Source organism: Balearica regulorum, chromosome 4 (genome assembly GCF_011004875.1).
Source record: "Balearica regulorum gibbericeps isolate bBalReg1 chromosome 4, bBalReg1.pri, whole genome shotgun sequence".
NCBI lineage: Eukaryota > Metazoa > Chordata > Aves > Gruiformes > Gruidae > Balearica > Balearica regulorum.
Genome location: NC_046187.1, coordinates 43571497 through 43643585, shown reverse-complemented (window position 1 = coordinate 43643585; position 72089 = coordinate 43571497). Strand labels below are relative to the sequence as shown.

The following is a 72089-nucleotide window of genomic DNA, read 5'->3' as shown; positions in this document are numbered from 1 at the left end:
AACAAGGAGTCTTCACTTTATTACCCACATTCATAACGTTCATGAACTCCATAGATGAGAGCGTAAAAATAGATGACTGTATAACATATGCACAATGGTTCAGGCTGAGAGCAAAGATGGGAAAGCATTTCTCATGCCAGAAAAGTGCATGAGTGTGTGCAAGAGCATGTGTACATAGACTGAGATTCTATTAATCAAAATATCCACACATTAGTCACTGTCATCATTCACCAACCACTGTTTTTTGATTTATTATACTGATTTGTTTTTCTTAACTCTGAGAACATTGACAGCTTACACACACTGATGCCAGCTGAACTCCCACAGAACTTTGTTTCATATACATTATATCCAGGACTGCTTGCCTCTCTGACAGACACTAAAAAATATAGAAAAAAATCTTACTCTATTAAACTAACTACTACTTCTTAAATTAATAAAATTTTGCAACCTCTACTGTCCTACTTTCTCCTTGCATATAAACACACATAGTGTTCATAAGCACATTGCTTTCTGAACAATACGAGAAAGGAAAATCTTGGAGGAATTTACACCCTAGAAAGCAAGAAAATAAAGTAGGAAGTTGTATAGTAGATGACTGCTATAACACTGGTCCTAGTCATCTCTCTCAATTTTAAAGGTTTGCCTGTCAGAAAGTAGGCTAGGAAAATCTTTTTAAATAGGTAACCCTGAAACAAGAAACTTGAATACCAAATGGTGAATGTGAAAGAGTGGTACTTTGGGATAAGAGACTAAATTCTTATTTCCATTTTGGGGGATCAAAACTACCTTACTGAAATATATCACTAAGTTGCATTCTCACATTCGGATTTGTTACTGAATGTCAGGAAACACTAATCTAATTTTGATTATTTATTTTCTTTTTACACCAGACTTTTATAGTTTTCAAATTAATAGCATCAAATGAATAGTTATAGCTCTTTCAAATAGAAATTTATTTTTATTTATACCTAAATGCAATGACAATCTGGTACAGAACTATTATTTCCCAATGCTTTGAAAATTTAAGTCAATATTAATGGTAATCATGATAGCATTGATAGCAGAAGTCTTATACATGAAATATTGATTAAACATTCATAGACTCATAGAATAACAGGTTGGAAGGGACATCAAGGATCATCTGGTCCAACCTTTCTTGGCAAAAGCTCTGTCTAGACAAAGCACGGTCTAGACAAGATGGCCCAGCACCCCGTCCAGCTGAATCTTAAAAGCGTCCAATGTTGGGGAATCCATCACTTCCCTGGCAAGTTTATTCCAATGGCTGATTGTTCCCATTGGGAAAATTTTTCCTCTATGTCCAATGCGTTAAGTATAGGGCAGAACTGAAAAGTGCATATTTATTCCAAGCCTCAGATTATCTAAATACCTCTACAAAGCAGTGAGACCAAGTAGATAATTTACTTATTGCTTAGATATGAAAATTTGTTTTTCTTCTATTTGGCAATGTATTTGAGATTTAAAAAAATGCTCACAGTTCTATTTTCCAAATATGTGTTTGTCCAAGCCTGGGATTTTCTGATCTTGTCCACTTCAGACATATAAAGATAACATTAAAGTCATATCCCCTCTTTCTGTGTTTATTGAGAAAGTGGAATGTTGGAAAGGCAAAAATGTCATGGTGTGGTTCTTTGCCAAGGAAATCATAAATTGGAACCAATATTCTGTCAGATGAAAGCAATCCCAGAAAAAATGAAAGAAAGTCCTTATCTGGGCTTTGCATTCAGTGTTGAAAATAAAAACCTTCGTGAAACAAAAACAAAGAATGAAAACTCTGAGAGAATGAGAAAAGCAGATTTTATGATGCCTTTAACCCAGTAAAATAACAAATCCAGTGCAAAGAGATTGTGAATTGATACTAGCCTGAGCTGTAGCATTTCATCTGCCTTTTGTACTCGCTTGGCAACTGCAAGGCAATAGAGCCTTCACACCCTGAGTTTTGCTCTCATCTGCGACACTAACTCTTTTTATCAGTGAACTTACTTTGGAAATCAGTTTTCTCAGTTTTAAATAGTAAGTTTTGCAGTAGCTCTTAGAAGAGTGTGATCAGGTGTGATTTCTTTTAAGAACTGTCTGAAAACCTTCCATTAAGCATGATTATACTTTTGCAATTATTTTAATTTGAAGGGTATATAGCTGCTTTTCCCTAGCTCATATATCTTTGCCAGAAGAGGCTAGCAATTTTCTGTAAGTTGTCATTCTGAGTTCCTTGAATTCTTAAACACTAGGAGTCTAAGGGATGCTAACCTTGCAGACTAGCCCTGAAAAAACACAGTACCCCAAATTATATTTACAACCTCAGTACCTGACTGCTACTTAAGAACACTTAAAGCAGAACAAATGAAAGCTCAGCTGAGCAACTGAGTAACTTAAAATGTGCCATCTCTCCTCACTTACATACTGGAGAGAACCCAAGTTAGATTTATGTCATTACATACTCAATCGTAAGGTCCCTGATATAGGAACTAATTTCTGACAACTCATGATTTGAATGAATCCAGTTCTCGCACAACATGTTACATATTCCACATTCTGCCAATTATTCATTTTCTTCTGTGTGTCTTTTGAGCAATGTAAAAAAAAAAAAAAAATCTGAAAAGCTCTGTTAAAAAAATCTCATTGCATTCAGCAAATGATTTCTTTGAAAGGATTTCTCTGAGCATCCTGCCAAAATAATTGCAGCTCATTTCAGTCCAGCATTACAAAAATAGTGTTTCACAAGGACACGCTTCCCTATTGAATATAACATTTATGTTTATAGGTCTACTCTGATCTAGCTGATTGCTAACTCTCATATATTGTCCTCTGTGCTGTACTTCTCACAGGTGAGGTCAAGGTTATGGTCAGATGCTGATCAGTTTTCCTGTATATGAGGGATTAATGAGATCTTACCATAATTGTTTTGCACAAAGAAAGTCTCTCCAGTTTTACTGGAGGTTCATTTCTTGCTCCTTTCTCAAGCTTCCATAGATGATACATGTCTGAAAGAGTCAGAGACAGATGGATGTTGGTGTGGTCAGGTTTTTTTGCCATTCTACCCCATGAGAACAAGGAGTGCCCACATTATAGAACCAGGCAGTGCACAGAGGGAAGGGCAGCCATCTAATTTGCAGTGATGTTGTTATTCTACAACCATACCTCCACATTACATTTTTGTCACCTCTGGATTTGCAGCTGTTCATGGTCCGAGGCACCCATGACGCACGTGTAAAGAGCTCGCTGCTATAGGACCCCACATCCACATTGCAAATGGAGTGGTCTACGTGGCACCTCAGTGTGACATGTCAACCTTGGTTCTGGCACTCGGGCAACCCCTTCCAGTGTACCAGAGTAGCCCTTTGGGAGACTCGTTTCAGCAAATTCTACTGAGATGTTTACCTTTCCCTGGGTTTTTCACCTATCACAGTTTCCAGCTTTAAACGTGGAATTCATAACTCTCAGGTGAAATCAATCTATCAGTTGCCATAGCTGCATAGTTGGCAGCATAATTACTTAGGCAATTTGTGTATAAAAGACCTTTTCTAGCCTCTTGACTTTCAGGAAAGGAGAACCTGATAAATGGCAACAGAGGCAGCTAAGCTTTTATTTGCCGAAGGCTCAAAAAATAGGAGCTATTCATAAAAGCCAGAATCCACACCTATATCTTGTGCATCATTAAAGACACACTTAAGCTCTGACTCTATGGCTGACCTAGACCTAAGTGTTCACTCACTTTGGAAGGCTCGGTGTCACAGACACACAAATGGAAGAACCTGCGTGCCTGGACAGTCAGCAATGCAGAACAATTTGGTTTTCTTCCTTTCCTCCTGCATCTTAAGGATCTTGTTGGTTCTGCATTTATCCAGAGACAACATAAAATACTAAAAGAAATGCACTACCCATTTTATACTTGAAGAAAGACATTTTGTAAAACCCTTAGTGGCCAAGTTATAAACTCTTCTATCTAGCCCAGGTACAGGTTCTTTCCTTCAGAAGTTCACGATTTTTTAAATTAGATTACCGATGTGTAAGGTTTACATGGAGGTTTCCCAGCTGAGCTGAAATAACATTTTATCAATTGTAGAGAGCCATTTCCATCCTCTTGATATTTAATACATGTATAAACCTTTTTTTCATTATGTTCTATAATTTAATAAGGAATGGTATGTTTGCTCTACACTTAAGCATATATTAAATGCTTTATAAATGCAGTCAAAAATGTTTTAAAAATGGTAGGGCAGCCAAATGGCTGCAATAATCTCATCTGCTGATTGATTTGGATCCCCAGCTGCTTTTATTGCAAGAGAATGAAGTACCCTTGCATCTGGGAATAAATTTTCTCTCGCAATGTTTTGTTATATCTAATGAAAGACAGTGAATTGGGATATTTTTCTTAACTTCAAAAATGTCACTTTTCCTAACAAAAACACCATAAGAACTCCCAATTAATTTTTCCAAATATAGTCAGTGTATTACAAGGTAGTTCTATCTGTGTATAAGCAATGATGATAGTAACCAGTGGGGAAGGTCATTAGGAAGCCTTCCTGGGAATACTTACCAGCTAGATATCCAACATTTTGGGGTTTGGAGCCAGGATAACAAGGCTGATAGGATAGTAGATCATGGACTATAGATTATTTACTCAGCATGGGATTGCTAGCTTCAGCAAATATAAGGAAAGGGAAAAGAGTTTGAGTTCCAGTTAAAATATAGTTTGAAAAGTAGGCCAAAAAGATGAATCTAACAAAAAAGCAGAACATGCTGCTGAGTGTATGGCAAAAGCTTTTAGGAGAGTATAGTTATGAGATCTAAAGTCTTTTGAAAAGCAAAAGATACCAAACATTGTTCCATATATTTATTTCACCACTTGAACAGCTCAGAGGCATTTAATGTGCATTCTTCCACAAAGGCAACAATCTTCACAAACTTCGCATTCAAGAGTCAAGACATTTTCTCACTGCAAGTTGGAAATGCAAGGTTTTGAACACAATAGCAGCAAACAATTAAGAACTCAGGATTCTAAATTAGGAAATATGGAGATAAAGGAGAAAGAAAGCATTGGTTTTCATGAGACAAGGAAAGAAAAGCCTTTGTTTCTAGGTGTCTTTGTCTTTATGAGCATAAAGGATGCCCAGTCAATTCATTTCTAATATGCATATGATAATTTTGGTAGTACTTTGTGACGTTCTCTTCTTGAATACCTGATACAACACTAAATGAGTTTAATGGAATTCAGAAAATAACTTCAGAACATCAGAAATCTGAGACAGACTCTAAATTATTAAGATACTAAATGATCAACTTCTTGTTCCAATTTTACAATCCCAAAGATATTTTCAACCTTTTCTTTATAATGTGGCTAATTAAAGCCAGCTGATAGTGATCTTTTTTTAACTAGTACATCTGTCATTTCATAAACTGCTTTGGATTTTTTTTTCTTGATTCTGAGCTGATGTTTATAAGAGTCTTTCAGACAGGAAGAAATTGACTGACTGTGGAGGAAACAGAGAAACTGTCTATACATAGAGGGAAAAGGACCACGTTTTTGTAAAGCTTCTGCGGTATATTGATGAAAAGTGCTGTATAAAAGGTAGGTATTATAATTATTACAGAGAGCTGTCAAATGCACAAAGTAAACCAATCAAAAAAGTAGAGATTTTTTTTCATTAACTCTTTTCAATTATAGTAATCTTAGCTGTTATTTATAATTACACTCAGTAACAGACAGCACTGTTATTTTCAAGTTGATTGTGTCCCTTTAAATAAATCCCATCATGTGTCTAAATCAACCACATGGCAGAGAGCTGAAGCAGGTATTTAAAACCACATGCGCACTGCAAGATTCTGCGTTTGTGAACATTTCAGTCATGATCTCAGTTCGAGATTTTCTTGATAGAGATATAAGAGATATTCACTAACTCATTGCAGTATTTTTTATTATACATTCATCTTATATTTCCCTAGATTATTCTAATTTTGCATTTCTAAAGGTCAAAAATGTTCCTCTGATACAAGAAAATCCTCACTTTATTCACTAAATGGATCAAGGAAAAAAGAATATATATATATGCATACGCAAATATTAAGCAGAGGGAAAGAGGCAAAGATCAAAATCAAAGTGGGCCTTGGATTCCCGAGACTTCTTATAGAAATGAATATCCCTGCCCAAACTAAATAAATGGAGATTTTATGCCAGAATATCTTTCAGCACTAATTTAAATACCAGACAGTATGTGTCACAATGTGGGAAAAAAAGGTCAGACAATATGCTAGAGGGTGACTGAAACAAAAAAGGAAAGCAAACTAAAATGGTAATACAAAAGAGATCAAAGTTCTCATACTGCAGTCAGAAATAAGATAGGCAGACCCAAACTCCACATTTTAAAGCACAGAACTGTCTACAAACTCCACTGGGGGTGCAAAGTCATGCTATCTTTATGGTCTTACATGATATAACATTGCTTTTATCTGTCATCAGAAAGTAAATTAGAAATGTTTTCCTATTCCACCATACTTTCCCATATTTTGCACAAAACTGTGACGTCCCTTGGAATCGGGGCACACATCCTCCTAGTTTAAATACTTTCTCCTCCTTGGATAGCGCTCCATATTGAAATATTCTTCCCTGTTTGGCCTCTCACTTCCTAACACAGCATTCAACCTGGAAATTCTGTGGATGACCAGGTAACTCCACCTCTTAGGAGCCACATTGATTCTATCTTCTCATTGTATTTGTTTACAATTCTTTATAAACTAATCTAACACAAAGGATGACAGAAGATGCCAAGGAAACTTCCCTCTGCAATTACAGCCTTATCTGCAAGCTCTGAAGCACCCGTACACACCCGTACCCGTGATACTCTTGTTTTACTTCTTCACTTCTGAATGTGACTATTTGTTGCCCAATAATGTCCCCTGTACACCAGGAAATAAAGAGGCAGGACCAATCATCTGATAAAGCCACAGGCTGGAATTTGGATATTGCCTCTGTTTGGAATTTGTCAAGACCTGCTCTAGAACAAGTGTGTCCAGGGGACACTTCTTCCTCCAGGGACACTTGTATTGAAATAAGAGTGACCCTGAAATTAATGTAAGGCTGAAGAATTGCACTGTTGCTAGCTATTAATCTGTTGGTAATAAGGTAGACAAGCCTTCACTAGTGAGGAAGACAGTTGTAAACCTTGTAAGGAAGAAATAAAGGAGATAGTCCTCACATACTTCTTGTTACGGTTTTTATTTATGCTGCATTCTGCATGTCATCTTACCCTTTTCCCGCCCTCCTCTATTTTTAAGAGGTTGTAAAATGGTCTTCTGGATTTTGATCCACATCACCGCACCATTTAGATTCTCTGAGCCATTTTCTGAGCTAATCCTCTCTTTTAATTTGCTTCAGAAAATGACCACATTCTGCCAGAAGACAGTATAATGTATTTCTCCAAGTTCATTCCTCTTTCATCCTCGTTAGTATTTTCCCAGATCCACAGTCCTTTGGAAATCAAGAACTCAAGAGAGGTAAGAGTGCAAATGTGCAAAGAGCATCATCGTCTTGCTCTCCTGTGGCCAGTGAGAGCCGTATGCATAAAGAGTTCCTTTCCAAACCTTTGTATGATGGGCAATGATCTGGCTCTCCCTTATGCATTGCTTTTTAATTTTTTTCTCACTTACATGCTAAAGTGTAGGGGTTGGGGAAGTGAGCCAAAGACTGGCAGTATTATTAAAATTTGATTTAAGTTATATTGGGGAAAATGTCAAATGTTCCTAAATTTTTTATTCACAGGTTAGAGAACATGAGAAGCTACTTCTGGACCAAACAATGGAGTCCTATGATGCTGCAATTTCATCTTAGCAAATGAAACACAACATTCTTAATGGATCAGGTTTTTAGCTCTTAGAGTTCAGTTAAATGTACCTGTGAATATCTGTGACACTAGAGTTCATGACACTGAAAAACACCAAAAACCAAACTCAAAACAGCTAAGGGTGATGGCGACCTATAACTGCGATGAACTTCTGCAAAAGGTAATAGCAGGGCTAGGAGGAAAAGTGTCAGCATTAAATTGACAACACAACGCAGTCCACTGGATAGGTGAAAAGACTAGATCCTACTCCCATCCATGCCAATGGCATTATATGGTTAGATCTTCATGGCAGAATTAGTGCAGGTAGCCAGGTAGCAGCAGCCATGGCTGAATGCTCAGCCCAGCTCAGTACGCGCTCTGCTGCAGCAGGGAGGGTGCCCAGCCATCTCTCTGCCCAGCCCAGGCACTTTCAGAACAAGTGAAAGCATTGCATGAGCACGGCACCAGAGCCAGCTAGACATCTGCGACCCAGGCTAGGATCTTGAGAAGGTGCTGCCATACCAGCAGCTCTGGAGCTAGTCTGGGAAACTTTCCATTCCATACTACAGAGCTGCATTTCATCAGAGAAACTGTTGCTATAATACCAAGGACATAACCTTTTCCTATTGGTACAACACTCCTCCGTGTGCCTCACTAAATGTTTTAGGCTGTCCGCCATGGCTCTAAGCTTTGTAATAAGCTGATTATTCTAGAAATCTCCGCAATGAATTGCAGAGAAAGCTGCACCATTTTCAGGAGATATTAATTATTATGGAAAACTACTGGAAAATTGGTCATCAGAAGAATTATTTTTGCATCCTCATTCCAAGTGGCCACATTGAGATCTAGTGAAAAAGAGCTTAAAGCTCTAGAGTAGACCTGCACCTACTGTAAGCATCCTTAAAAGTGAAAGAAGTGACTCCGGGAGAAAAGCTAAGGCAATCAAGCATTCAACCTAACTCTGCAGTGCAGACAGACCCACACCTAACGATTCCTAGATTATTAAGAAATTAATTAAGTCATTTACCTATCTCACCAATCTCCACTTACTTCAATAACAGTTATTCCAACACCGAAGTGCCGACCCTTTCATTCATAGACATAATTGCGCTTAACTTCCCTTTGTTGCCTGCTGATGCAAAGGTTTAGTTACCATTAAGAAATGTCAGGAATCTCTTACACAAACTATTGAGTAACGGGTAGGCTGAAGCATGAAATCACTGTGTACCAGCTACTCTTTATTAATGCTATGGATGTGGATGCTCTTAATCCACTGAAACAGTGCACTGCTGCAAGGTACAAGACAGCAGCTCCTCACTAATCTCCCTGTGTAGACCAAGTGTTTCTAATTACACCATACTACTTCAGTGCAGAGAAAGACCGTGTGTTTGCCCTTGTGTGAATGCTGAAGACCCACCTGGCAAAATATAAAAACTGTAAGTGAAAGAGTGTGCAAAACATTGCTTTTACAATTGGATTTAATTGAATGGATGCAGCAGAAGGGGTGTTCAGAGCCCAGCATGAATATTAGGATGACATTTGACTGGAATGGAAAAGCCATCATTAGACATTTGGAAAAGGAATAAGACAACAAGAGGCAAGCACAAGGGAGTATTAAAATTTCAGCTCAAACTTCTGGATAACATTGACAAAGATCTGCCCCTTCTGTACAGAAATTCTGCTGCTGGAGAAAAAAAAAAAGATATATTTCAATATAAGCTAAAGAAGCAACGATGGGAGCTTCTTTTTAATATTGAATACCACTTGGATGCAATTATGAGCAGTCCACTCTTACATAGTAAAAGCGAGCACAGATCCATTTGCAAAAAATGAAAGACAAAAAGTGAAAATTGCTGAGGGTAAGACAGAGTGCCTAGAAGACGGGCGTCCAGACAGCATGACTCACGACACAAACTTTAGCTCTGACACATCTCAAGCCAGGAAATCACTCTAATTTGTGACATTGATTGCAATCAGTGAAGTGGCTACTGTACATAATAGCTGCTCTTCTGTGCAGTACATTTTGTGCTGTACTTGGCTGATGCAAGCCAATTTATAGACCGCTAGGTACTAATCCCAAAAAGGAGGCAGACTTACTGCCTCTCTCCTCAGAAGCAAGCTTTTACTTTTCTTCCTTTGTTTTGACCTCGTTCGTAAGACCTATCTTAACACTTCTCTGTTCTCTTGGACCCCAGTGTACCCCAACACTACTTAGCTGGCAGTCATAAAATGCAATGTGGGGCTGAGCCAAAGTGCAGTGAATCAGTGGAAGAAAGCCTACTGAACCGAGGTGCAGGGGAATCGAGCAAAGCAGGTGGGTAGCACAATCTGTAAAGAAGGTCTATTTTAGGTTTCTGAGTCTCCAAAATATCCGTCAGTGTTAACAGGAACAGCAAAAGAAAGGACATGATTTTTGCTTTACTTTCTCCACTCGTTTGCCTGTTATATTCAGTGTTTGACAGGCAGATAGCTATATATAAAACATAATAGATGACTGTATCTAATATACTAAAATCAGACTCTTAACATTAATAGCAACAAAGTAGAAATTATAATGGAATGAAAATCGGCCTTTCTAACAGAGAGAAAATGAAAAATTGCAAGATGCTTTCAGAAAGGCATACACAGCCTTGCAGATTCTTTTTTAAAATATAGCCTTGTATCTCTCAGATTGGAAAAGATGTTTCCTAAATGCGTAAGTTTTAAGGTCAGAATGGACTATTATCACCATCTAGTTACCTCAGCCTCCTTTATTGCACAAGCCATAGAATTTCACCAAGTAACTCCTACATCATGACAGAACTCATTGATCTATGGTGTATGCTACGTTTAACAACAACCACCACAAAAGTTATTCCTGGTGCCTTCTTCTTGGAATAACTTCTTTCAGTTCCACGATTCGTAACACCAACAGGTAGACTCTTTTCCAACATATGCCTCAGAGGATCTACAGAGAATGTACCTACCAGCAAACAAGTTGCTTATGGTAGCCTACTTTTTAAGTTCATTTTACGTAGCCTGGCACAGCAACCTCAATCTATTCTGACTGACGCCAAGGCTCTGCAGAGTTGTAGTGTCTATATCACAAAAACTTTTTATGTTAGAAGTGAGAAAGACATCTTGAGATAATGAAGTTACCAAACCTGAGCAGAATGGATGAATGACTGCTCTGGGCAGCAACTGATTGTTCAGCTCGCTAAGGACCAGATCTGACATTCCCAAGACACTCCTGACTCATTCCAATTTCTTCATGATTCAGCTAGAACCAAAGCGTGGTCACTTTTGTGTCTCTTTTTGTCCTAGTCCTCACCACCTCAAACTCAGCTGTCAAGTGCATAGTGGCCTGCTCCATCACAGTTGGTATTGCCATGGCTTGGCTGGGTGCAATCGGCCTCCCTGCTGCAGTTTGTGTTCTGCACCGTGGCATTTGGCCAGCTGCAACACCTAGCAGGATGTCTTCAAAGGGTCATTCGGAGTTTAAACCCTAGATACCAGGATCTGGAAGTAAGTATCTCAGAAGGCTAAGGTAAGAGACCCCATACCTTAAGCTTCCAGATGGCTGCAGCTCTCTCCAGCTGCTGGCAGGGGATGGGAAGTCACAAGATATGAATCTCTCCCAAGTCCTGGGCCTTACTCTAGTTTTGCTGATTCAAGGAGGAAAGGGGATGGAGAGACAGCCAGCCCTCACCGTGGCACATTCCCTTTCCCTCTGCTTCTACCGCACTCGTGCTTTTTCACTTCGTCCCTTCCCTCACCTCTTTGTATTGCTTTAACACATATTAAAGAATCTGTCAAAGGCAGCTCCTTCATGGCAACTTTCCTTCCTGGAGGGTATTTTGGTCTCTCGGACAGAGGCAAGAAGCCCATCCAGCGCAGGAAGAGCCGTAGCAGCGCGCTATGCTGCCTTTGGGCAGGGAGACGAAAGGCACCTGGCAGAGCTTTCCCACAGCCAACGCCTGTGACTTTACCAGGAGCGTACTTCTTGTGAGCTCCTTCTGGCCTACAGAACCTGCGGGTTTTTGTGACAAGGTGCTAAAATTGTAACTAGTGGCAGAGTGCTTAAATTATCCCCAAGGACTTTAGCATTGTAAAGCCTGAAGGGGAAAAAAAAAAAGACTTCTAGACTTCAAACAGAAAGAATGAAAAGAAAAAAAAAGTCTATGAGGTGAAATTATATATACTACAAAGAAACAAGACTGTTTGTCTTCCATTTGCCACAGCTGAGAAAAAGTGCTATTCATTACAAGATAGGAAAAGGAAGAGTATTTACAAAGTCCTCAAGAATGGGCTTACTCCAGCTGTTCAGTTCAATGAAAGGTTTATTTTGAAATACTCTTTTAGCAGCATTAGGAAGGACAAGAGTTACCATCTGAATACATGTATTATAATTACCAAAAAGAAAGCACATCTCTCTTAAGTTGAAGTGTAACAACCACTTCATAAGGTAGGCTTCCTTCAGTGTGAACACATTGATGCTCTGCCTCTGCAAAATGACTGATTCAGTAAATACAAATGTAATACTAGTTTATTTAAATTCAGAAGTATCTTTGTCCTTTTTTTATCTCTAATCTCCCCTTTCACCCTTTCCTAAGTAAAAAGCCATCTACTAGTTAAAAAAAAAGGGCTTATCTTAGATGTTGGTATCCTCCCATAATCTTCCACTACAGAAAGTTTATCCAGATTCATTTGACATATGCAATGAAATCTGCACTTCTAAATACAATTAACGCTATACAGTACCCTATTAAAGCACACTAACTTATTAAAGCTTATCAGATACTAATTATGCTCAACTGGTGTTAATCTCAGTATATCCCTCGGGGAAAAAACATGTTATCAACCAGGAATAACAATCACCTCGAAGCAGAGGATTGGTTATGGAACATTAATGTATTTGGGGTTTTGTGATGTTAACTTTGAAAGAATTGGCAATAGAAACATTTAACCAGCATTTTGGTATATTTGGAATTATGAGACTAATGCCTAACTTTTAACATACTCAGGCTCATTAGTTCAACAAGATAGTTCAAGCAGCACAGCAGTCTGTTCATAAGGGGAAACTGCCAGAGCATGAGTTTTTATGATGTACCACAGTACCTTATTCTCCCCACAGAAGACTTTTTACATGATAATTAAATTTTTTAGAATACAATAATTTCTAAAAATACATCTCTATATATATATACACACACACACATTTAAAATTTGCAAGTCATTTAACCTTTACTGTGAATGAGATTTTTTAAGAGAAACTGCTGTCATCAATTGTCTACTCAACTAACAGGTGTTTATTCTAACCATGTTACTGTTCCTCATTAAAAACAGAGTTGGGATTTACAGCGTATTTTGTGTACCTAGCATGGCAATTGGGCAGGATTTTTCAGAAATACCTAATGATTCTAGGTACTTCAACTTTTCAGTTATTCACAGGAGGCAGAGGATGACTTTTTTATTATTATTATTTTTTTAAAAAGGTATTTCTTCAAGTCTTGCTAGACAGGCATTTCAGACTCTAGTGTTATTAATCACTTGGGGAAAACCTCAGCTAATCGGTCATCTGCTATAAATGGAGCTGGTACCCTGCTGTTTGTGTGTTTCATGCCTGTTGAGGGGAGCAGGAGGAACTGTACGTTAGGGATTTTTGAAGTGTGTACATGAGTTCCAAGCAAGCAAACAAGGTACAATAGGGAAAGGTAATGCAGAGCGGGCATTCAAATCCAATTAAATTAAATCGGTATATTTCACTGTTGATAGGCATTTGTTCTGTTTTCTCTCCTGTAAAATGGGTATTGGGTTGTCAGACTCCGAAGCATAACCTATCGAATTTGAGCTGCTTTTTCAAAGAAATAAGCAACCAGCTGATTTTACTGTGTCTATGCCTCTGCAGAGTTGTCAGGGAAACACTCATATTTCCAAGAGGAAGACAGCCAGTTCCTTCCACAGATGTTCTGCACTTACCAGACCTATGAACTAAGCATCTCTAAGTATTGTTGGGGTTTTTTGTCTCATCTTTCGCTGAGCTCCTGTCTATTTGCTCACCAGCATCCCATCCAGCAGGAGCCTGATGAGCAGGATTATGCAGGTCAGGGAGCTCCGCAGTTTGCGGAGACGGGCGGGTTCCCAGTGGAGAGCAGTGCAATGAGGAGAGCAGAACACCATCCCCTCAAGTCTCTTGTCCACAAGGAACTGTTGTGTCTACCAGCGACATACCGGTTGGGAAACGGTGCAGACGGTGTTCGAGAAATCAGGGACATTGAACCACTGAGAGGAGCTCAATTCTCAGCTCCCTTAGCACCAACTTCTTTTCCTGTCCTATGTCATAGAGTGAAAAATAAAAAAAATCTTTGTGCTGGAAGCCAACCCTGCAGACCAAGGAAAAAGAAGTAGATTCATTATCAGGAGATCCCTGAAAATTTGTAGTCTAAGGCGGCTCAGCTGCGTTAACATCCACCTTATCTTACCTGGGATAATCCCCCCCTTACTGCATTCCATATGCCTATCATTCTATATAAAGTAATGCTAAAATAAATCAAAATAGCAAAGAAGACAATAGAACCCTCTACACTTTAATACTGTACTAATCAAGAAAAAAATCGGGGGGGAGGGGACTGTCCAAAGAGAAAAAGAAAATGGGGAAATTTTCTCTAACTAGCCTGTTTCTTTTACACTGAATTCAGATACATTAATTTCTTGACATATTGGTAATACATTTCTACATTCTATGAAAGCTGACAGCAGAAACTTCTACAGATAAAACAAACCCCTAGATTGGAATAAGAAGTCCAGAGGAGGGATATGTTAAGATCTGCGTACAAGAGAGTCTCAGAAGTTAGAACAATGGATGTGTGTATGAAAAGGGAATAATTAGGTAGTGGGTTAGTTCAAAATTTGACAAAAGACAGAAGTATTGTGAGGTTAATGAACAGTTTAGATGGAAGGAAATAAAGCAAGGAGCAATTGTACATAATGACAGAGAACCAAATCATGCTTACTTAAGTTCAATATCAAGACGAAGGAAACTGCATGAACAAAACGAGAATAATTTGATCGAAGACAGCAGTCCCCCTCTCCTCCCACTGATGGGAGCAAGTTGAGATCTGACGCGAGTAATTCAAGTGAGCAATGGTACAAGAGAGAAAAAGAGTGTATCTGTGTGCAAAATCATGGCCTGAAATTCAGTTTTATAAAAGGAAGCCTGACGTGGTTTAGGCCCAGCCGGCAGCGGAGCGCCACGCGGCCGCTCACTCCTTCCCCAGCATGATGGGGAGGAGAAGTTAACAAAAGGCTTGGGTCGAGATAAGGACAGGGAGAGCTCACTAATTATCGTCACGAGCAAAACAAACTGAACTTAGAAAAAGGGATTCATCTAATTTATTACTAAACAGAATAGAACAATGAAAAAAAAATAACATCAAGCCTTAAAACACCTCCCCCCACCCCTCCCACTTTCCCGGGCTCAACTTCACTCCCTGCTCCAACCTCCTCCCCCCTCAGCAGCACGGGGGGATGGGGGTTGCGGTCAGTGCAGCGCACGTTGTTTCTGCCGCTTCTTTGTCCTCGGGGAGAGGACTCCTCTCATCATTCCCCTGCTCCAAAATGGAGTCTCTCCCACGGGCTACAGTCCTTCCCAAACTGCTCCGGCATCGTCTCTTCCATGGGGTGCAGACCTTTAGGAGAAAACTGTTCCAGCATGGGTCTCCCACGGGGTCACAAGTCCTGCCAGCAAAACCTGCCCTGGCGTGGGCTCCCCTCTCCACAGGTCTGCCGGTCTGGCCAGGGACTTGCTTCAGCCCGGGCTTCCCACAGGCCACAGCCTCCCTCGGGTGCCTCCACCTGCTCCGGCATGGGGTCCTCCACGAGCTGCAGGTGGAATCTCTACACCCCCTCATCCTTCCTCCATGGGCTGCAGGGGGACAGCCTGCTTCACCGTGGTCTTCACCACAGGCTGCAGGGGGATATCTGCTCCGGTGTCTGGAGCACCTCCTCCTCCCCCCACCTCCTGCACTGACCTTGATGTTACATCTTCACACTTCCCACTGCAAAAACCTTCCCCCCTTCTTAAATATGTTATCACAGAGGCGCTGATTGGCTTGGCCTTGTCCAGGAGCGGGCCCATCTTGGAGCTGGCTGGCATTGGCTCTGTCAGACACTGTGGAAGCTTCTAGAAGCTCCTCACAGGAGCCACCCCTATAGCCCATGCCCCCACCCGCTACCAAAACCTTGCCACACAAACCCAACACAAAGCCAAATATTAATAGACAAGTAACAAGATATGACAATATAAAATACATGTAAAAGGCCTGTTAAAAGGGAAAACCCCTACAGGTAATGTAGATTTCAAGTACCTACCCAAACCATGGAGAGCATTAAGCAAAAGGAAAATTCAGGGAAAACAAACTGGGATAAAATACTGAAAGAGTAATACAACACACACAAAACAGGAAAGAGGAAATTGGGAAGGGAGTAATGAATGGTTATATTTTGAAAAGCAGAGACATGCTTAGGGATGTACAGGGAAGGTGGAGGAGTAGCTAGATAATAGTAATCATAAACAATTTATGTTTGTAAGTAGGATGGTGGACATACATAGGTGGACATAAAGAGACTACAACTAATCAGAGTAAATCTTGAAGGGACATGGAAAACACAGGGGGAAGCGGATGGGATAGAGCAATAGAATGAAAGGGGAGAAATGGAGAATGCAAAATAATTAACATATGCCCAGCTTCTCTTTGGCTCTTCCCATAACAAATGTACTTTCAGAGAAAACTAGACTGATAAGTAAGCAAGCACAAAAAGTAGCTGAAAAAAAAAAAGATTAAAGGATTATAGAATTAGTTAAGTTTGGAAACAAGACTCAAGGAAAAAATCAGAAGACAAGAATGAAAGTTAAATTGCACAAGAGGTTAAAACATTCAATAAAAGATTTTTAGAAATTGAAGAAGAAACCACTAAAGGTAATTGTAACGAACTAGAAGTGTTTATCCAGTCCTGCTTCTCTTTGTCATTAACAGATGTTGAAATCAATGAGATCAATGGGTTCAGCTGAAGCATTTGAGTCACTCTTATTCTCTAATAATAGATGAAAGCTGTTTTAAGCTGTGGGCTAGATGACTGGTGTAATGCCTCTAAAGCAATAGCACATGAAGAAATAAAATGCTTTCTTTACAATGTGTTCATTTTGTGTATTTGTCAGCACTTGAGAATTATCCACATCACTGGTTTGCTGAAAGTTTGCCCCCTTTCTTCATCTCTGCAAAACAAAAGTGTATGCCAATAAAAGCAGTAGCAAAGCTGGAAATGAAAAGGTAGAAGGAAAGGTATGTAACACCAAAAAGTGTAAATAATTAATGTTAAGAAAAGTTAGCTATGCTGCAAACACAGGTTACCCTCAAAGCTAAGCTCTGCAGAAGAAACGAATGACATAGTGTGACTGTGTGTGGTATAGGAATGTCATATCCCAGTCAGTCACCAGTCACAACCCTGAAATATTAGCTCTCCTGAAAAGTCAAAAGTAAGATAGTAAATGCGACTAAAATGCTCATAAATCAGAAAGTGACTGAATTATCTCAGAAGGAACTACAGTTGTAGTCCATTTCTAACAGACTGTTTGTGCCTACTTATATTAATTTTGATAAGATTTACACACACCACTGAGTCTTTTAAGAAAGAACAAAGACCCATATCCTGCTTGAAGGATTTTGAGTCCTCTTCCTTCTCTCAGCCACCTAATAATTACTTGATTTTTTCTTAATCATGGCAGGAAATGTTCAGCGCTTGAGTTTTCAAGAATAAAAACCATCTCAGCTTTTTGATCCTGTGGCTGTTTACTCTAAAAGGTATCAATTTAATAGGTTCTGAGTTTTGTTCTTATATACAGATAGGACATAGCAGGATATTTCAAACAGTGATTTGGGAGTGAAACCTTTATGTAGAAAGGTTGAGAGGTATAAACTTGAGAAAAGACAACATCCATCAAATTTTGACCGGATCTAGGGTGCAGAGGGGGAAACCTTATAAAGTCATAGCATACAGCTTAATAGAATTTAAAATATTCTATAACCCACAAAGCACAGAATCAAATATAAAATGGAGAAAATAGATCCAGGACTAGGCAAGTAATAGAGAATAAGATCGTATTTGGAATAATGGGCATCGTTCTGGTCACCTTATTATGGAAGTGTTGAAACCTCATTGGCTGACATCTGATACGAGGTGTTTTTGGATGTCGTCCTGTTTCTTCCATTATTAATTTTGTGCTCCAGGGCAAATGCCAGCAGTGCTCATTTTAGTTTTTACCTCCTGCTGCAACTTCAACTGTCAGAGAGACAGCAGGAGTCAAAAATGAAAGGAGCCACCTTATAGAAATGCTGTGCCACTATGTCATTTTTAAACTGACAGCTTTTTACAGTCCAATTTCTCAGGGAAAGAAAAAAAGGACTTTCATTTTCACCTCCCACTGCTGCTTTGACAGAGAAAGACATTCACCCAGGTTTGAATGCTGGTGGGAGGCAAAAATGTAAAACTGCGGCAGAGTGTTTGTAAGTGGGCTTTGACTACCCCGTAGAAGGATAAGCTGATTTGGGACAAGTTGAACTCTAACCTTTGCTTACCAGGTGGCAAAAGAGAAAAATGTGTCCACCTGCCCTTAATGCAATAGACAGAGACTATTCTGAAGGATATATGTGAATATAGAAGAGCCGGATACACCTAAGGATTTCAGTTCATCTGAAAACATAAAAATGGCTGGCTTAATAATCTTTGGCCTTCAAGAAATTGGCAATTGAGAAGATTCTTCAATGAGAACAACCGTTGAGGAAGGCAGAGATGTCTAAAAGGAGGAACTTAGGAAAAAGCATGCTCCTTATCGTAGTAGTATATAGAAAGGAAAATCCCTCCCAATCAAAGGACTCAGAAAAAGAAGCTAAGAAAAAACTGAATGCCGAAGTACCACACATAGTAATTTTTCTACAGTTATTAACAAAATAGATACCAAAGCAAAATATTTATGATGGTGAAAGCAAAGCAATAAGGAACAGTGATATTAAAGTACATCTACGAGAGATCCCTCTAGCATCCTAATCTATCTAGCTTCCATGACATGTACAGTACTTAGAAAACTCACAATCTAATATAATAATATAATGTAGTAAGAGAATATAAAAATAGAAATAGCCTCTACTCGCTGCTCAATTCAGTTTTTCATTTTCAAAGTATCTGTTACATACTCTTCTAAACTCAGAGTTAAAATTAATTGCAAGTGACAATGTTATTCAGGCTAAAGAAATTAATCTCCTATCATTTAAAACTGTCTATTGTTAATCTTGTATTCCTTGTTTTGGGTCTCTGCTTCTGACAATGTCTATGACCTTGTTGGGCTTAGAAGGATGCACTTAACTAGAACATGCAAAACGTTTGGCTCTCAAGGACAAGAACGCTGAGTATCTCCAAGTGCATTGCTTAGTGAGACTACCTAGAATATCAACAAAGCTGTGGTATCTGGAAAACATGAATACTTTCCAGGAAAAATAGCATATACATATATGGGGTATACACTCACATATACATATATTGTGTATTAAACACACAAGCTGTACCTGGGGTTTTCTAATGAAAGTTTGGAAATTTAAGCCTTGTAATGAAAACACATCATGGATTGTAATGATTTCTGAATTTATAATTAAATACCATGGGCCCAGCTCCAAATGTTTTTTCAAGTACATGGGATAGCAAAACAGCACTGTGAATTCTGCATCTTTTATACCCTTTATTTTCTATTTTTTCCCTTTAGAATGATTTTGAAATCCCATTTCATTCATCTAAGCTCACCGACAAAAATCTTTCTTCATTATATATTTCTTACCTTCTGATAATTTTACATGAAGAAAGTTACTTTCAAGTCCCCCCTCGCCATTTTCCAGGATACTCAGCTGCTACCAAGAAACTACAGTCTTCTTTTCCCTATCTATTTCATTTTTTCACAATACACCCTGATTCACAGTTTTCCTTTAAAACAAATGGGCTTGCACACACAGATAGTCTCCTGTACAGTTGATTCTGTGGTGAAAGGTATTGAAACAATTCTCAGTAAAATTGCCCTGAGTGTTTCTAGGCATTATTGCTATAAAAGAAAGCTTGAACACACGGATTGGGCAGAAAGTGATACAAATGGTGTCTGCAAAAGTGCCCTTGTAATATGAAACATTATCAGTTGTATTTATGAAGGACCTGTTGAAGGAAACATCAAGATAATAACTGATGCACAAAAAGAATGGGAAAGGTAGAACACTGTTAAATACATAAAATAAGCAGTATTGTAGTGGCTGAACTGGAGCTTCTGAACTGATTGCATATTTGCTTCCCAATTCAATAATTATTTTTTATTATTCTTTATTCTTATGTAAGTTTCAAACTTCCTATCAGCATTTTACAGCAATTTTGGAGCAGAATTTGAAACCAGCTTCACTGGATGAAACCAGTAAGAGGTGAACCAAGGAGCACAGAGAATTTGTATGCCATCAGATTTGAAATACCCATACAGTCTGCCAAGACCATCATTTTCTGTAGGTGGAGCTTATTCTGTAGTTGTGGCTAAAGAGGCTATAATTATCTCCTTTCCTAGCCAGCACTCCGGAGAAACAGAGAAGCAGGTAGCTGGAGCAGCGGCAGAGGTAGCGTGGGAACAGGCTTTCAGGAAATGGGGAAGGAAGAAATACTCAGGATAAATGGAGCAATTGTCTCAGAGATGTGAATCTCAGAAACGAAGTAAAAGAGCCCAGGTATGTTCAGAGGTAATTGCGTGGAATAATAGAGATCGGTTTCTCCTAAGTAATAACCTTAGGGAAGAGAACATTTTTACCATTGATGGCAAAAGCATGGCAGGCTGCAGAGAAATTACATAAAGAAGGGGGGTGGGTCTGGGTTTTTCTTTTCCTCTCGTGCTTAATCCAAAGTTTTCTCAGTTTCTACCTGAGTTCAGGGTAGCTCACTTTTTGCCTCACTGCCTTCCCCACTCACAGTACAATTGGATTGTTTTTGCACTGCCTTTCAGTGGCACATTTCTTCCCGAGTCAGTTTTGAACATCAGCTGCAGAAAGGGGCATACCTGTGAAAGTATCTGTGGTATCTAATGATTTGAAGGAGGGCCCAGTGAAATTTCACCAACTTTCCAAGAAAATCCTGTCGAGCACTAAAAGAATCAGGTGATTCTGAAATATTTCTGCTACATACCCTTTTCGTTTTAGAGCTTTAAAAACTCTGGTTCTTAACCAGGGTGATAAAGCCAAAGGCCAAGTCAAACCAAGTATATGCTGGCTGTATACTGCAAGTAAGGGGCAGGGGAAGAGGGGGAGGAGGAGAAGAAAAAAAAAAAAAAGAGAGAAAAAAAAGAAGAAAAAACCTGAAACAATATTGGGTTTGACTTTGCATAGACACCTCCTGATAGAAATTTTAATACAACATATATGAAGTCCAAATTCCTCTGTTATTTGCACTGATAGCTAGAGGAAATGTTTTGACTGACAGGAAGTCAGTTCATGCTCTGATATACAGCTTTTCATTACTAGAGTGTTATATAGGTTCAGCACGAATCCCCGAGAGCAAATCCCTAGTATATCCTAGCGCATTGTTCTTTTCACTCCCGAGGTCTGAAATCCTAATTGAAATCTCATGTTTATTTATTTATTTTCTAAATCTTTCTTTCTCTCACTCAAACCTCAAGTGATTCCATTATGATTTCTACCTTTTAATGACTACTTGACCAGCTCTGGGTCTCACCTTCTCCATGCTAATGCAAATACTCTGATGAGTTTTATGGGGTCAACTATACAAGCAGTGGAGATTCACTTTGATGTGTTTGTAGGATTGGACTTTTGGCTGGTAAACTATTCAGGTTCAAATATTAAAGAAACTGGATTTTTAACTGGCAGATTGGTTGAATTATGTAACTGCAAGGAACTACATTTATTTCTAATAAAAATGCCATGATGAAGTGGCTGAGCAATGAAAGTCATCGGGCTATGGCTGGGATGTTGTTAGAGGTGACTCAACAGCTACAGAGCTCACTTGACAAAGGAATTGCAGTCAGGCAGCAAGAGAAAGGTTCGCTTGTACAGCAGGAAAGTGGATGACAGGGTGGCCGGCGAAGCATAATGATGAGAGCTCTTTCTATCAACCCCCTCACCCCCCAAAAAACCCAAACAAGCCAACTATAACAACAACAAAACAGTAATCACACTCCCTATTTTCCCTATTCCCTGGGAAACCAGCTTTTTCCAGCCAATCCACCCAGGCACTCTTGGAGTGCTAACCATTTAGAAATGTGTCAGGAAGAACCACACCTGAAAAGAAACCTGCATTGCCATTTCTGCAAGTGGAAGAAAGCTCCAGATGTAAATGATCCCCTCCGCATCATCAGAGGGAGAATATTTGGGAATTCTTGCTATATACTATGGAGTTGCAAAGAAAATCCTCTGTCTCCTCAAGGCTAAACAGAAGAGGGGCTGAACTCAAGTTGAACCTCGTGACTGATTGTTTAGAAAAAGGGAAAAAAAAGTCCTTTATTTATATCATTACACTTCCGACTTGCCCAGAAAGAGTTACAAAATAATAAATTAAAAAACAGTATTTTAAAGGTTTGTGGTGGTTGCTTTGGGGTTTTTTTCTGATGGAAAGAGAGAGAGAAAATAAGAGCTCATGAGAAAGCCTCTTCTGATACTGCAGTCTTCTATAGCCAAGGGGTTCAAAGGTTTGGATAAAGACTGACATTTTTACTCTTTCATAATCAGAAATTTTAAAAAAGCTATCTTATTTTCATTTCATGACCACCCTGCTGCTATTATAATTAATACATGTTATTATAATTATATTCTAAGGCACAGACCTACTAGTTATTAAGCAAATCTAAGTATCTCACAGGAACAGATTATACTGTTGTATGAGTTATTGAGTTATTGGGATCCGTTTGAAACAGCAGTACCAGAGAATGTTGAAACAATAGTAATGAAGGCCTTAAATTAATACAGAACCCTTGTATTCCAGACAATGACAGGTACAAATTCCTTCAGTCATATGTACACATGCATATAAACAGACACAAACACACATATAAATGTATTTGGATACAGAAGCTTTTAAACAGAGCACAAAATTCTTAACACAGTAAGAGACAACCACATTGCTATTGTGAGGATGAGTAACTGCATCAGAATTAAATCTTAATATTTTTATTTTTTTCAAAATAAGAAAAAAAAATTGTTTAAAAGTATGTCTCAATTCACCAGCCTTTGTTTTGAAAATCTTGCCCATCAGACAGAGAAGGGAGCCCAGACACAGAGTAGTTAATTTCACTTCTCTGGTACTAGAGTTAATTTCTGATTCTGCCAGGATAACGCACAATGAAGCACTAAAACTGGGCTGCAATTCTGTAGCATTTAAAGGAAAATTCTACTAGAGTTTACGGAAAAATCACACTATTGTCACATTGATGAGGAGCTTGTTCATCTTTTTATGAAAGTCTAAAATGTCCCAAAACTGCTGAATGTCTTCTAAAATAATCTTGATCTTAGAATATGTATCTTTATTACATTGGAAAGAACCGTGGGAGCACCTATCTGTATTTAAAAGAAATTTAATTACACAGAGCAGCCAACATTTATTTACTCTGATTTGAACAATTCACTCGCTATTAATTAGTATTTTAAAACCTCAATAATAGCGTGAAATGTAATATTTCACAGAGTATTTTACTTGTGCACTTACTTTCAGTCAGATCTGTAAAGATAAGATAGGAAGTAAATTGAGGCAAAGTTCAGTTGCCATCTCTCACTGCCTAAAAACCACAGAAAAAGAAAGGTAACGTTGTCAGTGTTTTCTGACTTTAACTCAGTTGGGAGGCATCAGTGGTAAGTTTCAACTGCTGAGATGCATTTGATGAAAATCTTAAAAGCAATTGAGTAGTCTAAACTGTTGACTTTTATGAATTTGTATTGCGAATTACTCTTTGAAGGCTCTTTACCTGGGAGGCTTTGAACTGCCATTGTTGTGCTAAGCTTCCTGTATTTGGAGATAACAAAAATTAACTTTTCAAAGATTCAGTGGTCTGGAAACTGGGAAGTTATTTGAAAGGTTTAGTTCCAAGAGTACAGCAACACCCCAAACCCTTAATTATTGAAGACAATCTTTAATGCTTATCATCCAAATAAGAACAGGTTTATTCATTATTTTTTTTAACAGATAATCTGAGCGTTTTCATTTTGTGGATTAGTTGGACATTTGTTTCCACAGAATTTTATGGATGATTTGATACTGCCTTTGAAAGGTGGTGGGGCACCGCTGTATTTACTTCATTTCCTTTTCATCCCTGTAGATTGTTTTACACAGTCATTAGGAACACAAAAGTAGCTTCATGGTGACTTTATCCTTTCATTTTGTAAGGCATTCCTTAATGGTAAGATAGCTATTTTTATTTCTAAACATAAAGGGCCTAATCCTGCATGGTAATGAGTGCTTTTAGCTCCCTTCGAAGCTAACAGGCAGCAAGTTTGCTCGAGGTACTGCAGAAGATACCCAGCAGGATGCAAATCTGGGCTCAGAGTGATTTAAAAAGACAGTATGTGTTTCAAGTCCCATTCAAACCATATTTCTGCAAAAGACATTTATTTTGGCATGGCTGAAAGACAAATCAGGCATTCACCTTCTTTCTTGTGGCATATGAAATCACAGATGTAATAAACTCAGAAGACACATTGCTTACTGCAGAAGATGGCCACTGCAGTGCTAGCCTGTTCAATCTACCTACCAAGAAACCATGTTAATTACAGTGCCATGTTAATTACAGCAAGGAGATGTGGGGGATAAACCTTACTACTACCACAAGCTTGCCTGAACTTGAAGAAAAGCATTTGTTTTCAACATCTGAAATACACGTTTGAGATTTCTCCTTTGCTTCAGCATCCAGTACTAAGTTTGGAAGGAATGAAGATGTTTGTTGTTATGATCAGAGGTCTTCATATAGTATTTCATACAAATCTTTAATTGCCAGTTTTGCATAATAGAGGGGGTCATAGATTGCAAACAGCTATCTACAAACTCAGATAGTTAGCAGACAAGCCAAAGTATATAATTCAAACCCAAGATGCAACTTTTTGCCATGAAACATCAATATGATATAAAGATAGGGTTGTCTCAGAAAATACAACTGCAAGATATTTGTTTTAAAAAAATAAACTACCAAAAATGGACTCTAACTTTTCTGAGAAAAGACAGTTTGAAGCCGCACAAAGGATTCTAGAAAAAACAGACAAACAATCAAACAAAAACCCCACAACTTGTTGAGAATTATTTTCTTTACAGGCACTCTGAAGTCTGCAAATGTGGAGGAAATGTTTTGGTTAGTCAGAACCTACCTGCATTACTAAGAAGCCTTAATACTCTCAGCAGCCATAATACAAATCTGTTCTCAGGTCACTAACAGAGTCAGCAGTGCAGAGCTGAAAATTGCTAAGTCAAACACCAGAAGAACAGCTCCAGTTAACATCCAGTTTGAGTAGGACAACATTTGTAATCTGTAATACTTTTCTGACTCACCTAATCTACAGAAGTAATGCTGTATAACATACACCAAGAAGGACAGAAGTCCACAAAGCAGAGCAAAATGAGTGGAAATCCTTTCCTCTCCAAGTGACAGGACCTAATGCCAGAGAGCCTTGCCCTTAAAGCAACTCTTCAAACCCACATGCATAGTCTGGGAGGTGAGGAACGGACAGCATGTAGCATTCCAACTGATTCCCAGAGCTGCTGCTGAGGGGAAATAGATCATCTGAGCTTCCCCTTCCTTTCCCCATCCCCTGTCTCCCCCTCAGCCTGGAAACCTGCTGCCTCATGCTTTGCCTCTCAGAAGGGACACATGCTTGGACTGGCTGGCAAAAAACATAGGGCATGCAGCCCAACACATGGCTATTCTAACTACTGTCTCATACTGTAGTCATGTCTTAGCCAAAAGGGAAAGAAGTATGAAAGATGTTTAGCACGCAAAGACTTAGGAATTTAGCAAGGTTTTCTCGTACCTTTAAAATAAAAAGTAAAAATCCAGGTCATGGTTCTGACAATCTGGCTCAGCACCATGATCATTGGATGTCCACACACCTTAACTCCTGGACTCCCAGAGTCTCCCTGACCAGGGGTATTTCTGTAGCCACCATAGCATTACCCTACGCAAAGCAGACTAGCAGAAGGAAAAGCTGGAATGGACTAAACTAGAGACACTCTAAAACCCATTCAAAATCCACACACCAACCAGACAGAAATTGATTCAGGCAATGCCACAAGAGTAAAAGAAATAAGAAGAGGGTTTTTCATTTTCCTCCACACAGCTGCAAAATACTGACTGGCAGGGATCAATATCAATTCACTGGATGAAACGTTGGATTCACCCAACCCAGGAAGATGAAAATGACAATGATAAGAGTGAAAATATGCTTCAAAAAACTACTGGAACACTATTGTTCTTTTCCGTTGAAGACAATTGCCCTTTGTTCATCAAATGTCAATCTAACTCACTACAGCTTTCATAATAAGGACTCATGAGTAGGTGTAAATGAAAGAAGAGTCTCTTATTTAAATTGAAATCCTCTTGCAATTCCTTGGTATGCAAATTACAGATTATGTTATACACTGATAGAGATGGTATAAATAGATCTGGCAGAGTCTAAGGGGACCTTTTGAATTGTTCTAAGTAACATGCACCACTTCTGAATTTGGCCTTGAAGACAGACACAGAGGCAAACACAGAAAGGAAAATTTAACTGCTGGTGGAGAAACTTTGAATGTGTCTACAGGCAGCGCAGAAATGAACAGGCACAGCAAGCAAGATGATATATCCTCCCTTACATTCAGGGTCAAACAAGAATATCAGTAAAGAAAGACATTACACTTTATGTGGAAAAGAAAGTTTCACCAAACTGCTTAAGACCCAACAGGACTGTTAGCAGTAAAATGTCTCCAAATGACAGCAGGACCTAACACCTTGTGAAATCCAACCCTGCTTAGCACCACTGGAGATGTAAAGCACAAGAATCCATGAAGGTGACATGACGCTGGAAATCTTTAAGTCTATAATGGTGATAAGGATTTATTTTTTTTATCAAAAAAACTTCCATAGAAGTATAAGCTTGTTAGTCTTTGGGGACGTAACGTATGGCCTAGTCTTTTCAGACATCTTTGTTTCTTAACTGAAAAACCAAGCACTTTAGACCTGAAGTTGCAATCTTCAGCAGATCTGCTAATAACAGTATATTGAACTTGTGTGGAAGTTTAATACTCTGGCCTGCCTTCACCTAGCGTAGATGATATACGCTATGCTGGAGGATAACATTTTTTATATTGTCACAGTCATCAAAACTGCAACTGACAAGAAGAAACTAAAGGGTGGGCTAAATGAAAAGGGTATGTATCATCTTGGCTTTGAAAGCAGTATTACATATGCATGTAACAGAATACCTATACTGAAAATTAAATGCTAGAAAATAACAGAAAAGTAATATACAGTATCCTGGCTGTAAGCAAGGATGACAGAATGATAAAGCACTTAGGGACCAATCCATAAGGTTATTTAGGTGTCAAGATGCCTATATTCATTCATATCAATGGAAAGTTAGACACTAAATAGGATTTAAGTAACTAGAAGCCGGTGTTGCTACAGGACTTTTTTTTCTTTTTTCTTTTTTTCTTTTTCTTTTTCTTTTTTTCTTTTGATTGTTCCTTTTTTAATGAAGTCTAAATGTGTGTCCTGGTTTTGGCTGAGACAGAGTTAATTTTCTTTTTAGTAGCTGGTATAGTGCTGTGTTTCGGATTTAGGATGAGAACAGTGTAGATACCACACTGATGTTTTTAGTTGTTGCTAGGCAGTTGTAGTCCCTACACTAAGTCAAGGACTTTTCAGCTTCCCACGCCCTGCCAGGTGCAGAAGCAGCTGGGAGAGCACAGCCAGGACAGCTGGCCCAGCCTGGCCAAGGGATATTCCATACCATATAATGTCACGCTCCCTATAGAACTGGGGAAGCGAGCCGGGAGGTGGGATCACTGCTCGGAAACAGACTGGGCATTGAGTTTGTTTTTTCCACATGTGGTGAGCAATTTTATTTATACATCACTTCTTCTTGTTGCTGTTGTAGTTATCATCATCTTCCTTTGTTATCCTATTAAACTGTCTTTATCTCAACCCACGAGTTTCGGCTTTTTCCATTCTCCTCCCCATCCCCTTGCGCGGGAGTGGATGGTGAGCAAGCTGCTGCGTGGTGGTCAGTTACCGGCTTGGGTTAAACCAAGACAATGCGCAAATTATGTTTTCCACTAATCATGCTTAACAGTAGAAGCATTATATTTCAAAATGTAGACTCGGTACTAAAGATGCAAATACATACATAGCATGAGCAGCATATAATGGTCAAAAGAGGGAAGGATAGGGATAGAAAAAAGATCCAGCAGCCAATAAACCTGTGTAGTAACAATTTCCAAAGCAAAACTATTTTTATACACTGTTTTAGATAAAAAGGTCTTGTTGGCACAGAAAATTCTGTAGGCATGTGTGTGAAGTGCACAGTCAATATTAAGAAATCTGTTTGCATCCTATTCCAAAATACAGAATCATAGGATCATAGGATCATAGGATATCCTGAGTTGGAAGGGACACAACTGCATAACTAAAGATGTCTTTCCTATCCTATCTGTGATATAAAAAAGTGTAGGTAAGGTAAGCGCATCCTTTTGACAGACAGCAACATCCATCTTAGAAACACTTCTGTTATCTTGTTATTTTTCTTTGTATAAAAATCTTCTTGCGACTCAAAAAATCAGAAATGCCAACACTATTGCTGGCATTTGAAAAGCCCTCTTGTAAAGTACAAGGATGCTGCAACTCTGAAACAGTCAGAAGAAAAGGAAGCCTTAAAATGTTCTATTAAATATATCCTGACACAAACAGAGATGCTGGTGACAGGAAGAAAAGTTAAGCAACCCACCACAGTCTTGACCTCCAGTCAATGATGAGACTGACACTCCAAATCTGTTCTGGCAAAGTGCATTCCTTAGCTGCATGAAGAAGCCATGGGACACAGCGATTTATAATTCTCGCTCCGAACAAATGAAAGCCCAACATTTTTACACTTGAGTAAAATTGGGCCTCGACAATAGGGAACCAAAAACTCATTTGGATACATGTGGTGTTTTAAAACACATCACCAGGATCTTCAAATCGATCCAGTACCTAAAGGCAGGCAGCACTGAGATCTCAGTACAGAGACATATGATGACCGGCTATTGTGCACGCTTAAAATCTCAGTGGTTGCATTATTGTACAAGTTCTTGTTTTGTGAAAGGAGGGCTGAGTGAGACCTGCAAGCAGGGAATTACAGTAATCCAGACAAGATGTCACAGAAGCATGAATTAACGTTTCAGTATCTCTATGTGACAATGCTCTCAAACTTGTTATATATCTAGGTTGATAATAGGAGTTTTGTTCCCCCTGAATGCACATGATCCCCAAAGAAAAGCCCTCAATTAAAGTTTACCTCTACATTTTGCACAGATGAAGACCAAGCAGTATTTATGTGTGGTACAGTGAAGGAACAAATCTTCACACACAGTGTTAACAGCATTATTAAGCACAGTGGTCTCATCTTTTTCATGTTTAAAGCAATTTTGGGGCAGTCAGAACTACACTTCATAAGAAATGGGGATCAGATGCTCCTATTGAGTCTGTAGCAAAATAATGTAAGCCTTCTTTCCAATAGCTGTGCAAGCTTTTTACTTCTACTCTTCTCATCTTCCCCTGGATCTTATTATCCCCTTTTGTCTACGATGCTTAATCAGAGACACAGCAGTTTAAACTGCTATATGACCTGAGAGATGACTTCTTTATCACCTCTGCACTTTTATAACATAAGTAAGTGATGGATAAATTATATAAGAAAGCCTAGACTATGACCTGAGATAATAATTTTTGTGGGCTAAGTCCTGGCATTGTAAGTCTTGCACAGTGCTTGTTCAGGCAAAACCCACACAGGAGTAAGAGCTTTATCAGAGTCAAGCCCGAATGAAAGCAGAGTAGGGACCTCAAGATTCGGCCCTTTTTTGACCTTCTACTTAGAATTTCTTGCAAGCATATTGGGCCACATTTTCAAAAGCATTCAGAAGAGTGAAAGTCTTCTCTATGTTATTTTATAAAACACTACAGTTCTGTACCTGCATTAGTGGGGTATTTTCCAAATAAATCCAATATGCTACATAATAGCACTTCAAGGTTGCCAATAAAATAATAAAAAACTTTAGCTTCAGGAATTACTTTCGTTAGAAGAGATAGGGTTAATATTGAAATACCTCTAATGCATCCTGTCATTTTATAAGGGCTATGCTTTGCAAATAAGCTCAGTGGTGCTTACAATATCAAAAAATCCCATATATTCAGAGCTACAGTCACCAGTGAACAGGCTTTGCTGACAAAGCTAAAAATGAGCACACACTTTTTATTTCTCTTCATCAGAATATCCCAGGAAAAAGGCCTGAGGGTGCTTTCTCCCAGATCCTCAGCCCCATCATCCAGGGGTGAAACCCATCAAAGTCATTGGGAGCAGCTCTCTGGATCGCCGTTCAGACTAAGGGGGGGTCGCTGTGTAGGGGTGTGGGACACACTATGGGATGCAGGGAAGAACGTTCTGGAAAGCAGTTTGGCAGGAAAAGACTTTGTTCCAGTGGGCAGGAAGCTAGCATCACCCAGCAATGTACCCTGGCAGCAAAGGCAGGTAACAGTGTAGGCTGGGCTCCAGCATTAGGAGAAGGGCTGCCAGTCAAGGGCCGTGATCCTTCCCCTCAGCACTGGAGAGGCCACACCTGGAGTGCTGGGTCCAGTTCTGGGCTCCCCTGTACAAGAGAGACATGGACATACTGGAGAGAGTCCAGTGAAGGGCCACAAAGATGAGTAAGAGACTGGAGCATCTCTCAGAGGAAAGGCTGAGAGAGCTGGGACTGTTCAGCCTGGAGAAGAGAAGGCTCAGGGGGGGATCTCATCAATGTATATAAATACCTGAAGGGAAGGTGCAAAGAGGACAGAGCCAGGCCCTTTTCAGTGGTGCTCAAAGACAGCATGAGAGGCCATGGGCATAAACTGAAACACAGGAGGTTCCCTCTGAACAGCAGGACACACTTTTTTACTCCGAGGGTGACCGAGCACTGGCACAGGTTGTGCAGAGAGAGGTTGTGCAGAGAGAGGTTGTGGAGTCTCCATCCCTGGAGATACTCAAAAACTGTCTGGACATGGTCCTGGGCAACCAGCTCAAGCAAGGGGGCTGGACCAGATGACCTCCAGAGGTCCCTCCCAACCTCAATTATTCTGTGATTCTGTGAACTGGAGCTGGGCTGCAGCCTCGGGAGTTTCTATGTCCAGGTCCTTGCAAATGGAGAGACTGGGATTCAGGAGCAGCTACTGGACAGACTGAGCATGGGCAGATTGAGTATCTGAGCCTTGCTACTGGAGGAATCCACACTGCTCATGTATATACATATACACATACATATACATATATTCCCACAAATGGACTTCTTTTCCGCTCAGCCAGAGGGGAGCAGGATGAAGCCGCTGGTGCTGTCTGTGTTCATGAGAGTGCTCTGTGTGCCTGTCTGTGGCCTGAGTGGCTGGCCATGTATATATGCAGGTATGTGGTGTATCCAGGTTCTCTGTGTGCTTGTGCATCCTGGGGAGACATTCTTGGACTCACTACTTGTCGGACCTGGGGGCACTGCAGTAGGCTCACCTCCCTCGGACTGTCAGATCCAGCATGATATATTTTCCTCTAACAGAATCAGTTAAGATAAATTCAGATCTGCTAATTTTCTAGCTTCCCTTTATCTTCTGTATCTTTGACTCAAGTCAGCTTTTTTTTCCATTCTACTTCATCTCTTCTACAAAGTCATAAAGCTGGCAAAATGTAACAACAGCTCAATAAATATGGATCTAAATGTATAAAAAACAAGCGGTAGTTATTGTTATTACCAGTTACACGCTTCATCAAGAACTTCTGTTATCAATGTTCAAAAGCCCTCAGAATCCTGGCAGTAGTCTCTGACCAGTTTCATTCCCCAGTATGCATAATATAAATACCATTGCTGCTATATTCTAGGCGTGCTAGTCATTCTTAGGGGCATACGTTATCTTGATACAGATTGTACAGGGCACTAATTCTATCATTACCCGAAAGCAGCTGTTTTCTCCTCACATCTTGGAAAGTCAGCTTCACTGAAATCAACAATGCACAGGATAATTTTGCCTGCTAGTATTTTTGAGTGCTTTTCCTTCACTTAAAAGCTCTTTTGGCTGTCTCCTGAATGTTCAGGATTCAGCAATCACCCCTAACCCAAACCAGAAGACTTTTCCTAAACATCATAATAATTTTAAAATAAATTTATCTTTCTCTTTTACCTACTGTTTTTAAAAGCCTTTTGGTATATTCAAGTCATATTTTCAAACTTCTGTCTCCTATTAGGGAGATAACAATTTATATTTCTGTATAGAGAGATTCTATAGCTGAGATTCTTTCTTGATGACATGATTCACAAATGAGCTTTTAAGAGAAACAACAATTATTGCAAGGCTCGCAATGCAATAACAATGGACAGTGTCATGGCATAGGCTTTAAATGAAGTAAATATATGTACATACTGTTGCAGAATCAGGGCCACAGTCGCTACATTTTGGTGTCTCCACTTCACCCATGTACTGAAGAAAAGCAAAGGAAGCTGAAAACAGACAGTAAACCTATTAGCTGGCACACCAACCTTCTCATTGAAAACAAAGGACTACAGGGGAAAAAAAACACATTTAAGTCAAATCAGGAGCAGATTTGAGAAATGCATGTTCCTCCTGTAAAAAAAGTTTTGCACTGCTGTTGGCCAGTATAAAGCTAATAAAACCCTACTCTCCAAATATCCAGTTAAAAAATTTATAAATTAAATCTAGAAAGACTAATCCATGTATGTATCTAAAAGCTGTGGGAAGAAATGCCTTGCTGAAAAAAAAAGAAACTTGGATAAAGTCATATCGGCAAATCCTTTCCTGTTCTAGAGTGCAATGCACCAATATTTATATCCAGGTCAATTGCTTAGAGATAAAGTGTTAGCAATGAGTCACTGTGTAATTAAATTACTTCTGATTACTCATTTTGTGGTCAAAGTAGGGATGACTTCAGAACAAATACATTTAAGCAACTCAGGTAAACTCAGACAACTCAGACAATTCAGATAACTCAGCCCCCTCCCTGGAAGTGTTCAAGGCCAGGTTAGATGGGGCTTTGGGCAACCTGGTCTAGTGGAGGGTGTCTCTGCCTGTGACAGGGGGGTTGGAACTAGATGGTCTCTGAGGTCCCTTCCAACCCAAACCAGTCTATGATTCAATGATAACCCAGGTTTCTACTTGGCTTTCCAAAGAAAGTTACTGGTTATGTGACTGAATTTTTACATGAAAGTGAGCAAAAATACTACAAACAACAGTTCCGTGATATTCTGGGTTTGGTTTCAGTCATCTGTATGAGTTATTTTACTAAGTGATACATAGAAACTATTAGCTAATCTACACAGATGTTAAAATCAGAATAATTTCACACATTCTGGATGGAAATGCTGTTGTAGTAACTGCGTGCTGTAAACTGGCATTTTCTAACAACAGGTTCTTCCTTGTGTCACTGGTCTTGAACGAAGCTGGAGAAGACAATGTGGGATATGAACAAGATCTCGTTAAGTCAAAAACATGTTTCGCAGGTGTTGCAAGAAGTGGCCACTTTAAAGCTTGTTGGCTGGTGGGAATCTGAACACAAAAACACCTGGTAGGCTTGTGTGCAACTGCATGTGTATCTGTGTTTGCGTGCATATAACCCAACGGAGACCTCGCTTCGGGGCTACTGGGCAGGCTCAGGAGCGTTCTAAAACTGAGCATTCACAAAAATATTTTAAAAAATTATTCTTGTTTTATTAGGTGATACTGAACAACCTGTATTGTCCTTAAACTTCTGGTGCATTATATTGCCACTGCATATCCCTATTAAAACAGAATGACAAAGAAAGGTTTTAGCAGGATTTATAATGTTCTGGTGGGGTTGGACCCCATTATCCCCAAAGTGAGAGCCATCTCTTTTTGCAAAAGACTTCTGACATTTTGGGGGTTTGTTTACTTTCAATATGGACAACAAAAAGAAACATAAGATATAGTACAAATTCTCCTGAATTGTAGCATACATCTTAATAATCGCCAATAACTATTTCTTAGCTGGTCCCCTAAAAAAACAAATCATAAGCATTGGAAACTCCGAGATATGTAGCAAGCCTAGTCCAAAAAATAATTAAATGTCCTAAATAATTATTATCCAGTTGACAATTACAGCAGGGATACAATCTATCAAAAGAATGGAGGGATAACTGAGACAATTTGACAGAAAGTGCTCAGGACAAAAGAGTGCTGGATCAGACTGAACCATCAGTGTTATAAAACACCACAGCAGCAAAAACTTCTAAATATACACATTGCCCATTGCCCTAGAGTAAAAAGTATGGATGGCTTTAAAGACAACAAATTAACTAGTCAAGTCACATAATGAAATTTGAGAAAGCAAAAGGCTGCCTACAGAGAACTGGGCAGACTGTCAGCCTCACATTCAGAGATCATTCTGAAAAACAGCAAAGATTGAATCTGCCTGATACAAAGTATTTCATTAATTCACAAGGTAAACGAGAAAAAGAACATCTTGGCTCTATATAATATACTAGCACCTCACATTTTATGTCTACAAAAGGAAGATTTAATATTGAAGTGATCAAATCATACAGGCAGCCTTTCCATTGCATGCACAGTGAATCTTAAAAGGGGAACTGCAAGTGATCCTGCTAGGGCGTCCACCTCCGCAGGGTCTTCTCCTGGCCCTGCAGTGCAGACCTCGTTCTGCCACAGGTCTCCAGGAGAGAGCTGCCAGCTCTCACCAGCTCCACTGGGCTGGTGCTCCTACCACCTCTAGCCCATCTCTCTCAGACTCCTCTGGGCACTTTCCGAAGCATCAGTGTTGTGAGAAAAGAGAGGAAAAACAAGGACCTCATAAATGAAGCTATCCACATCTTTCTGCTCTGAACCAATCTTCGCATCAGTGCTTAGAGGTCTGATACAACCAGAGCAAGATATACTTCAGCAACTCATTCTAATAAAATATTTCTAATTCCTGGCTGTAATCAGGCTTATCTCACTGACTGAAATTAGCTCTTTCCACTGAGGTGACTGAGCTGCATGTGCTCCTTTTGGCACCACACTCCATTCCTGACTTCAGGCGATAGCCTTCACTGGCTGTCCTCAGCCACCTCTAAATACCTCATGCGACTCTTGCGGGCTTTGCAATCTACCACAACCTTATGTATTTTCTACTTAAGGTGTAGATCGGTATGAATTCTTAGGAGCATAAAATAAAAAAGTAGGACTATAAATTAATCAACATTTCTTTATTGCAACCCAGTGTAACACATTTATCTAGTGCAGTTATTTCTGATTAGTACAGCTCTGCTGTAAATTTGCTACAAATTACATACTACATTGCCACCTAGTGAAAAAATTTGGAAATTCAGCTAAAATAATGGAGTATACAGCAGGATTTTTATGATACAGGTATCCTGAAAATTCACATCTCTGGCTCCCTTGTGACAGTTATGTGGTGTGTAAGCAGGTGTTCACTGGCTATCCTAATCCTTGTGCCTGTGTGCGTGTTTGTGCATGTGTACATTGCCCTGCCTAATCATGATGCACATGTATATAATTATGAGTCTATTTGCAATATACGCACATTGATGGATGCAAGTTTTACCCTCTAAAATATATATATGCTGCCACCAATGTCAAGGAAGAATAGAAACCTTACGTGGTGCTGCCTGTCATGCTTGTCATCAAACCACCTAAGCCTAGGTGACATTAAGGCTGATTTGTTCAGAGTGACGAGGCAGTCCAAATTCTGCCTAGATAAAAAGGTAGCACTCATCAGACTGTGCTGGTTTACTAGGACTCTGCTACCAACAAGCTGGCCTACCAGAAGATTTGCCATGGTTTCTAAGATAGAGTGTGGGGATAAAAGATCTGTGGTGGAGCTCCTGGACTGACAAATTGCAAGTGATATCTTGACAACCACCATATGAGCTTTTAAGTTTAAGGACTGACATGGGACATGGCAATGCCAGACAAGAGTAGACAAGATGAAAATGTGCTGATCAGAGATTACGAAGGCATAAGGCAGTGCTGTACGGAAAACTTTTGAATGTACTCAATCACCCTGAGTGTCAACAGAGTTGTTTCAGATATCTTCCTCACCACCACTCTCCACCAAGCAGGCAAGGTCATGACCTGAGAAGTTTAAGGACTAGTTTGTCATTATTTTTTCCAGCGGGAAACATCCAGTTCCTAAGCAAAAAATGACAAGATGAATTACATGACAGGGATTGCCTGCTTAGAAAACTCTGGATCATTACAGAGAAAGGCTAATTTAACGCTATAGCTGTTGGCGTATTTTGTGTGTCTATATAGAAGGATACATCTATACAAAAATACAATTCCTAATAAACATGGAACAAGTGTAAATTATTAATGGCATATATATCAGCCCGGATTTTTTTTCTAGTATTGCTGAGTTTGTAATTAGGATTCACATTACTGGAGTAGTAAAAAGCAAAGTATGCTTCCCTAGCAGCTGGAAATGGAAGAATCTCCTTGCAATGATGTCCTTCATTTTAAGTGGTAACACACAGGCATTAGGGTGCAATTAAGTGGTAACCTATAATTTATAATTTTTTGGCCTCAAAGTCTGTTTTCTTGCATGCATGTATACATTTACAATCTTTATTGCCCTCTAGAACAGTAGTGGACAACAGAGCCAAATGCAGCTGATCCAGCTGTGTACCTAATTATTAAGTCATTTGCTGATCAAAGGTCATTCTCAGTGGTATACTTCCTCAGTTGGGTTCATTCTTGTTAGTATAAAATAATCAGAATGCACTCAAATACATACAGTGTATGGAGCCATATGCTACTTATGTTTCACAAGTTAAACAATGAAAAAATGCTGCTTGAAAGTCCACACACATATCTTACGATGTCGAATGGAGAGGAAGTTCCATGTCCCATCTGGTTTTCAAGGGAATTTTGTTATATCTTTTAGATACATTTTTTCAGCTTCTGGGTATTATGTTTATTACCCAGATTGATTTGTAATCTGTTTTTCTCCTTGACTGAAACCTGTTTTTATGAGGGAGACACTGAAATAACATGGTCTTTCATCTGCTAGTTCTTAGAGACTGTAGATAGAATCAGAATTTCATACTGTCTGTAGACTAGCAGGAGTCTCTATTTGCTACTTCAAAACCAAATATGTGCAAAGTTAATGAATGTAAGTTCTTTAAACACAAGAAGCAGAGGCATTGCTTATAACTAATGCTTGTATTGTTCTGGGAGTAAATACTAGTCAAAGAAGACACTTTTGTTGGAATCTTTTAATGAACAAAAAATAATTGCAGAACAAAACACGCCAAACTTTTAAAACTACAGACTTACTCATTACATGTTATCTGATCTATTTAATACCTGATTAATATTCCAGATTATATATCAAATTGCTGAACAGACTTAGTCTCTATGTATTTTTACATACTTACATAGACACAGATGTGTCACAGACCATATGACACACATCACTATGGGGAAATTACAGAAAATATGGAGTGATAAAGCGTCTTTGTTCCCAGAATGGTTCTACTGATTAAAATCGCTCCCAAGTGGTATATTACTTAGCCATGATCATATTTCCAACTAAAGGATTACTGAAATTAACAAGTGTTAGAAGAGTTTTCCAAACAAATAATGAGATGTATTTTTTTTCTCAAAGCCTCTAAGTAGTTTCATCTCAAATAATATTTGGTGGGGTAAGCCTTTTAGATTAAATTTCATTAAATAATGTGTGCCACTTATGGATTAAGTCAAAACTTCAAATTCACTATTCATGGGAAATTCTTACAATTTGAGATGAAAATTAACAAAATAAATGATATGGAAACATTAGCTACATTTTGTTCAATTTGTTATAACACAAGGCAAGGGCAACTCCTCACGATTCCCTCCTCCTCCTCCTCCCTGCTGCCATATTCCCAGTAACTTGTGGTTTGATGAAAGTTCATTAAATGGGTACGTTTTCAAAAACATCTTAGTTGTCATATGGGTCTTTTTCTGAATCTCCAGCTAGAGCCAGGTACCACATGGTTATCCACACTATAGCTCAACAGATATCCCCCAAGATACACAGCTGTCCTTCATACATATGACCACAAAGAACACGTGGTAGAATATATAATACAACTAATATATTTGGATAAATAGGGGCAAAGCTGTTAACATGGTTCTTTTCAATAAGAAATGTGCAGTTCTTATGGACATATATATATTTTAAGTGAAAATTCTGGCAGATTCTCTTTAAACCCAAATCCAAAAGCATTACTTATCTTTAGAAGCTTGATAATTTTTATCGAGTCATAATAAAGACATCTGGTACCAGAGCAGCTCAAAATTGGGACTTATTTGGATGGAGGTCTGTACAGTAACACCATAGTTGCAGTATGACATTATACAGCTTTTCATCAAGTCTTACAGCACCTTTAAGTAAAGTCTAAGTGATTTTATTGCTATAGTGATTGACAAGATTGTGAAATTTCAAATTTTGGAGCAAAAGATTTGCTTCTAAATAAAGAGTAGCTAGAAGGCTATTGGGAAAATGAACAGACAATAAAGGCACTGGCCTTGGCCAATTTTAGCAATTTTAGCTTAGTGATGTTTTCGTTTAATATTTTAGAAAAACATTTTTCTGAAAAGCTGTACATTAAGGTTTTTTATGAAAGTCAAGACAATGTAAAGATGACCACAGACTATCCTAAATGAATTCAGTAATTGCTGTCTTGCACACCATTACATCTGTTGTTACAGACTAAGGGAGCCCCAGGTCAGAAGGTCAGACGTGTTCGTTTCTTCTCAAATGACCACCTAAGTTAGCTAGCCGCCTCCCTGCACAGCATACAGCTCCAGGCAATTGCCCTGTGTGCCTCGCAGGTGAACTAGTTCTGCTGATGAGGGAGCAGTCATTTACCAGATACTCCTCCAGTGAAGCCAATGGGACCACCCACAGCAGTAAGGGTCTGAAAGGTCAGTTTGACTATTATTTATTCACAATCCAAATTCATATTTATGCTACAAAAGCAAGGTAGCCTCCCCTTTCAATGTGACTCTACAGTCTAAATCTGAAAAGTAGTTGTAAAATCACAGCCCTGGAGAGAAGAAAACATAGGAAGGGACATATTTTATTGAGATTTATCTAGGGTATGTGATGAGTCTAACTCACATTATTCCAAAAGTGAATATCAAAGATGACAGCAAATGCATGAAACAACTCCTTTCTCTCAAGTAAAAGCTTCTAGGATTTGAGAAACATTTACATAGAATGAAAACACACAACATCTGAAGCAAAATTCCGCTCTTGTTTCAATCTACGCAGTCTCCTTTGCATTCTGTGGTGTTGCAATGGTGTGACCAGGAGAGGTTGAGATTATTATACTCAAATAATCAGACTAAATCCTCACAAAGTAAATTCAGACTCACACCTGCTGCTTAACCATTGGCTTGACCCCTTGTTTCTAGGCATCATATCCTATGATTTAATCAGCACAGAAGGTCAATTTCTGGCACAAAATGAACTTAAAAATGTAGTGGTAGCTCATAACTTTGTATTTCTGTGCTTTGTATCTCAGCCATTTCATCTTAAAATATAGTTGATAAAATGCTAGCAAGAGGGTTTTTGTTCGAGATTGCAGTTTGTCAGTCTGAAGCCAAAAAAGATGTATTTCCCACTTAATAACCCCTGTGGTTAGTATCAGAGTCCAGTGGAATTTGCAAAGGACAGTAATTGAATGGTTGGTACATTGCTGAAATAGATTCTCAAAACGACTTTGACCTGATTTGTACGCTTCTTCAGTGGTTTAGAAATGCTGCAGAGCTGTGGATACATCCAGTTCAGACATCATGGAGTAGGAACTAGCTCTTTACTACTTCTCAGCCCTATTCTTGAAACCTGTATTCAAAGTTTTTGAACCACCTCTACACTGAACACTATGGGGCTCTGATAGCTCAGCAAGCTTTGAGTGGATGAACGTGAGTACGAGACACAGAAGCCAGTATAAAACAAGGGGGGTGGTTTGCACAGACTATCCACGCACGGCGAAACACAGAATGGCATTCCTGGCTCCTAACAAAGACTACAGACAAAACAACTTAGGCAGAGCACTATGCACAGACATCACACAATTTTCTTTTCAAAATCAGGGCTTGCACGCTGTATATTACCTCCCAAAGCAATTATTCATTGGGGTATTTCGGGTGTGCTAACCATGAAAACATCACAGTGCTGCATGTGTTGATATGTCCTCTAGTCTTAGATAGTCATAACTCAGTAAGGATCCTGTTTAGAAGTCTTGGTAGGCATACCCAAACCACATGAAATAGATGCAGAAACTGTAAATTACCATATTTCTAAAGTAATGTTTGTATAATAGAAGTTTCTGGTTACTTTCCTTTCAACATTGAAAACTTTAACTATGTTCATTTAACAATGTCAGTATAACTTTCAGACTTGGCGGAAGCAAACAGTAACTTGCGGTATTTGTCCAACAACTTTATTATTGCCATGGATCACGTTTATGAAGACATCATAAAGTTACAAGGAGTTGTAATAAAAAAAGCAGTTCCAACAATGTAAAGTGGTCCATTACATGTTCCATATGACAACTTTATTACTGCAGTGGACCAGTATAGCAATTACGAATAGGAAATATATTGCACGTAACTTGTTTTGAGACAGAATGCTACAATAGGCCAAAATAATACTGTAAGAACGTATTATTCTGTGACATGTAATAATTATTTTGAGGTTACAAAGTGAGAAAGTGAGCTACTGTAACTTAGCAATCTGATAAAAAGTAGTAACAAAAGCAAATTTAGCAATGGAAACATGACAATTTATTATTGTTTAGTTATTATTGATGGCTGCTTGGTTATTGTAATTAGCATCCGTATTTTTTCTCATAGGTATGAACGCTCATGTATTGTCAAGGATCAAAGACTGCTAAGCTAGGAGACACTGGTGCTATATGCTGTACAAACTTAAAATGAAATGACGAGACATACCCAAAAAACCTTTCAGTACAAGTAAAAGAGAACATGTAACACACAGATAAAGATTGTTGGGGAAGACATGAAGACAGGAAAATGGTATGGGAAGCAGAGATCTGGGTAATCATGTGATTTAAATGTTACACATTTTGACAGACCTCACACTGATGCTGAGTTTTATGGAGGATTCAGGTGAGGATAAATAAGTAGCTTTGAAAATGTTTATAGATAGCTATTCTCAAGCATGAGAGAGGGCATCAGGGTCTTTCCTAGAAGATTTAAGAGGTAGATGATGGAGACATTCAACATGAATAAATCTTTTTATCTTTTCCTGTGTCGTTCAGTGAATTGAGAGAATGTACATATTGCAAGAAGCCATGAAAGGGATCAAAAGAGGAAAAAAAAATTAAAAACCTGATAGTACAGTGCTTCCACAAATCTAGTCAGAACAGAAAACCACAACACAGGGTCATTTAAAAATATATTTTAATTAGAAGCATGATGGATTTAAAATCCTAGGTGTCAAAAAAATTTCACACTTAAGTAAGTTTCTATAGCAAATGCTAATCAAACAGTTCATTATTTTTATTAAGAAAATTATTCTCAGATTTGCTTTTCATGTGTTTGTGTATGTTAATATTAGAAAGTGTAAGTAAAATCAAGATTAAAATGTAAACAAATTACCAATATAACTACAACACTTAATTAGATTTCAAAACACACTTATGGAAAATTTGAGACCGCAGAAAGGAGCTAGGCATGCATTTTTGAACAGATGGTGCTAGATAAGGTCATACAGATATAATTGAGGTCAGAATTTGGCCACTGTAGGAACAGACACTCTCAGTGAAAGAGGTGAATTTCCTCCTGTGTTTTTCATTAATTACTCAGTGCCATTCAGTCACAGTGTTGTCTGTTGTAGATCCTCTTGGTGATCCCCTGTCCATACAAGTCTTTCTCTAGAATATTCTTTCAACATTATGCACTTGAAGACAAAATCTGTTTGTGGAAACATTGATTTACTTTCTAGCTGCAGAGACAAAAGTCTACCAGTATCACCATTTATCTTAGCTACGGTCTCTAAGATAGCAGTAAGTATTGGGGGACAGACAGCTTAAGGTGCATTTTCACCACTGATGTAGGAAGAACTGATATAAAACAACTGCTAATTTTTATGAAAATACAAACAAGTTTTAAATTCAAAGACCAATTTTAAAATACTTTATATCAGAGACAGAAGGCAAATCAAGAGCCTGGATGGATGTAGCACAACTGACTTGCAGAGTTGTTTTGGACAGATATGGCTCAAATTCTCCTCAGCATGCAAAACCAGAGTTTTATTGACCTTGCCCTTGATTTTACACTGTATCTGAGAGCAGTGTTTGCTTTCTGAGTTTTTTCACACTTTGCATAATTAATATATGATATTAAATAACATTGTATACAGTAAAGCATGGATTCATTATTGCATTTATTTCTAGCAGGAAGTCATTCCCATTTGAATGTCACTTAGAAAGCATACAACAGAAATCAAACCAACTGAGTTTCTTTGTGGGCCTCAAAGCATAATGTTATGCTGTTTCAAGTCATACAAAATATTCTCTCCACAGCTGTGCAGGCTTAGCCTACAGATGCAACCATCACAGTCAATACTTTTATTTGAATGACATCCATATCAAAGTGTTTTTCTTTCATAATGGTCCATTTTATCTGACTAAAAGAAAACAATATGTGAAAAATATCATTAATGTATCAATTTTACGAAAATGTTTGATTATATTTTCCTTTTCACTTATTACTAAATTAGTTTCCTGAAAATATTTTCCTCTATTTTCCTTCAGCTAACATTAATTTGGATGTTTGGCCCTTTTCCCTTCCCTAACAGCTTTACACAGAAATATGTGACAGAAATAAGAACAGTCATATCAGAAATAAATCAGCTAACAGTATTAACCTGAATAAAGGTTTCTCTAGACTACCGGTATTTTCACTTTTGGAACTGGCTGAAACCAAGGCCAGGCTATTACTAAAGTCAAACCCAATACTGCATTTTATTATTTTGTGACTTCTGTAATAAAGGATAATACACTTCTGTTGTGACAACCATTTAATTCCCAAGTCAGTGGATTATTTTGTTACAATAAAAATAATATTGCTTCAGGTTTTTTAAACCAGCTAGGGTACACGTACAATTTATGCATGTCTACAAGCTTGAGCTTATCACACATGAGGTCCAAGTATCTCCTCTCACCACAAATACAAGACCACTGATATTGCTGGTAAATGTAACTGAGTTTGGCCCATCGTATATTAAAAAGTAATGAGAATGAGCTGAAAAAGTAAAAAAAAAAAAAGAAGAAAAAAAAATACACTTTATATCCACTTTCTGTGGTAGAAGCAGAAGCCACCTTTTTCATGTTGTTCAGAAATAATAGCTGGTTGATGATCAGCAACTGCTTGAACATAATCAGCCCCGAACACAAACCGGTGCATTACGCTGACAGCAAGCGAGCCTACAGACCTGAAAACAGTCAGACTACTATGGCAACATGGCAAATGACTTTAAACTATTGCTAATGGTTTATAATGAAAAGTTTGAACAGCAGGGGCAGAATTAAGAAATTACTTGTTACACGTTTTATGATTTCTATAAAGCAAGGCTTTTTACAAATTCTATTCACTACAGTAGATCCCAAAATGCATCCTTCACAGAAACATCTCTGTGCTATTAAGACACTTTTGACAAAAACATGCATGTTAACAGAGTGGCACGTTAAGATTCTGCATGTGAATCTCATGAGCACGCACGAAGGCTGCTTTTGAACGCGCTCCCCTGGTGCTCCCTCAGGCCCAGCTCTGCTGGGAGCCGCTGCACAGCCCCAGCCCCACCACAGCAGCTCAGCTCCGACGGCCATTTCATGGAGGGATTGTGACTTCCACACGAGGAGGCTGGCTTTAACACACACCCAGGCACACAGTAACTACAAATTGTATTTCAATCTACTCTGGCCCTTGGCCTTTGCTGGGAGGCATTTAGGCTTTTCCTTGCCACGAAAAGGTTCCTCAAGAGGCCGCCAGCAGACCCCGACCTCTGGAGATCTGCCAGCACCAAAGCCCAGCCGAGTCGCACCACTCCCCAGAGGAGAGCAGCGCCCTCCGCCGCGGTCTATACCGCCAGCGGCCGTATCGCTCCGCCGCGGCCGGGCCGTGTGCGCATGTGCGTGCGCAGCCGCCTGGCCCGTGGTGGCTGTGTGGAGGCCGGGCGGGGTGGACATGGCGGCGAGATACGGCGGAGGTCTGCGCTGGATGATGATGGTGCCCCTCTTGCTCGTCGTGTTGCAGCTGGCGGGCGCCACCTCAGCCGGCGCTCTGCCTGTAGTTATCAACACCTGGGCGTTTAGGAAAGCCGCAGAGACAGGTGCCCCCGCGGGGGACCGGGGCGGGGCAGTGCAGTGCCGTGCCGCTCACTCGTTCGTTCGGTGCTCCTCCTGCTGCGCCCTCCTGCTGGGGGGCTGGCGGGGGGCTCTGGCTGTTGGCTTAAAAACAGACTCTCAGGCGTGACCGTGCTTATTGTGACAAGAAGTGGGTTGTGACCTTGCTTCCGTCCGTTAAATGGCTCCGGCTGCAGCGGGCCCGGGCTCCTTCTCGCCCGCTCACGGGTGAGGGAGAGTGCGTGAGGCGCCGGTCTGCGGGCTGGGAAAGGGCCTAGGCGGCTCTCGGGGGAGCTCGGCCCCGGGCTGGGCGTCAGGGTGCTGGGTTGCCTTCCTGTGGGAAGGGACCAAGCCCCTGAGCTTCGGTTTGCGTTGATGGCGCTCCGTTGCTGAGCCCTGGTGTTGCCTGAGAGCCTGCAAGCAAATGGTTTAACTTTCAAGATAGGGAAAAATGCATTGTTTGTTTTTTTTTTTAAAAAAAGAGGCAGTTATGAGCTGAGTAAAAGCTACATTGAAAACATTCTTTTGTTAGTGATGTGATTTACAGTCTTGTGGCTGTTTGCAGTGGTGACTTGTTTTTAATGGTGGTCTTCTGAGATTATTCCTTGCCCCCAAGGATTTAGATAGTTCTGAATACTGTATTTCTGGAGCTCTGTGTTGTTTTGTGATGTGTTATTGACAGTCAAAGCAGGTTTTCCTATGACAACATAAATTAGTTGTGGATACTGATTTTGAAAGACTCGCAGGCTATTTTACCGTAGTTAAGTTGTAAATAACCCCTTACTAGGGAAGCCTTGCTAGTGAAATGGGTTACCTTATAAACCCGTGTATAGGTCAGAAGTGAAATACAGCCATGGAAACTGCAAGGCCTGTGCTTTGCAGCTTTTGAAAGCTTGTGTTAAGGCTACTCACAGCAATAAAGGTAATAGGGGGGATTAGAGCAGTACTCCTCACAGTGAAGTTTATTATAAAGACCAGCATATGTGGAGTTGAACGCTAGTTATTAAGTCTTACTTTTTCCTTGGTGCAGGCAGCTTCGTGTAGTTGGATGCAGCATTTGTGAAGATGAGGCTTCTTGAGGTGGTTGAGACAGTGTAATAGTTGTGCTTAAAAGAGCTGGGTGATACATTTCTCCTGACTCCCCTGTGCTGGGTCTGGCAGATGATGGAGCACCAGAGCCAGCACGAGGAAGAAGCAGGACTGCAATTGTCAATAGCAGCAAGCTCAGGCTTCTTCAAAAATCTTGCCTGAGGTCCAGCCTTCTGAAATGTCATGTAAAGCCTTCAGGCCCAGTTCATTCAACTCGTGTCATTTGGCACGTCCGTAATGTCTTACGAAACTGCACCATGAGCTAGATCCTAAAGAACAGAAGACGAAGGGTTGAACAGGAAAAGGTGGAGACTGTAATTTCTTGTATACTGTTTCCACTTTCTTTTTGTTCTTGTGTAGTTACTGATGCAGGTTTAGATCTTTTAGATCACTGTGGTTTAGATCTTTCTATTCTGCAGCTGGACACTTCATATTCTCAGATGAAGCTTTTGAGGGCTGCTTGTCAGAATGTCTCTTATCTCAAAAAAAAAAAGTTTTGCTTCCCTCTCTTCTTCCCCCCTCCCCCCCTCAAAAAAAAAAAAGGCTTTAAATAAACTAGTAAATTAATGGTTGGTTCTGGGCAGAGGAGGTTATTTAATATATAAGAAGTTGTGATGATTGTTAGTAAATAATACCTTACCAATCAGAAAGAGAACTTAATTTCTTAGTCAGAAACACTAATCAGATATGCAAGAAAAACAGTATTTAGAAAAGTAATGCTTTACATTGTTTTGAATATATTTATATTTTTACTTTATTTCTCCTATAAGTTATAGTTTACTTTTTTAATCCAATTACATAGTGTATTTTTATCATGTCCATCTTTAAAACATTCTTTAAAGCAGTAGTGGGGACTGTTTTCACTGATGACAATTATTTGTTGATTACAGCTTGGAGAGTATTACAGTTGGGAGGTTCTGAGCTGGATGCGGTTGAGAGAGGCTGTGGTCAGTGTGAGATTGACCAATGTGATGGGAGTGTGGGATACGGAGGAAGCCCAGATGAAAGTGGAGAAACAACACTGGATGCAATGATTATGGATGGGTAAGAAAACTACATGGGGAAAAGGACGAACCCTGTAACTTTTAGCACACTCTAATGTAAGGGTTGTTACATGTTGGTTTAGGGCTGACTATGGGGCAAGTTACATGTTAACCTGGGGAACTGGGAAAAATACTTAGCTAATTGCTGGAAGAGTAGCTAAGCATGTTTGTTATTGAATCTTTACATGTAGTACAGTAATCCAGCTCTAGATATAGCAGTTGCAAAGCAGAGGGCTTGTAGCATTGTGAGCTTGCCCTTCACATTCATTCCATAAATATTTTACGTCGGAAGTGAATTTTATACAATTATTTTCTATACTTTATTTACCACTTAAAGCTGTTCTGATTAAAAAGTAATTACAAGTGTGTGATTTGTGTTATGAGTTGATGTAACAAAATAGTTTACCGAAGATATTACTGTGGAAGGAGTCATTGTTATGAGCAACATCCCCATGTCTGTGAAAGGAAGCAATACATATATGAAGTTTTTCCCGACTAGTGTGTTGCCATCTATCTATGGAATAGAACAATAAAAGCAATATGTTAAAGGAGCAAGCTTTCTAATTTAGATGAGAACAGATTTTGTCTAATAAAAAATGTACAGTTATTCTTGTATTTTTAATACGTTTTAAATATTTCTTGTTTCCAGCAACACTATGGAAGTTGGGGCAGTTGCAGATCTCAGACATGTAAAAAATGCAATTGGTGTAGCACGAAAGGTCATTGAATACACTAAGCATACATTATTAGTGGGAGAGTCAGGTAATTATTCCTCTAACTGTTTCCAAGTCATACCCTCTTTTTAAACTGCTTCCTATTAAAATTGCCATACATTAATCTTGGTAATGCAGGTGGAAGAATTCCCTGACAGTCAAACGAATCTAGTCAAATAATTCAGAAGTGTTTACTCTCTTATTACATGTGTATGAGTTAGGTTTTAGTCCATAATAATGGAAGTCATGAAAAGAAAAATAGAAATTATGGCCCTTCCAGTTTAACTGCAAGTATTAACTCGTAATCCCAAGGCTTTGCTAATATCACTGATATCGGAAGTATCAAAGATGATTTGATAGAAGACACTATAGAATCTGTTAGCTGTAAACGTTTCATTTAAAATCATGGAGTAACTTTTTCTAAGAAATCACAGAATTAATAGACACTACAATTACATTTTACTATTTTAGTATATATTGAGCATGATTACTGTATTTCGTATTAGTGAGAACATAGGAGCTGTAATGCTAGACAGAACAAAAGAGTGATAGCAAACTGGAGGACTAGTTGAGCTTTTAAAATGAGTTGCTGCTGTTAGAATAATACTGGTTTCAAGAGAGATGTACATTCCAGGGAGGTATGAGTAGTGAGTGGAAGGTTACTTGGCTCACAGTTAAGGACTTTTAAAATGTCTGTGCCTACCTAGAAAGAAATCTGGAGATAAGTGTTGAAATTGACATCTGAGCATTAAGGGTGAGTCATGTGCTTTGAAATTGATAAGAAAAGATAAAAGATCCTTGAAGGAATTAATGTGTACAGAATGATAAAGAAATAAGTGCAAAAGCAGGCTTTTTCATGGAGTAAAATAGGGCAATAGAGGGAGGTGAGGACAGTGTTTGACAGAAGGTTTGAAAGGAGGGATAGATTTGCAGATTCTATTTAATTGGAGCAGTTGGCCATGATTAGGTTACAGGTGGCTTTGGTAAGAAATTTCACAGGTGATGCTGAAAAAAGAAATTGGTCAGGTGTTAAATAGAGGAGGAAGAAATGCTCATAATACTCCTTTCTTCAACATTGGTAGTTATCAAAATATTTTTAACTTTTGATCGGTAGAATGAGCAGAAAGATAAGGAAGGTGAAGAAACAGAAGAATTCAAGTGCTGATTTAAAATATATTTTCCAGCCTAAGAAGGTAGCTCTTCGCATAATGGAGTCATGGGCAAGGCTGTTAATGCTGAGTCCTTGCTGTCAGTGAGAACTTCCTCAGAATAAACTGTCTAGCAGTAATGGCAAAAGAAAGATAGGAAAGCTGAAGATATATCTGAGTAAAAATTGGAGATGGTGATAAATGTTAGTAAATGAATCAAAGCAGTGGAGAAGTTGGGAAAGAATAATATTTCTTGTGAAGGAATGTATTTTCTGTGGAAATAGGAACTTGGATAAAGGAAACTATAGGTTGTCTTTACCAGGTGAAGATTGATAAAGAGAAAATAGAGCTATAGCTTCGGAAGAATCAAATCAGCGTGTGACAGAAGCCACAATTTATTTTCTGAATAAAAATATTTACATTTTCACCAGAAAAGCTAGCTAGAATAGTAAAACCTTTTCATATAAATGTATATAATCTCTGCAGGCTTTTTTTATTCAAGATGCAAAATTGCTGAGGTGATTCCGTATTTTTTTTCCCAATAACTACACTGCACTTTTATTTGAATGTATTTAGTGATATAATCCAGGAAAGTCTGCCTGTCTCCTAAAATTTCGTTTCTCTGAGTGGTTGACACTAGAGAGGAGGTAGCCAGCTGTGGCACACATTACTTTTGTTTAGTTGAACATTTTTAAGTATGTGACCAGTACATTGTTCCTGGCAATAAAGTTTTAATGAAAGTAACATGAAGTTTTTGGTTTTGGTGTTAAAAACACGGATGGAATCTGTTGCAGTGCCATGACACCTGAATAGTCTTCACAGTTCTGTTTACTTTGACTCAAAAAATTGAAGTTTAGGTATTTTAAAACCTTTGGTACGTAGAGAACTTAAGGAAGAGAGGATGTTTTACAGAAGCATGGAATGGTTGAGGTTGGCAGGGACTTCAGATTTTCTGGTTCAACCACTCCTGCTCAAGTAGGGCCACCTAGACCTGGTTGCCCAGGACCATGTCCAAATGGCTTTTGAATATCTCTAAGGAGGGAGGCTCCGAAACCTCTAGTCAAGTTGGTCACCCTGAGAATGTAGAAGTGTGTCCTGCAGTTCAGAGGTAACGTCCGTGTTTCACTTTGTGCCCATGGCCTTTCGTCCTGTCACTAGGCACCACCGAAAGGGGCCTGGATTGATCTTTATACCCTCCCTTCAGGTATTTACATACACTGATGAGATCCCCCTTGAACAGTCCCAGCTCTCTCAGCCTTTCCTCTGAGAGATGCTCCGGTCTCTTACTCATCTTTGTGGCCCTTCACTGGACTCTTTCCAGTATATCCACGTCTCTCTTGTACAGGGGAGCCCAGAACTGGACCCAGCACTCCAGGTGTGACCTCCCCAATGCTGAGTAGAGGGGAAGGATCACCTCCCTTGACCTGTTGGCAACACTTCTGCAAATGCTGGAGCCCAGCCTACTCTGTTATCTGCTTTTGCTGCCAGGGCACATTGCTGGCTGACATTCAGCTTGCTGCCCCTCAGAACCAGGCCTTCTCCCACAAAACTCCCTTACCACTGAGTGCCCCTAGCACCTACTGGTGCATGGGGTTGTTCCTCCCCAGGTGCAGGACTTGGAACTTCTCTTTGTTGAACTGCTTGATGTTCTTATCAGCCCATTTCTCCAGCCTGTGGGGATCACTCTGGATGGCAGCATAACCCCCTGGTGCTTCGACTACTCTTCCCAGTTTTATATCATCTGCAAAAATTGCTGAAGGTACATACGCTTTGTCGCATCATCCAGATCATTAATGAAGATATTGAACATTACTGGACCTAATATTAACCCCAGGGGTACACTGCTAGTTACTGGCTCCAACTAGACTTCCTACCACTGATCACCACCCTCTGAGCTAAGCCCTTCAGTCAGTTTTCAGTCCACCTCACTGTGTGCTCATCCAGCCAGTACTTTATCAACTTCTCTTTGAGGATCTTATGGGAGACAGTGTCAAAAGCCTTATGGAAGTCAAGGTAGACAATGTCCACTGCTCTCCCCTCATCTACCAAACCAGTTGTTTTATCATAGATGGTTAGCTGGCTGATCAAGTGTGACTTTTCTTTTGTGAAGCCATGCTGACTACTCCCAATGATCATCTTGTCCTTCACGTGCTTGGAAATGGTTTCCAGAGTTAGTTCTTCCATCACCTTCTCAGTGATCAAGGTGAGGCTGACCAGCCTGTAGTTCCCTGGATCTTACTTCTTGCCTGTGGTATAGCTTGGTGAATGGATACAGATAACTGCAGTGATCAGTTCTTGCACTGGTAAAAGAACTTTCTTCATTCATTGCCTAATTTCCTTAGGACAAGTCTAAGAAAACTAGCAATAAAGGCCATGTATGCCAATGTAGAACTGACTCAGGGACATTCAGTGCAGAATGATTACAAGTGAAGAAAAAAAGAATTATTTTGTTTATCATCTGCCCATAAATTTTCAGACTTGTCTCCAACAGATAGGAAAGTTTCAAAATCACAGTGTGCCTGACCTTTTCTCTTTTTGTCCTAGCAATACTTAGACCAATAATATAAGTAAAAAGTACAGAAAGTACAAGTGACCAACTCTGCTTCCTGGAATAGAAGCAAAGCTTCAGAATTCATGAAAGAAGGACTGACAAACATGCACAAGCACCATTTTACCTTAAAAAAACTCCAACCCTGCCCCCCCCCCAAAAACCCTTCCTGTTTCTTCTAGAAATGGGAAAATAAGTATCTGTTTAACTGAAGCTGTCAGTTTTCTTTTCCTCTGAGTGCAAAGAGACTTCAATTGTGCCAGTTTTTAAGAAAAACACAGAAAAGCTGTCCAGAAATAATTGAAGACTTTTCTTAATTCATGGACTGGAGAAGCTTGTTCTGCTGTGTGACATTATTATCAAGGATTGGTAATACTAATTCAAGCATCTGAATTTAGCAACAGTGTCTGTTAGTAGGTAATATCAAAGGTATCCAGAAACTAAAAGATGAAAGAACAGTTGATCTTTTTTCTTTTCCCTTTCTGTAACTATAAAAGCCATTCTTAGAAGTGCAGCATTCTTTCATTGCTTATGTTGGTATTTCTTTTGCTCCCTTGATGCATACTACATTAATTTTCAAAACAAGGAAGCAATCACTTTTAAAACTGCAAGGAAGAAGTGTAATATGATGTGAGCTACTGGATTGATGTTTGCAAGTATCAGTATTTTAGTGGCAAATGTTGTGCCATTGTGTTACATTTCATAAAAGACTAGCTTTTTAAGGAAAATATATTATTATTTCTATCATTTATTTAAATATTTCTGTGACACACACAGCCCAGGCCACTCTTACTCCAGGTTATTTGTGTCCAGTTGATTAACAGAGTTGAATTTGTTTCTCTTTCAGTGGTAAAACTTATATGTGTTAATATAGTTCTAGTGAAATGGGGAAGTTTGATGTTGCCAGTGGAGGGAGAGTTTGTTACTGCCGTTACACATCACTATAATAGTTGATACTGCTCTCTGAAGAAATATTTCTCATCTCTGTAGAGAATGTAGAATTTCTTGATTTCTAGATAACATTGCATGGATACATTATCATAAAATGTGTAAAAATGTGGGTAAATTAATGGCTTTTTTGTTGTTGTTGCTTTTAAAGCCTCCCTGTTTGCTGTAAGAATGGGGTTTCCATATGAAGACTTAACTACCCAAAAGTCTCTTTTGGTGTATTCAGAGTGGCTTAATCAGAGCTGTCAGCCAAATTACTGGAAGGTACGGTGCAGTGGTGGTGGTGAAGTGAGGGTTTAGAAAGTCAGTAATGCAGCATTGCCTCTTCCTTTCAGCTTATGTTGAAGTTGTGCTTTACGTGTGAAGGAAAAAAGTTTTGCCTATTAAACAGGACAAACTTGTAATTACCAAGCATTTGGTAGACTTGTTAAGAGTATGTGTCTAACTCCTATATCTTAGATCCTTCTGGTTTTGACATTGCTACAGTAGTGTTTTGATGGGGGGAATTTTTATTTTTTTTTAGCTCTAAATTTGGGCAGGACTTCTCAAACTAAACAAAGTAGTGCATGTATTTTTTGATGCATGTATAAATTTCTGAAAGCAAATCAGTAGCAATTAAGGTCCTTAAATAGAGTGACTTTATGCAGACCTGTGAACCCATCGTATTAGTGCAGCTGTCAGTGTTAAACTTGCCTATTGTGGTAAGATTTTTTTGTTGTTTTGGGATGGTGTTGCAGATCTCTTCATGTTTGTAGACTGTCTTCATTGTTTCTTGGATATGAAGTGCTGCATTGCTGAACCACTTTAATTCGATAGGTATTCTGTTTTTCAGTTGGGACAGTATCTTGACTTGACATTAATAAAACAAGCTCAGTTTATCTGGTTGTCTTTAGATTGAAAATTTTCTTCATTTTACTGAAGAGTGAGCTTTTTATTTTTTAACCAGTCAATTGAGCAAAAAAGAATCTTTGAACAACGTAACTTTCTAGTAGGAAGAACTTTTTACTGCATTATAGCAGAAGTCAGTCTTTATTCTTTAAATGAAACAACTTTTGGGATATCAGTACAGCTGTATAATTTAAGTATTGGGCATCTGATATGTTTGCAGTAGATTATAGATACTGATTTTAGTATTTTTAAGTTTATTTGTAATGACACATAATATATTATTCATGCAAATAATAAAATAATTACAGAATGTGGTACCGGACTCTTCAAAATCCTGTGGACCATACAAAAGGCCTGAAAAAGTAACTTGTAAAGAAGAACGGACCATCTCACAAAGAAGTGTTCAGAATCATGATACTATTGGTAACAATCTTTGGTAACTCTGGTGCTTTTTTTTCCTTATTCTCCTATAGATTAAATCATACTGAGTTTAAAGAAAAGTATTTCGTAGAGGCATTATTTCCTATTGATGGTATTTTCAAGATCGTGTTACTTATGTGTTAGGATGAAATCCCTAGAAGTGGGATTTGGTTTTTGGGTTGGTTTTTTTTTTTTTCCAGTGTGCTGGTTGCACAGCCACTTGCTTCATTCTTTGCCCTTAGCTATTTGTTCATTGCCCTACTGCTTTTCCCTCAGATATCTTGGCATAATTGCTTGGGCAGCTTTGGATGCCGATCAAGGTTAAAAATAATTATTTTTATCTTGATTATGGTTAACTTAGGTCAAATCTCCCCTATAGTTGTCAGACCAACTTAATAGGCTTTGCAGTTGTGGAAGAAAGGAGTGAACAGTTAGTCCTGTTGCCAACCAAAAGCCATGTTCGTCAAACAGTCCTTCAACTTTTAAAATGAAGCTTGCTTTCATTTTTCTTCTATTCTGGCTTTTGACTAAATTAATAAATTTCTACAGAAACTAATACGCTTAAAACAGGTTAGCAATCCCCAAAGACTTCTAAGAGTTTACTGATTGAGGACTGTTCATTGCTAAGCCTGTAAGCTGATTAATGAGCAGATCAGACAAAGGAGCAGTAACAGATTAATGTCTTTCAAAGCTTTATACTTCATAGTCTTGAAACTTAAACTTTTTTAGTCCGGATTTTTCTCAGGTTTAGCAATTCAGAACTTTTTTCCTGATAGTATTTGCAATACCAAGAATTAACAACTTGTTTCAAGTGTGAATCTTTCTTCTTTGCTTCCAGTCCACCCTACTAAAAACCAATTAATGTTCTACAGAAGTCAGACAACCTACCAAATTCTTAAGTTGTTAGGTAGCTTTCTTCACTGGGATATACAGTCTTCGATGTGTTCTAGAAAACTCAGAAATTGTGGAATGACAGGATGAGAGGGGGATCTGCTATATATAGTTCAGGAATTGAAGTGTTGTTAAGTAGTCCTAAGCTGTTTTGTAGTAAATGATAGTGCTTATATTTGTACAGCAAGTTCTCCCACCCCATCATTTGTTTTTTATATATGAAATGTCTCCTTGACTTAACACATTTTGAGAAGTCTTTAGAATGTATTTAGGAAGTTGGTAGGAACTGATGCCTTTCCAGTCTTTTTGCAGAGGCTAATGATGGCCATAGAGTCAGTGCCTCTATGCTTTTAGCTTCTACTGGTCAGGAAACTTTCCTATGAGAAGGAGGTACTGCTTAGTGAGAACACAGAATTTGAATTCTGCTTCTTGGCTCTCACTTTGTACTGGTGTTTGATGCCAGCAGCAATTTCTGCCCTCTCTTAAAGAGATGAAGTCTTGCTTTATGGAGAAGCAGCTGATCCCAAATCTGGTTCCAAGTGCCAATCTAAGCTTCTCTAATGAGGCAGCGGTTTCCTTATCAACACAAAGTTAGCAAGGGGTAGGCTTATCCACACATTTGATTGCCTGTTGTCTAATTCTTGTTACTTTGGTAGGCAGTATTTCACCTTCTGCCAAATTTAAGCTCATCTTTTTGACTTTTTTTTAATCTCCCTCCAGCACCACTTATGATTTCTAAACTTTGTTGTTCTGATGGTACTGGTGCAGGATGTGATGACACAAGGTACGTGTTGTGTACTGGTTAATGTAGGTGTATATCAGGAGATAGAGGCTGCTCTGCAGCAGTAATGTACAGCTCTGAACAGTGTGACACTCGCTGTTCTGGATTCCATTCTGAGCACTTGTAATACACCCAAAAAGTTTCCAAATGTGTTTTACAAAGAACTTGTTTTCTTTATGACTTTTCTGTGTTTCAGGATATCAGTAATTTGAATAGTCTGTGTATCGTGGTTCTGTTTGATAACCTTAGTGCTGATTTAAGAAATTTGTTAGGTGTGTTTCTGAATATGTTTCATCCCTATTGAAAATTTTAGGTATGGTTGTAATTGGTGGGAGTGGAACTGTTGCTTCTGGGACATCTACTAATGGTGCAGTCCACAAAATTCCAGGGTTAGTATCTCTGGTTTTACAAAATAGTTTTTTTCCCCATCCCATGATGGGCACAAAATTTCTGGGCACTGCCATAAATCCTAATACTAGGAAACTGATGCAGTTGCAAGATGATTTGTGTGTGTTTAAGGGAATGTTTGTTTTTCAGCTGGCTTAATTCACCATACTGAGACACAAACAACTGGTACATTTCTGAGGCAACATGTAAGGCAAGGCACCAGAGACAAATGAGCATTCTGGAGAGGTGCACAGTCTCCAGAGAAATGCAGACAGAATCTGAGCCCTGGGCCTGTATTTTGTTTTTGATTTTTTTTTTCTACCCATTTAGTAATCTTGTCTGTCAACCAAGTCAGACAACTTCTGGATTTAGCATCAAGTTATTAAACATACTAATGTCCCCAGCTGCTTACTGTTGCCCACTGGCTAAACCTTACTGCCCTAACTATAGTCAGCATAATAACAAACAGTTGTGCATTGGAGGTGGATTAAGCCTCAGGTCAGTCAGGTTATCACAGATCACTTTTATCAGTAGTTTTAAGACAATACTTTTGACGGCAGTGGAGTGACCTCTTTACCTGTTCTATTCTCCTGTGGGTTTAAGACTAACCCAGCTGGAGGCAGTAAGGTTGACAAAGTTAAAAGCATGCCCAAATCATAAGAACTTGCCAATATCAGTCCAGGAGCTATTACATTAATGCAGTCCCACTGGAATTAGTAAATTATAGTTTTCTATAGTTTTTTTCCAGTTTTTCATTTTTTTCCCCATTGTTCACTACAGCCGTGTAGGAGATTCTCCAATAGCTGGGGCAGGATCCTATGCGGATAGTACAGCTGGAGGAGCTGCAGCCACCGGGGATGGTGACATCATGATGCGCTTCTTACCCAGGTTTGTCCTTAGGGCGGACTTTGCTAGCTTTCTCTAGCAAAATGTGAACTCAGCAAATGAAGTAATTGATTAAAAAGACAGTCTGACTTACTGGCTGCTGAATTGGGAGTAAAGGAAGGAATGGAAGGGGAAAGAACAGTAGCAGAATCAAGTCATCCGTATGATCTGTTTTAAACAAAGCAACTTAAATATCTTGATGACAGATCCCCTTAATACTGCCAAGCTGTGAGCAAACAGTCAGCAGGTAATGAGTATATTTCCAACTTGCATGCTTTTTAACAGAACTGATTAGTTTTCTCCTCCAAAGTGTTTTGTTGTGTGGGAAATAATGTTATAAATTGTAGAAAGGATGAGGGGTGAGTCTCAGATTACTCAGGAGGGTGGGGAGGTGTCAGTGTAACAATCCTATGTACTTGTATGTAATTTGAAACTGGAAGAGGTGTTTTAGTGCTGTCATCATGGTTGCATAACTTGTGTAAAATATGGCATTTTTTATCACTGAGTCTTGACAATCATTCTTGTGGGTTGGTCTCAGCAGGAATGAGTTATGGAAGTCCGTGCTGAACATAATGGGCTCTGATGCTTAAAGGAATATATGGCAGTGGCCTTCATATTACTTGGGTGCTTTTTCTGAAATTCCGGCAGTTATGAACGCCTACTAGCTGTTGCATATTTACAAATGTCCTCAATGAGTTTCAAGCTGTTTCAAGCCAGTCTTGAAATAAAAGGCAATTGACAACTTTATGAATTATCCTGAGGTATCAGATACCAACAGTACTAGTGAGTTGAGCTCCACTATGAGGTTAATCAATAAAAACTTACAGATCAGCAGCCTGAAGGATTTGGCTGTAATGCTTAAAACATTTTGTGTTGGCACCAACGGGTTTTAGAAAATAACTCAGACTAATCACAGGTTCCTTGTAGCTACAGGTCTTTCCTAATTCCATGTTATGTAGATACTCCCACATGAAAACAAAGAATAGAATTGACCTGCCAGAAGTGAAGGAAGTGTCAAATAAAGGGCAAAATTTGTGATATTTTCTGTCCACCGTCTTTGAGATAGTAACATTTTACTGAGTTTTTGATTAGTGAGAAGCCCCTGTGAAATACAGCTTTATATTCAGGTATCTTTAGATAACTTGAACCTATTTGAGTGTCAGAATAAATCAAAGATAATAGGGAGTCTCAAAATGCAAGGAAAGTTCTCTTCTGCAGTACGTTGATAACATCCATAGTTAATGCTGTCTGTAGATGAGTCTTAGTGTAACAGGAGTTGGTATATACATCTTTCATGAAAACAATCTAGTGTTGTTTGCTTGTAAGTTATATTATGCATTATCTTTTCATCTTCAGGCTCTGAAAGAAAATGACAGCAAAAGTAATTTTTTTATCTCTGAGGACATTTTGGAAACGCAACTGATTCATCTCAAGTAATGCCCATATAGTCATTTGTCTAATGATACTGTAGATACAAAGGAAGTTCATTTTGATTACTCTTTCATTTAGAGTAAGAATTTTTTTAAATTGGCTTGCAAAAAATTTGAAAGTGGCTCAAAGTCTTGATCGAAACATTGTACCTTCATATTCATGAAATAAAGAAAATGTGTCAATTTTAAGGTTTTCGGAAACTTAAGGGTTTTTTTCCTGAAAGATTTTTTTAATGCTTACTGAAATCAATTTATCAGAGGTCATTTTACTTCAAAAAAATTATCTTGATGGTGGCCTTTTTGAAAACTAGTAATGACTTCTTTTAGTGTCAGAATCATGCAATGAAAAATAAAAGCCACTAACTCTGCAACTGCTTCTTTTACAGTTCTTTAACTGATCTGTTGCTTAGCCTCTTCTACTGCAGATGATCAGAGAGTTATCCCAGGCTTGGTCCTGCATTATAATTATAAATGGCATAAGTAACATCTTGCAGTCCCTTTTAGTCCTGTTTCTAATTATTTTTCAGGTAGAACTTGAGTAATAATTGCCGAAATGAAGCTTGGCTAAAGATTATTTATCATGTGTTTCCTTTATTCAAAGAACTCGAGGTCTCTCAATGGTATTTTAGAATATATAACCTGAGTATGGCTAACTGTCTGGGTGTGGGGTATTTTTTTATTTTTTTTTTTTAGTTATCAAGCTGTGGAGTATATGAGAATGGGAACAGACCCAACAGTAGCCTGCCAGAAAGTTATTTCCAGAATCCAGAAGTATGCTCCAAACTTCTTTGGTGCTGTTATATGTGCCAATACAACTGGAAGTTATGGTATGTATTGCGCTTAACAAAGTTTGTTGGCCCTAACTAGCTCACAGAAGTACAAAACCAAAGGTGGATTTTAAAGCAGAAGTCTTTAATTATTCTTTGAACGTCGCAGTAATACTGGCCATTCATAATATCAAATGTTAGTTAGTAGGGCAACTGTGTCCTAGTGTGGACTTGAGATATTTTAATTTTTCCTCTGCATTTTGATGTCTTAGACTTTCACAAAATTTATGCAAGTCTTAGTAAAACCCAAAAATATTTACAACCTTCATGTGTTTTCCTGGACTGTGTATGATATTTTGAAGGTTTTAAAAAAAAGAATTGCTATGCCTCCCCTAGATATGGCATAAGACAGGGAGAATGTGACTGTTAAGCATAACTTCATAGCAATCCAAAATCAGTCATTGTGCCAGGCATGTCATTAGTGAACTCTTAGATCAATAGGAAATACAACTTGCTAATCAACATGGCTTATTTAGTTAGACTGCTTATTGCTGTTCTTTGATCTCTTATTTCCCATAGTTCTGTATTTAAGAGATTAGTGTTGGAGGAACTCATTAAGTTAATCAGGATTGAAAGAGAGAGAGGTATTTTCCTAACTTATGTTACTAGTTTGAATTGTATTATAAGGGCATTAATTGCACTACACCAGTCAGTAGCGCTGTATTTGTACTTAAAAATTAAATACTTTCAAGATGTCTTGGGTTAAACAGATTGTAAAAGAGTAATTACACCATTGTAGTAGAATTAGTAACTGGGTCTTTAGATGATAAAGTACAATGACAAAGACACTAAACCTAAATGTAGCAAATCATACTTTTTTTTTATTTTCTTTCCTAGGTGCTGCATGTAACAAAATTCCAGGATTCACTCAGTTTCACTTCATGGTTTCTAGCCCTTTGCTAAGTCAGCCAACTGAGCAAGTAGTAGATTGCATTTAATTTCTTTTGTCCTATTAACATCTAAACTTAGAGGAGGAAGGTGCTAAGGTTCTGCAGGTGTTACTTTTTAAGATGGTTGTTCCAAGTCTCTAATGGCTTTTAGTCTGTTTCTGTAAGAACTAACTAGTCAAAAGTGATGAATAGTAAACATTGAACTGGACCTTTGCTTTGCCATTTAAAAACATACTTGACAGAAATCTGGAATAAAGGGCAGGGAGCGGGAGGGACTCTGCCTCCACACTTGAGACCTACTTTGAGACTATTTGTCTTTCTAAGATTCAGTTCAGGTTTTCTTTTCTGTTGAAAAGAAACTTGCATGCAAATGCTGACATTTGGAAAGGTGTTTGAAAAGTAGTGGAGACTATTTCAAAGCTTTAAAGAGATAAGGAGCATCTCCATGTGGACCTTTCTAACTTGTTTCATAACAGCTGAGAATACGTTTAAATAGAGAGGACATCCAAACATCCCTGGTACTAGAAGCCTTCAAGGAGTATTGCGTTGACTCTGACTGGATGTGAGGACAATTAGAAATCTTTGTTACCTGTTTTTTGTAGTGGAAGTTATGAATCTTAATCACAGTGATTTACTTGTCACTGATATTCTGTGTGCTTGCCCTTTCTTGTAGCACGTTTACCCCTGCAAAGGAGCAGTTGAATACCTAGAGCATGACAGTTACCTATAGCTAACAAAGCTGGTTTTGTCACTTTCTGTGTCTAGAGATACCAGGATTCAATTGTAATAGAACCTCAGCATCTTGAAGATTGTTCCATAGGTATTTGAAGATGTTTGATTGTTTTCTTCGCTTGGTGGCTTGCCGATCATTTGATTAAATCTTTGCTAAACTGGAACTAGGAAAATTTAAAAGGGAGTGGGGGAGTAAAATGAGCATGTCTTGTCATAAATATTTTTAATTGTTCTTTGTCTACTTGAATAAAATCATAGGGTAATAAAAGCACACCTTAATGTATCATTTATAAATAAGGTTGTTTAGATGCTTGTGTACTGTGCCTTAGAATGACTGTTGCCTTATGTTCCAAGTTGGTATCTTTAAAAAAAGCCATTGAAACTAGAGTAGCCATCTTTAATGGCCTACTGTTGAACTTCATCAACAAAGTCATTTATTTGGAGGATTCACTTCTGTCGCTGGATCTTTGGAGCATCTTGTAGCACACAGTTCACTGTAGGCCACAACAAGCTTTCCTCAAAGGAGCTCTTTCTGAATCTATCTGTAGTGGTTTAAGATAAGTTTTCTACCTGTCCTACCTACAACCATTCTGCCATGGCCACTGTATCTTCAGATAACTCAGGCAGTCAAGTGCAAATCGATTAAAAAAATCCCAGTGTTTGTTACTTTGGAGATGACATTGTGGATCTTGAACACAGAAGGTTCAGTACTGGCAGCTGGGTGGTAATGTCTCAAACTGCTGCAGCTGAATCCACCAGGATTCATTTTTGAAAGAGGTTGGGAACATCCATGGCTTGCTTTCTAGTGTGCTTATGCCACTCTGTGCTAGCTAGTGTACGCCTCTAGAGACTATGAGTGCCCATGCGGAAAGATAGAGTGTTCTGTAACAGTGTACCTGATGTCTCTGTTACAATTCTAACTTACAGCATAGTCAGCTCATCTATACATGAGAACAAAACTACTTGTCTCCGTGAGACGTATGTACTCATATGTGTGGTTTAATAATGTAGGTTGCGTTGTGATGCTGAATTAGTTATCATAAATGAAAGAGGTTGTGTAAATTATTTTAATATATTGTTAATTTGACAGTATATTAAATTATAATATTTGTAAATATACCATTCTAATGTTATGGACAGAATTCTGAATTTAAAAAATAATGTGCTTAATATTTTGTCTTAAAATATTTCTTTGAAGGTTGTTAGTAGTAGTGCTGTTCTCTTATGCTTAGCAGACACCTGAATTTTTTTAAGAAAGATTTTTACAAGTACAAACCCTTGCCAAAAGTAAGCAAAAACTCTATGATAGTTTCTGCTGGGGTTGCAAAAAAAAAAATCAGTAAACTGTTTCTGATTTAAAGGAATTTTGTATTTTTAAGTTTTTACTATCCAACTTTTACTACAAAAAGCAGAAAAAACCTGCACAGAACATGAGTATTTGCAAGTTAGTGGTACAGTTGAATGCATCCTGTCTATAAAGTTGTGGGGCTTTTTTAAAGTCCAACTGTGTTTTAAGTTGATTAGGTTCTAACTAGTCTGCTTTTTTCTATTTCTAAAACTTCTTACCAAATTGTCATTTCATCTAATGTAGACAGAAAAAGAATCTCAGCTCAGTGGTCTGACTAATAAAGTGACCTATGCCCTGTTTTTGCATGGCACTGAATTGTTCTTTAATAAAGCAATCTGTGTGAACCTTGACGATGTTTTGTACGCACTTATTGAAGAAAACTTCCCTGGCACTTCACCTTTTGTAGGCTACCACTGAAATACATCCTTTGATCTGTAACTGCCTCAGTCGGGAATAATTCAGATTTTCGGAGAATCCAAGGTTGGTCTTTCAGATGGAATCTACAAGTAGTACTGTATAAACTGGAATCTATTACACCTTCACAGGGTAAAAACAACAGTGGTGCTGATTGCTTTTTAACTTAGAAATGCTTCTGTTAGCATTTGTTGTTTGGGTTTAGTTATCGCATGACTGCTGTAACTCCAACAACTCTGTTCATCCTTACTTTGAAATGGAGAATGCCTGTAGGATTTCAGTGCTATTATCTGTAGTCTGTGTGTGTGAGGACACATCACTGATATAATTAAGTTTACTCTAGCGTTAATATACAACTGGTATGTTACACGTTAACCACTGAACTACAAATGTTCTCACTGGGGGATCTGTTCGTTCCTCTACAGAAGTTCTATTAAATTTACAGCAAAAGAACATTACTGAAATGTCCATGGAGCAGATGTGGCAGAATCTCAGGATTTTGTGACTAGTTTTGTTGTTATTAAGCTGCTGAGTCAGGCGCAAACATTTTTAGATGTTTGTGCATTTAACAATATTAGTTGCGTTTTCATTTTCTTCTTTTTTCCCCTCTGACAGTTGGAATCACTGTAGGTAAATAGACTTGGTGGTGCAGCGCGCTCTGGGTGTGATTAGCTGATACGTTTACAGTGACAGGTGGTGGTCTGTGAAATAAAAGCAATAGCAACTTCAAAGTGTTAATGAACTGTAACTATTTAAATTTAATCTGTACCCATTCTTATGAATCCATCAACATGAAAAGTCCTGTGATCTCATTTCTCAGCAAGAATATGACAATTTTTGTTACTGCTTAGTGAAAGTGCTAGCCCCACACAATAGGTTTTTAGAGGGTAACATAGCTTTGCGGCATGGGCTTAAGCATGTTAATGGCCTTTAACTGATTTCTGCAGTGCTACTTCTCCCTGCCGGCTCTCTCTGCTGGAGGCTACTGTTCCTGTACCAGGACTGGCAGACCAGTGTGTGCATTCACCAAAACAGCTTCATGCCAGATCCAGCGGTTTAACCTCTCTGACCTCCATCTGCACTTTGCAGTGAGGATAGCTGATGCCTGCACCCTGTTCCACTGGCTCTGCTGTGCCATTCATGACTTTGCATCAAAGAGCAGTAACAAACAGCTCCAGGGCAATTTGACTGCAGATCTTTGCTGGGGAAGTATGCATCAAAGCCCTCAGGTGTGTATGTAATACCATCCTCATTCCTGTGAATTGACTCTCTAGGCTCATAGTTAACAGCAGTGGTAGTAAAATCCGCAAAAAGCAATATACTGAACAGAGAACAACTAGCTAATAGTGAAGTACTGAAGACAAGGTTATGTTTTGAGCTTTGTCCATCTCTGGAGTATCATTTCAGCTGGATAAAGCTTTTGATACCCCAAAAGGGGCGGTACTACCCGCATCCTCCAGTATATGTTCTCTCTTCAGTTATGCAATTGGTTTTGGTCATTGTGCAGCTCCACAAAATGGATCAGATTGCTGATCTGGCTGAAAACTAATCTTCCTTTTTTCAGAGCGTAAACAAGCTGTTCTGTTTTACCATAGAGCCACCCAGCTGCTAATAGCAACACAAGGTAGACTGCAGGAATACGCAGTAGGGAGATTACCTAGCTGGTGAGAGCACATACTTAGATTGGCAAAAGCAGACTCTTCAAAGTTTTCCTGCAGACTGAAGCAAGGTGCCTGTCTCTGCAGGCTTCATGATTCAACCCTCAAGCTAGATGCCCATCCTAGTATTTGTCCCCAGTAAAATTCAGTAAGAGACATGAGAAATGAGGATTTAAATCCAGAACTCTCACTGCTTCAGGGAGCATTTGCATTGACAGGCTATTGTCATGTTCCCCATATTCTCTCTTCTGTCATGTAAATATTTAATTATTTACCATAGGTTTTCCATTTACAGGATGGAAAAGCACAAGGTCTTCATACAACCTTTTTCTGGTGGCCTTCTCTTTGTTAAAATACGAATTTGAATTTCTTCTGACTGAGGAGACTTTACAACTTAGATCTCATACTTCAGAGCAATTACTGTTACTACAGTGCTTTACGAAAATGCGTGCACCATGAATTCAGTCTCCTTGACTGGCTATTTATTTGAAAGTTGCCATGAGATGTGCTTTGTGCTACCACTGTGTTTTGGACAGACTACTATATTGGGCTCTCAGGGGTTTCTGTCACAGGGATGTCTGGTTATGAATCACAAAGAGGTTTAGGCAAGAGACAAGTGCCAATATGCTTAGCGGAGCTAAGGAAACATCTCCAATCACATTCAAAAAGAGAGCTATAACCCTGTAACTTAATTTGAAAAATCAAGTCTCTTTCAGAGTTGAATAGAAGTTTGATCTTGCATAAAGTTGTACTCGTATAACAATAATATCATGCTTCAGTATGACAAATCTAAGTGCTAATGACAAATAAATATTCCAACTGTCGTTTATAATTGTCATTTATGTACCTTTGGTCAGTCTTAGCTATTCATAGTGTGCCAATCAGTGTCCTACTTAACCATTATGTTCTACTTTGTAGCTGTGATTTTTCCAGACTTGGCATTTGGGAAGAACTTCAAATGCATACTAGAGGTTGAGGCAATCTGGTCATATAATAGAACATCTCATACAAGTGTCTCTCGAGCATTTCTTACAGTGAATAACAAAATCACTGAACAATATAGAACTACTGAAGCCTTTAGTCTCAGTATGCAAAGATTAGAGTGCTCCATCCCTAGAAAGGGAAAAATTGCCCTGTCTTAGGAAGATCCAAAAGAGACTTGGGCACCACAGTCCCATGTTTTAAGGTTTATGGGGACCTCAGTACTTTGTCTCAGGTGCTGCTTTCTAAGTTTGTAGGTATTGCACATCTGTACGTGTTTCTGTTAGTGGGGATGCCTAAAACCGGTACCTCCTAAATGCTAGGAAGCTAATAGGCCCTCAAGCTCTGGTTGTTCTACTATTCTTCCAACCCCAGGGTCTGATCTGATGAGGATGCTGACACACTGAACGCTGCTCAGTGGATGGCTAGAGTGAGTTTGTGTGTCTGTGGCTTGTTGCACTTGCTTGTTCTAATGGCTGTGCTATTATATGTGAAATGTGAAAATCTGTGTTCAAATAGTAACCTGCCTGATTATCCTAGGACACTGAGGCTAAAGAATCTTTTCTTCCTTATTCTCCTATAAAAAGTAGCAATTCATTTATACAAGATAAAACGGTTTCAGTAAGAAACGTGAGATGGTGAGGAAGATAGCATATGAAGATCTGCTTCTCTAGGAAGATGGAAGCAAGATTCCATGAGGATACGCATCCTGACACGTCTGTTTCTCTGCCAGTATTGGTTAGGTAGTAACAGTACCAAGCATCTGGTAAGCGTTGCTTGAATTCCACCAGAGCTCAGAAAAAGGGCAAAGTTCCTGAGCAGTTCACTAACAACAAGACATTAAGGGCAACTTTCTGGTAAGTAAAGAATAAACGTAGATCTCTGACATACAATGAGAATTTTCTATCAGTGAGGTTCCTTAAGTTCCCATCTATTAAATTTCTATAGTAGTTAAGTGTCTATTCCCAAGGATGTTATAAAGGCACGTGACTTAATAGTGAACGACTAACAATGTACTGATCTCGTGCTGAAGCACCACAGAGTTGCAAGCTAGGCGGTCTTCTCTCATACCTATGAAATGCAGTTGAGTAGATTTTATTCTCAAACCAAATACGTGAGACTGCATAAAGGGAAAGGTTGTGCCTAATGTGGCAGTCACGGTTTCAGGCCTGCAGTCCCCTGTGTATGGAGGACAAGAGAAATCTCTCTTCCTTTTACACTACTGACAGATTTTAGTGTTTTTAATGAAGTTCTGGCAAATGTGAGCAGCCTGCCTGTGAGAGAACAATGTAACAGATATCACTGTAATCTGAGTAATTAATTAGTGAACAGTAAATCTTTCTTGCATCCAAGAATGTTTACTTTAGCCTTACCCAAAGGGGTTACCAGGACCTGTGTTCAGATGTGATGCTTCAGAGTAAGCTACCTGGTAAAGCGGTGTTATAGCCTGAAGAGAAGAGTGGATGTACTGTGCACTGGTATAGATAAGAGATTATAATTGCCATGTATGTTCATCATATAGCCAAGCACATGAGATGTATATGTTTCACAATATTTTATAGCTGTAAGAGCTACATTCATTAATTCTTATTGCAGAGAATTAGTGGGAATTTTGTTTTCTTCTGCAATCTGAACAAGTACTTTTGACTGCCTTAAATTCAAACCTTATTTGGGAAGTCTTCCAAAAGTTCTGGAAAAAGTATAGTTCTACCTCTTATCTGTTAAAAAACCCTAATATTAAAAAAATTTGCTCAAATTCTTCATGCACCAGAGAAGAGAGTTAGGGGCAGCTGACAGGCCCATGAAGAAATTATAGAATAAATTATGATTACTCTATGTACAGTGAGAGTTTTAGTTGGGTGTACCTTTCACTTTCAAATTTGACGCAGTTGTGCTGTTTTAGCACTTAACAGCTAGTATGAATGGTCCTTGACTTACTCATCATGAGCAGACTTACAGCCTGCTGCCAGTTGGTGGCTGAGCCTGCAGTACTGCCACAGAAGCAGTAGAAACCAAGAGGTGCAGACATTGTTTGCTGCCCAGTGTCATTCTTGTTCCTAGGAAACAATCCCAACCTCAGTTACAAGTTTTTCATCAGTAATTTCTTCAATCAAGCAGCCTAAGCAATCTGTAAATATAGATTGAATATAATCACCTAAGCTATCATTAAAAGATTCATCTCAATCAGCAGAGCCTGCTAGCTGATTGTCACCTGAAACCTTGCAATTAGCACAATGACTAGTATTTTTGACAAAATAGCTGAGTGTGGCTTGATTAATAGTGCTATCTCAGGAATGGCCTTTTCCAGGCTTTATTACCATCAAAGCTGTCAGTCCTGCATACTGTGTTATTTTGAAGAGACTTTACAACAGTTACAGCTAAATGGCTATATGTAAGATAGGCTTTATCTGGCTTCTGGCGATATAAGTAACAAAGTTCAAGTGCTTGAATTTTTTTCATGTGCTTCATGTATTGATATAACAAATTAAGAATAAAGTTAGTCCATTTTGTGCAATGAATCAGAGGCTTTAAACTGAACTTGAAATTAAAGTATACTAGGTAAAACCCAAACATAGGGTTTTTTTCAGGGGGAAGTTGTTTGAATTGCAGTTGATTATTGTTATCAGGGGCTGAGTTCAGTATTGCAATACCTAATTTATTACATTCAAACTAGCATCACATAGTGAGCTGGGATTTGCTAAATAAAATTTTAGGATAGTAACTAAAGCACCCTGTGCGGTGCTGCATTGTGTTCTTTGGATACAGCTTAAAATACATTTCCCAGTTTTCCCTATATCAAGTATGGCTTTTTCCTTTTCCATACTACAGTGTCCTGGCCTGTGACAAATTAGGAGTTTTTTGCATGTGAAGTCATTACTGTCACTCCCATTATGATCAAGTATTTCCTGGGCCAGAAAGAGAGAGAGAAGTTATGTTTGAAGGAAATAGCCACAAGGAATTTCTAGCTTAAGTGCATCTGGACGAAGGTGAGTGGATATTAATACACTTAAACTGATTAAAGGAGCATAATAAATCCACCTGGTTTCTGCAAAAGGGTAGGCTAGATGATTACTGTAATCCTGTCTAGATTTAGAGATAGATGACTACATCCCTCTGAGGAATACAATTCTGTCAAAAGTGCAATATATAGAAACAAATGTTTCATTTATAGGAAGTGATAAACTTCTACCCCCATCTGTCTTCCTGGATCCTATGATCAAAATGTGGGGACAACTCCTAATGCCAGTTGCTGCCTTGTGCAGGATATATATTTAGCTCTGCATAAACTGCAAGCTAGTGGAATACGGATGAGTTCTTATCCCAAGATGTAATGCTGAAGCTGCTGTGGTAAGACCCATTTCAAGTACCATCTTTTTGGAGCTGGCTGGAATCAGCCTGGAGTAACAGACCTATAAGCAAAATTTATGCATAGGCCAATTTTTGGTCTAGTGAAATGTGCAGTTGGATTTATTCATAATCTGAGGTTAAAGCCTGTTTAATCTGAGCGCAGCGCATTTGGATTGCAGTTCATTTGTTGAGTTGATCTAAAATACTGATGGCAATAATACAGGTTGGTGTGAAGGACCACATAGACCTATGGTATCTGAAGGAACGACTTAGGTTTCAGCTCCCTCTATAGCCAAACCAGTGGGATAGGCCTTCTCCTGCCAAAAGAGAGGAACTCACTTTTCCCTTCAGTGTTCCTACCTACACAGTTTCATCTCATCGTAAGCCAGGCTCTGCTGCTCATCAGTGCCTCCTGAGAGATCTCTTTCCTCTGCCAACTTTCTGTTAAGGTCTCACCTGAAACCTTAGTATTAAAAGAAGATTAGTTTTAGGATCTGTTCACAGTATGATCAGGCCACATGACTAATAGCTAGAAGACAATGATGTTGTTTGAAGTTAATTTTGTAATAAAAACCATAAAGCATGTCAAGTCTGCAGGGACCTGCACTTTGTACAGGAATAGCAATCCATTAAGTTAAATAACTAAAGCACTGACTATGTTTAGACAATACACATACACTCTTAATTCTATTTGCCCGTTAGTGTGCTTGTTGTATTTTTAACAAACCTTTATCTGGAAAATAGCTTTATCATCAGGTTATCACCTTAGATTGGATTTTATTTTGTTGTTGCACTAAAAGTATAGCACATTTCCACACTTTTCTAAATGGATTTTCAATGTATGTTTTGAATATTCAAGTAAAAATTGGACATAACTTTTCAGGCAGTAGAGGAATAAAGACACACGTGCAGCCTATTAAGTTACCCTAGATGCTGAACTCTGGCTGTCATCAGCAAACATCAATACAAGTGTAGGTAGCAGCAAGTTCAATTGTACAGTGCAAAGGTACAAGAAAGATGTTGAAAAGAGTTTTAAATCTTCTAGAGATTTTGTTCCAAGAGAAAGAGGGTTTACAGGTGCTGTGAGGTCCATGAAGGACTTTGAAATTTCTTTTGACTCTGTGTGAAAGATACTTAGCCACTAATGATGAACATTTATACAGATACTAAGGATGGCAACTTCCACTTCTTTGAATGTCCCATTCCACCATCAAGGTAAATCACTCTTATTTATGTTTTCCATTCCAGAAAAACAAACAAGCACTAGCACCATTTTACACAGGAAGATGGATGCAGAAATAGCTGTGTATGTATAATTGCAAAGGTTTGTAGTCACAGCTGTGACAGTCATGTCTCAAAATGAGTGCATATTTTTGGTGTAAATTTATTTCTCCCTGAGTGAATTACTAATATAAGACCATTGCTTCAGCCCTCAATCTATTTGTTGAATTTGTATTGCCATCAAATGGTAGTTGTGCATGGATAGATTAAGAAAAATGCATGTCTCATTCAACAAATAGCTGGTTATAAAAGTACTTTAAATAAGAGTATAAAGGCATGAAACCAGGCATAAAAGCTGCTGATTCTAACCTGAATGTCACGAATTGGAAAATAAACATTACTTTCAAAGTGAAAGATATACTCTGCCTAAACTTACTTAAACTGCAATAGTAACTAAAGTGCTACCATAAAGCAGAAACTGGGTATGGCATTAACATTTTCTAGGTTTAAAATATTTACTTCACAATTTGATCCTCTAAAAACAGTTTTACGTAGCATTTCAGATGAGTTCAGAGGTTAGCTTTGTGGAATATAAAACCAGCAAAAGCATTTCCTGCATAAGGTTAAAGACAGGTTTCTGTTATGAGGCATGCTATCACTTTGTAATGTTAACATCTAAAAAAAAGATCCCTAAAAATTGTAAGAGTACTTAGAAGTCAGCTTTACTTGAAAACTCCTTTTTATTACAGAACTGCCATCAACACCTCATTCAGGATACATTTGGTTAAAGGAGCTTATGTGAGCCTGTCAGTCCTAACAGCCTCCTATAGACACTGGGAATACAGCCCATTTCTCTTAGCTCTATGTGGCTACAGGTTAAAGTAACATCTTTTTGAAAAAAAAAAAAAAGCTATTTACATTGTCTTTCATAAGGAATATAAATGACAGAAAATGTTCAGGATAAAAGAGGGAACTGTCTAACTTAGGCTTTGTGATTCTTTTTAGCCTTTGCAGTTGATCATATGCAACACAAGCCATTAAAATGTGTAAGCCAGATACAAATCTGAAGTAAGTGTGTTCCATCACTTGCACTGTAATAGATGAATCAATGTGAAAAAATAAACACATTTGTAAACTATTAAGACAAAAGCTGAAAATCAGGACTTTCATCTTCAGCAAACACAAGAGATCCTTTCAAGAATGGTCTGCTGTTTTGCAGCCTTGGTTGCAGATAGATTCTTTTTGAAAGGTTGAGAGGGGGATCTATTCCAAGATAAGTTTTCTTGCCAGCTTTTTTTTTAATCAAAACCTTTTATAAGTAGCTGTCAGGCACAGCTTGTTAAACAAGTTACAGAGTGCTGTTTTCTCTAAGAGGAAGGGGGGGGGCGGGGGGAAGCAGTAAGTTATGCAGAGGCAGCTGGTCTCTTGCTTAGTCTCTTACATCACATGTCAGATTTCTCCACATGCTAGTTTGGTGTTATGAGCTCAGGGTATCCTTGCCCTTTGTTATTTCCATTTCTGCCTTTCCTTACCTTGTGATATTACATAACCAGGATATATCATAAGCAAATTTAGGCTAATACAAATATACCACCATGTTGGTTTTGCGTGGCAAGGTTTTGGTAGCGGGGGGGCTACAGGGGTGGCTTCTGTGAGAAGCTGCTAGAAGCTTCCCCTGTGTCTGACAGAGCCAATGCCAGCCAGCTCCAAGACAGACCCGCCGCTGGCCAAGGCCAAGCCAATCAGCACCTCTGTGATAACATATTTAAGAAAGGAAAAAAACAGCTAGATAGTGAGCTTTTGCAGCTGGAGAGAGAGGAGTGAGAAGATGTAAGAAACTCTGCAGACACCAAGGTCAGTGAAGAAGGAGGGGGAGGAGGTGCTCCAGGCGCCGGAGCAAGATCCCCCTGCAGCCCGTGGTGAAGACCATGGTGAAGCAGGCTGTTCCCCTGCAGCCCATGGAGGGAGGATGAGGGGGTGTAGCGATTCCACCTGCAGCCCATGGAGGACCCCACACCAGAGCAGGTGGAGACACCTGAAGGAGGCTGTGACCCCATGGGAAGCCCAGGCTGGAGCAAGCTCCTGGCAGGACCTGTGGCCCCATGGGGAGAGGAGCCCACACCAGAGCAGGTTTGCTGGCAGGACTTGTGACCCCATGGGGGACCCACGCTGGAGCAGTTTGCTCCTGAAGGTCTGCACCCTGTGGAGGAGACTCACGTTGGAGGAGGCCGTGAAGGACTGTCTCCTGTGAGAGGGACCCCACGCTGGAGTGGGGGAATGATGAGTCCTCCCCCTGAGGATGAAGAAGCAGCAGAAACACCGCGTGAGGAACTGACCGTAACCCCCACTCCCCGTCCCCCTGTGCCGCTGGGGGGGGTGGAGGTTGCAGCCAGGAGTGAAGTTGAGCCCAGGAAGATGGGAGGGGTGGGGGGATGTGTTTTAAGATTTGATTTTATTTCTCATTCCTCTGCTCTGTTTTGCTTAGTAATAAATAAGATGAATTCCCTCTCTAAGTTCGGTCTGTTTTGCTCGTGATGATAATTAGAGAATGATCTCTCCCTGTCCTTGTCTCGACCCGTAAATTTTCTTTCATTGTACCTTTTCTCCCCTGTCTAATGAAAGAGGGGAGTGATAGAGCAGCTCTGGTGGGCACCTGGCCCTCAGCCAGGGTCAACCCACCACAACCACCCCTTCAAAACAGGTGCCCAAAGGAACACACTCTACAAGTATTTTAAGTTTATAGCTTAAATGGATGGTATTTATAGGGGAGGCATGAGATTACAATTAAATAATTTATAATCTTGTTATTTAATGTATAGCCTAGTAGCCTTAGCAATGTAAAAGAGCAGTTAAGTTCCCCTTGATATTAGCATACCCTATTTTCTTTCATGAGGTATAGGGAAAGGGTACTAATACCAAAATTGTTTGAGTGTTAGGCAGTAGTCTAATTTCTCAATTTAGA

The 72089-nt window shown here is 39.0% G+C and overlaps 1 protein-coding gene across 2 annotated transcripts; it reads left to right on the top strand.

The window, feature by feature from the left end:
- Positions 1-44322: 44322 nt before the first annotated feature.
- On the top strand, positions 44323-61855 carry AGA (aspartylglucosaminidase). Of its 2 annotated transcripts, XM_075751929.1 has the most exons (9): positions 44323-44524; positions 46517-46670; positions 47319-47431; positions 52178-52290; positions 53223-53337; positions 55320-55395; positions 56174-56281; positions 58402-58535; positions 59373-61855. In XM_075751929.1, the coding sequence occupies exons 1-9, from the start codon at positions 44380-44382 to the stop codon at positions 59471-59473; spliced, it is 1059 nt and encodes a 352-aa protein (XP_075608044.1). In that variant the 5' UTR covers positions 44323-44379; the 3' UTR covers positions 59474-61855. The 2 variants fall into 2 exon arrangements, with proteins under 2 accessions (XP_075608044.1, XP_075608045.1); XM_075751930.1 differs by lacking the exon at positions 55320-55395 and having other exon boundaries at positions 44330-44524; positions 53223-53350.
- The last annotated feature ends 10234 nt before the right edge of the window (positions 61856-72089 follow it).

Coding starts and splice junctions, on each gene's coding strand:
- AGA (XM_075751929.1), top strand. CDS start 44,380: ATGGCGGCGAGATACGGCGGAGGTCTGCGCTGGATGATGATGGTGCCC. Junction 46,671..47,318: donor GATGCAATGATTATGGATGG/GTAAGAAAACTA, acceptor TCTTGTTTCCAG/CAACACTATGGAAGTTGGGG. Junction 58,536..59,372: donor CAATACAACTGGAAGTTATG/GTATGTATTGCG, acceptor TTTCTTTCCTAG/GTGCTGCATGTAACAAAATT.